This window comes from Polypterus senegalus, chromosome 16, assembly GCF_016835505.1.
Source record: "Polypterus senegalus isolate Bchr_013 chromosome 16, ASM1683550v1, whole genome shotgun sequence".
Classification (NCBI taxonomy): Eukaryota; Metazoa; Chordata; class Cladistia; order Polypteriformes; family Polypteridae; genus Polypterus; species Polypterus senegalus.
In genome coordinates, this window is record NC_053169.1 from 64,187,073 (window position 1) to 64,259,161 (window position 72,089).

The following is a 72,089-nucleotide window of genomic DNA, read 5'->3' on the forward strand; positions in this document are numbered from 1 at the left end:
TTTCATGGTTTGTTTCAATTATGACAGTATTTGCAGGATTTGTTGTGTTGAAGTGACATTCGACATCTGTCAAGCGTTGCAAGCACAAAACCGGTTTCATCGATAAAATCACATCCAGCTTTTGAGAGTTTAAACATTCATAAACATCAAAGTGTCCACTACTGAAATCGTCACCTGTGAATCTAAGATGTTTAAGAGGCATTGGCCGTTGTCGAAAGGTGTAAAATATTTGTCCATTTCGGTACACTTGAAAGCGACAACCGAACAATTCAGCGGCAGCCATCAACTCACATGCACAACCATAGGTGAAGGGCTTAAGCATTTCACTCTTCTAGTGCTCCTGTGTAGTATAATTATCTCCTGTACCGTCATCAGTCCACACCTTGAGCCTGTCCCAGGCATTCAATACATAAGGCAAAATGTTCCTCCGGATATCAAGAGTGAGCCTGATATGGCCGTGCAATATGAAACAAAGAGAATGGAAAAGGTAGGTGCCATCTCCGGGCATGGAAACCACTCGGTAAGTGACAGTTCTTTGATTGATAGTGATCACCTCGATAGACATGGTAATGGGGGTTGGAATGATAAAGGAAATGGGTACCTTAGAAATGTAAAGTAAGTCTAAAATACCTATACAATAACTATAATTGTAATAAACAATAAAACAGCGGAGAAGCCGTGGATTAAACAAAAAGGCTGTTGTTATCAGTAGGGAGATGTGAATCCCGTGGCGAAGCAAGGAAAGGAATGTAGAGACCAGAGCGACGGACGGTCTTATAGTGGGAGGCGTTGGGATGGAAGACCCAATGCCACCTCACACGGTGGCCGAGCTGCAGGCTATGGACGTACTGTATATATGTAAGTAAGTAGGATTCAGTTACCGTTGAGAACCCGTGTACCAAATTTATTGAAGATGGGCCCATAAGTAACAAAGACTGTTGAAAAGTTCAATATGGCGGCCAACAGTGGCATCATACCACCGAAATAAGTACGTACATTGGTTTCGGTTAGTGCAGGGAAGCTGCCTACCAAATTTCGAGAAGATGGGGCCATAAATAAGAAAGTTCAACGTGGTGGGGGTTGTTGACCGTTATGACCATTACGCGTAGAATTTCGAAATGAAAGCTGGTTAACCTTTGTAAGTAAGCTGTAAGGAATAAACCTGCCAGATTTCAGCCTTCTACCTACACGGGAAGTTGGAGAATTAGTGATGTTGGAAAGTTCAATATGGCGGCTGACAGTGGCGTCATACCACCAAAATAAGTATGTACATTGGTTTCGATTAGCGCAGGGAAGCCGCCTACCAAATTTCGTGAAGATGGGGCCATGAATAATAAAGTTCAATATGGTGGACATTGTTGACCGTTATGCGTAGAATTTCTAAATGAAACCTGCTTAACTTTTGTAAGTAAGCTGTAAGGAATGGGCCTGCCAAATTTCAGCCTTTTACCTACACAGGAAGTTGGAGAATTAGTGACGTTGGAAAGTTCAATATGGCAGCCGACAGTGGCGTCATACCATTGAAATAAGTAAGTACATCGGTTTTGGTTAGTGCAGGGAAGCCATCTACCAAATTTCGTAAAGATGGGGCCATAAATAAGAAAGTTCAACATGGCGGACGTTGTCGACCGTTATGACCATTACGTGTAGAATTTCGAAATGAAACCTGCTTAATTTTTGTAAGCAAGCTGTAAGGAATAAGCCTGCCAAATTTCAGTTTTCTACCTACATGGGAAGTTGGAGAATTAGTGATGAGTGAGTGAGTGAGTCAGTCAGTCAGTCAGTGAGGGCTTTGCCTTTTATTAGTATAGATAAAGAGGTACTCACCCAGATATAAATAAATAAGGCCCTTGATTTTGGTCTCATCCGATGCAATGGACGTCTGAAGTGGAGCTCCGCTAGCAGCGGTGTTATTTTTCATATTATTTGCTTATTATCCCGAGATATCCTGTATTTATTCAACCCGAAAGGGATTGATACAATATATGTAAGTACATATAAACATGGCCAACAAGAAGGGGGGTCCGAAAAGAATCGAAAACTAAAGCTACACCCAAGCTAAGATCAGCAAGCCCTAGTTCAAGATACGGCCTTTCAGAGACAGACCTGGATCAGATGGGCGAAAGTACAGACTCCTCAGGACCATGGTCCGCTACATCGTCGCTGGCTGAGAGCGAAAAGGGGAGCGAAGGTACGATCGTGAGTGCAGATCTCGATAGCTCGCCGATCAGAGAAGATCACCTGAAACTGGAAAAGGCCTTGAAGTCCGTGGCTTCAATCACTCCACGCGAGCTGGGAGCAGCAGGGACACCGGCAACAGTAGCGTCTGCTGCTTCATCTACGGTACAAGAAAGCACAATTGAATTGTCTAAACTGCAGGTGATGCTCGCTGAGCTCATGCAAGATATAAAGAAAAGTGAAAAGACTAATGAGAAAGCAAGGGTGAAGGCAAATGAAAAAATGAATTAGGAGGTGAGACAGGAGTTGAAACAGGCAAATGAATGGCTGCGACAGGAATTCCAACAGGCAAACGAAACGCAGTGGCTGGAATTGCAACAGGCTAATGAAAGGCTGCAACAGGCAATTGCAAGGCTGCGACAAGAGATGCAACTTGAGCTGCGACAGGTGCTGGATAAAATTGAAGAGTGCATTCAGGAAAACTCGGTTAAACTGAGCACGCTTACTGATCATTTGGAGGATCTCAAGGAGACATTCACGATCGGATTGAAATGGCCAAAATTTAGCTGCCAGTGCCAAGGAAAAAGCAGTAAATGTCAGCTTCAAATGCAAAAAACTCGTAGACAGACTGGCTGCTTTGGAAGATGGAGTAGAAGGTATAATGTCAGAATTGAAGGTCTGCCTGAGAATCAGAAAGTTCAAACCCTGTGAAATTCGCAGCTGAACTTTTTCTAAAATAATCGGGGCGACTTTAAAGCAGAATCTGAGATAGCAGCAGCTTATCCCGATGCGGATCAAACACCGTTAGACCCAGACCCAGATCTTTTATAGTTCGTTTTGAAAGATTATCATTTAAGCTAGAGGTGATGGCACTCCTCAGAAACAAGGAAGATATTATATATGAAAATAACCACATTCGTATCTTCCCTGACTTCTCTCCAGCAACAGCTACTAAATGCGCAGCCTTCTACAACATTAAACAGCGGTTACGGCAAGCCAGCATCAAATACAGCCTCTTGTATCCGGCAAAACTGAAAGTGGAATGGCAGGGTCAATTCTATGTCTTCGCTAGCAAGGAAGAAGCAGAAAAGGAATTAAGAAAGCTGATCCCGGGACTATTCTGATACATAATAGTGAGTCATGGCGGTTAATGATAAAGCAAGGATTAATAATCTACTGTCTGATCTATTTGTTTTAAAATACGGGTTTTTATCAGCATATATTCTCATATATTCTCATTATTACTTAGTATTACTAGGACGCTGTTTATGTTTTATTGTGCTTAATTACTTTTTTTTTTTCTCTATTTTTTAGCTAATTATTTCATCTCTACCCTAAACGAGACTGTTCAATATCATACCCTTGGTTTATTGTTATTGCTATTACTGCATTAAGACTTGTTATGCTTATTCTGGACACATTTTAACACCATCCCGGGTTTATTATCTGGGTGTATCATCTTAATGCACTAAAATTGCTGAAGACTATATATATATTTTAAGTGCAAAATTTTTTTTTTTAAGACTATATTGGTAATAGATATCTCTATCTTTTAACCTAAAGCGCTGCATGGGGCTTGTTTTGCTTTGGACGTGCTCTGTCTCTGGGTATGTCAGAGGACTGGGACTGTGTGAAGTGGGTTTTAGCCTCACTTGGGGAGGCAAAAAGGGAGGGTGGGGGTTAAGGGGGGGAGAGAAAGAGAGCAGGCTTGATCTATACCTAATCTATCCTCTAATCTTTATAATTATAACTACCAACGTAATAATAAGCTGCATGGCAACAACTCTAGGGGAAATAGGAAATTAAGACCAAACTGTCTCACTTCCAGTTAAGACTATAAAATGACATCAAAAACTCAGAATCAGTGTCTCCATGATGGGACAGTTAACTTCGTAAGCTGGAATGTTAAAGGCCTGAATCACGAATTAAAGAGAAAGAAAGTACTTCTCACCTAACAGGTCTAAATGCTAAAATAGTATTTTTACAGGAAACCCACTTACTAAGCAAGGATCAGTTCCGGCTGCAAAAAGACTGGACTGGCCAAATGTTCCATTCTAGTTTTACAAAGAAAACTAGAGGTGGGAATTCTCATACATAGAACAGTACCATTTGTAGCATCAGATGTAGTATTGGATCCTGAAGGGAGATATGTAATGGTCATGGGAGACTTATCTAACTGTAAAATGATCTTGATAAATGTTTATGCACCTAATGTTGATGATAAGGAATTTATACAAAATTTATTTGCATCCATTCCCAATCTGAACACTCATAAAGTTATAATGGCTGGGGACTTTAATTGTGTTCTAAATCCACTTTTAGATAGGACTTCCTCCACAGGGGAACACATCTAACACCGCAAAGATAATTACAAAGTTTATAACTGATCACAACTTATCAGATCCCTGGAGGTTTTTAAACCCAAATTCAAGAACATATTCTTTCTACTCACCAGTACATCATTGCTACTCAAGGATTGATTACTTCTTTATAGACAATAACTTCTTGCCTAAGATTAAATCTTGCAAATACGATGCTATTGTTATTTCTGACCATGCACCTATAATCTTGGAGCTAAAATTACTAAGCCCCATACACTCACCTTGCAGATGGCGCTTCTATTAGCTGACGAGAATTGTACGGAATTTATATCCAAACAAATTAAATTCTTTCTAGAGACAAATACGTCCCCCGAGATCTCTGCAGGAATACTCTGGGAAACTCTTAAGGCCTTCTTAAGAGGACAGATTATCTCATATCTTTCCCACAGAAATAAATCCGAAGCCAAGAAAGTAGCAGAGATAAAAAGCGAAATTACTAAAATAGATGAAGAACATGCCAGACTACCAAGCGAGACTCTACATAGGAGGAGGCAGGCTCTACATTCAGAATTAAACCTCTTGACAACTAAAGAAACTGAACAACTAATTTACAAATCCAGACATCATTACTATGAACATGGAGAGAAAGCTAATAAGCTTTTAGCTCAACAAATTCACAAGCAAGAAGTGCAACGCAATCTCGTAATCACTAACACAACGGAGATAAAATCATCGAACACAAAAATATAATGCACACTTTCAGAGACTACTATAAATCCCTATATACTACTGAGTTTAAAGAAGACAATACACAATCTAATGCATTTCTGGATACATTACAGATACCACAAATAGACGCTTTTAGTGTGGAGGAACTTGATAAACCTCTGGCATTATCAGAATTACTAGATGCTATAAAGTCACTCCAAGGTGGAAAAGCAGCAGGCCCTGATGGCTACCCTGCAGAGTTTTACAATAAATTCTCCGCTCAGCTAGCTTCCCTCCTATTAGCAACATTTACAGAAGCCAGAGATAACCAACTCTTCCACAAGCCTTTCGCCAAGTACTAATCACTGTCTTTCCAAAACAAAATAAGGACTTATTACAATGTGCATCATACAGACCAATTTCACTTCTGAATAACGACGTTAAAATACTCTTTAAAATCATAGCTAGAAGGATGGAGAAAGTGCTCCCCTGTAATATCACAAGACCAAACTGGATTTATTAGGGGCCGACACTTATCTTCAAATCTTCGACGCCTGTTTAATGTAATATACTCACCAACTAAATCAAACACCCCAGAAATATTATTATCATTGGATGCAGAAAAAGCATTCGACATGATTGAATGGAAATACCTTTTTACTACATTGGAGAAGTTTGGGTTTGGCCCGAACATTTGTGCATGGATTAAATTACTGTATACTAACCCAGAAGCTTCAGTTTGCATCAATAACATTTGCTCAGACTACTTTAAACTAGAACGTGGCACTAGACAAGGATGCCCTTGTCACCGCTGCTGTTTGCATTGCCATTGAACCACTGGCAATACATTGTCGAAATACTGATCAGATAAAGGGGATTAGCAGAGAAGGACTGGAACAGAAAATCTCATTATATGCAGATGATATGGTACTGTATATATCGGACCCAGAAAATTCTGTGCCTGCAGTCTTAGCAGCACTCACAGAATTTCAAAAGATCTCTGGTCTCAGAATTAATCTGAATAAAAGTGTACTCTTTCCTGTGAATTCTGAAGCATATAATATTAGATTAGACACCCTACCTTTTATTATTGCAGAACAGTTTAAATACCTAGGGTAAACATCACAAGTAAACATAAAGCTCTTTATCAACAAAATTTCCTCTGCATGGAAAAAATTAAACAAGACTTGCATAGATGGTCAACCCTTCATCTCACACTAGCTGGAAGAATTAACACTGTTAAGATGAATATTCTTCCTAAGCTCCTTTTTATTTCAAAACATCCAATATACATTAATAAATCATTCTTTAAGCAATTAGATTCAACAATAACCTCATTTATTTGGAATTCAAAACATCCACGCATCAAAAGCGACCCTACAAAGACAAAAGGCAGAAGGCGGCATGGCTCTACCTAACTTCCAGTTTTATTACTGGGCAGCAAATATACAGGTGATAAGAACCTGGACACAAATAGAAGAACATACACAGGCTTGGACCGCAATAGAAGTAAAATCCTGCAGTACTTCTTTGTATTCCTTGCTCTGTGCTCCAATAAACACACGTTATCGGCAATACACTAATAACCCAATTGTGCTCCACTCACTTAGAATCTGGAACCAATGTAGAAAGCATTTTAAGACGGAGAAGCTTCTATCTGTGGCACCTCTGCAAGAGAACCACCTCTTTCAACCTTCACAAACATATGCAGTTTTAATATCTGGAAAAATTTGGAATTAACTTGCTTAGAGATCTTTATATAGACAACGTCTTTGCATCCTATGAACAATTACATTCCAAATTTAACATTCCAGCTACACATTTCTTTCACTATCTTCAAATCAGGAACTTTGTTAAACAGAACCTTCCAGATTTTCCTCATCTTGCACCCTCATCCATGCTGGAAAAATATTGCTCAATCTCAAGGACTTAGACTCCATCTCTACAATATATAAAATCATTTTACAATCCCTCCCTTTCAAAGATCCAAGAGGACACTGGGAAAAAGATCTCTCAATTAATATATCAGAAAAGGAGTGGAAAGTAGCAATGCAGAGAATTCACTCGAGCTCCATATGCAAAGCATACAATTATACAACTCAAAATTATATATCGAGCACATCTGTCTCGACTAAAACTCTCAAAATGTTTCCAGGGCATGATCCAACCTGCGAACGTTGCAACCAAGTCCCAGCCTCACTGGTCACATGTTCTGGGCCTGCACCAAATTAACATTATTCTGGACAAAAATTTTTAATTACCTTCAGACAGCCTTGGACTCACAATTCCTCCTAACCCATTAACAGCTGCGTTTGGGGTGCTTTCAGAGGGGCTTAAAGTGGAGAAAGACAAACAAATTGTGATTTCATTCACTACACTTTGGCACGCAGACTTATTCTGATAAACTGGAAGAACCCAAACTCTCCTCTTTTAAGTCAGTGGGAAACTGATGTGTTATATTATTTGAAATTGGAAAAATCAAATACTCAGTTAGAGGATCTGTACAGACTTTTTCAAAACATGGCAGGATCTAATCAGTAATATTTTAAAATAAGTTCATAAAGCACAGAGAATTTATTAATTTAGGTATGTTTACAAGCCTTAAATTTTACACGTTTGGCTTGCTCTCTCTCTCAGGGGTGGGGATCGATCTGTTCTTACCTCAATTTTTCTTTTTGTAAAAACTTGATTGCTTTGTGTGGATTGCAATCTATACTAATAAAAGGCAAAGCCCTCACTCACTCACTCATTCACTCACTCACTCACTGACTCACTCACTCACTCACTGACTCATCACTAATTCTCCAACTTCCCGTGTAGGTAGAAGGCTGAAATTTGGCAGGCTCATTCCTTACAGCTTACTTACAAAAGTTGGGCAGGTTTCATTTCGAAATTCTACGCTAATGGTCATAACTGTAAGGTATTTTCTCCATTAACTGTAATGGAGTTGAGCTGGAATGACGTGGGGGAGTTTGTGTGACATCATCCGCCTCCCGCGTAATCCGCGTGAACTGATTGTCAGCGCAGTCGCGTAGAAAACCAGGAAGACCTCCAAAAAGCGGCTTAAGAAAACATGCATTATATAATTGAGAAGGCAGCGAAAAACAATAAGAAGCGAGCGAGTGACATATACTACCATATTCATGAGTGTTACTGCCTCGGAAAGAAAGAAAAACTTTAATTTAAGTTCATAGACAGGCTACCACTGGCGTTTCACATGCCCACAGGTAATGCGGGATACAAGTTTAATGAGAGGGGCGAGGATATAAACGAGAGTTTTGATCACTTTGTAACTAAGTTAAAATTGTAGGTGAAGGGTGTGCTTATGCAAATTCCGAGACTGTGTTTGTGGGGATTGACAGTTAAGGGTGGGGAGTCCGTCATCATCTCCCTCCCATTCATCTAATTTCGGTCTGAGCTGAGCTCATGGCTAATGCAGTCTTTCGAAGCAACTTCGCCAGACTGCCACCAAATACTCACAGAAAAATCCACAAGTTTTTTTTTTTTTTTTTTTTTTTTTATTAATTTTATTACAATCAATACATAGCAATCAAGTTTTTACAAAAAAAAAATTATGCTAAGAACAGATCGATCCCCACCCTTGAGAGAGAGCAAGCCAAACGATGTAAAATTTAAGGCTTTTAAAAATACCTAAATCAACAAATTCTCTGTGCTTTATAAAATCATTTCAAAATATTACTGATTAGATCCTGCCATGTTTTGAAAAAAGTCTGCACAGATCCTCTAACTGAGTATTTGATTTTTCCAATTTTAAATAATATAACACATCAGTTTCCCACTGACTTAAAAGAGGAGAGTTTGGGTTCTTCCAGTTTATCAGAATAAGTCTGCGTGCCAACAGTGTAGTGAATGCAATCACAGTTTGTTTGTCTTTCTCCACTTTAAGACCCTCTGGAAGAACCCCAAACACAGCTGTTAATGGGTTAGGAGGGATTGTGAGTCCAAGACTGTCTGAGAGGTAATTAAAAATTTTTGTCCAGAATAATGTTAATTTGGAGCAGGCCCAGAACATGTGACCTAGTGAGGCTGGGGCTTGGTTGCAACGTTCGCAGGTTGGATCATGCCCTGGAAACATTTTGGAGAGTTTTAGTGAGACAGATGTGCTCGATATATAATTTTGAGTTGTATAATTGTATGCTTTATGATATGGAGCTTGAGTGAATTCTCTGCATTGCTACTTTCCACTCCTTTTCTGATATATTAATTGAGAGGTCATTTTCCCAGTGTCCTCTTGGATCTTTGAAAGGAAGGGATTGTAAAAGGATTTTATATATTGTAGAGATGGAGTCTAACTCCTTGAAATTGAGCAATAATTTTTCCAGCGTGGATGAGGGTGCAAGATGAGGAAAATCTGGAAGGTTCTGTTTAACAAAGTTCCTGATTTGAAGATAGTGAAAGAAATTTGTAGCTGGAATGTTAAATTTGGAACGTAATTGTTCATAGGATGCAAAGACGTTGTCTATATAAAGGTCTCTAAGCAAGTTAATTCCAAATTTTTCCAGATATTAAAACTGCATATGTTTGTGAAGGTTGAAAGAGGTGGTTCTCTTGCAGAGGTGCCACAGATAGAAGCTTCTCCATTTTAAAATGCTTTCTACATTGGTTCCAGATTCTAAGTGAGTGGAGCACAATTGGGTTATTAGTGTATTGCCGATAACGTGTGTTTATTGGAGCACAAAGCAAGGAATACAAAGAAGTACTGCAGGATTTTACTTCTATTGCGGTCCATGCCTGTGTATGTTCTTCTATTTGTGTCCAGGTTCTTATCGACTGTATATTTGCCGCCCAGTAATAAAACTGGAAGTTAGGTAGAGCCATGCCGCCTTCTGCCTTTTGTCTTTGTAGAGTCGCTCTTTTGATGCGTGGATGTTTAGAATTCCAAATAAATGAGGTTATTGTTGAATCTAATTGCTTAAAGAACGATTTATTAATGTATATTGGTATGTTTTGAAATAAAAAAGGAGCTTAGGAAGAATATTCATCTTAACAGTGTTAATTCTTCCAGCTAGTGTGAGATGAAGGGTTGACCATCTATGCAAGTCTTGTTTAATTTTTTCCATACAGACGACGAAATTTTTTTGATAAAGAGCTTAGAAAAATCCACAAGTTAATACACACGCTATCTCTCGAGTTTCTCCACAGTGAATCCTCCAGGTACTACTTACAAAAGGTCACATTGACAATCGTGTTACGTTATTTTTAAAATCTTTCCTTTTCTTAGCACAAGCACAGCTGAGAAGCTTCGATGCATGTGCTCCATAACGCGTTAAAAAATAATGCATTTAATCACACTTTGCATTACAAGCAAAGGGGAGCTTTGTCAATGCATGATTTCCTGGTACACGGATTACATTGATCAGCGCATCCCGATTCATTTTACCCTCGCACCACCTTAGTTTGAGAAGAAGTCTGAAAAAATATGAGGTTAACACAGAAAAACATCACCAATTCAAGCTTTATGAATAATCGATTCGCCATCAATAATTGTTTTGGTAAAGCCATCCTCCTTCCATTTTATAATTTTTCCGCCAATAGCCATGATTAAATGAACAGTAAATAAAGTAAGAGCAAAGCGAGGGTGACTTATTTAGGCAGGCATATATATGACAGCAACACTTATGATAATGTCAATCATGTTACGTTATTATTAAAATGTTTCCTTTTCTTTTTCATTACTTCTTTAACACACTACTTCTCCGCTGCGAGGCGCAGGGATTTTGCTATATATATAATATATGAATGACCTCCAAAGAGCGCTGAGACTTTTGATATCATGAGCGTGTCTGCAAAAACTGTGGTCTCCTGCCCAGCAAAGTCGAGCAGCCAGCGCACAGCATAGCTGTGCCGGCCTTTGAGGCGCTGACTGCGCTTCTGCCTTAAGTCAAAGTGAGCACTTTTAATTTTTTTCATCCTCCCCCTGCGCTATAGCCCAGACAAGTGCAAACACGGGACCCCTTTTCTACACCACGGAAAAATAATATTAAGGCGATTCACACTTTCTTTTGCACGTATACGATTATGAGGTCATCACCTCAGATTATGAAGACACGCACACGAGTGGAGGACTGACAGTGCCATCACAGCTGATTAATGGCAGGGACGTCTCACCAGTCTACACAAGACCCACAGCGACTGTCCCAAAAGGCGATCATAACGTCAGCGAACACATCTCTCTATACTATATAAAAGAAAAAGGCAACTTTCATTTCTTTACACCTTTTATCCCAAACCAAAGCCTTTCTCTCTTAACAGTGCAGAGGACACAAAACTAATTTTCTTTAAATGCCGGTAAGGCACATTACCAGAGGCACAAATTTAAACGTTCACATAGAAAATGTAATTTCTATACCACAGCCGTCGTGTAGCGCCTTTTAAAAGGGATCTACTACCGAGAGATGATCCATATATATTTTAGCTGCTGTTAGTTACTTACCTGTTGTGTTACACAGTCTTTAAAATGTAGTTTACCCCTCAACCACTCCAGTAGGGCTTAATGTACCTGTACTTCTTAAAACGTTAATGTTTTACTGTTTAATAACTTATAGACTATATTTTATTATTTTTCCCTTGCACTCAGTGACCAAAGCTATACACACACATATAGACACATACAAACATACACACAAGTATATATATGTGTATATATATGTATGTATGTATATATATATATATACACACACACACCCCTATCTACATTATATATATATATATATACACACACACACACACATACATACATACATACATACACACATATATATAATTTGTGTGTGTGTATGTATGTATGTGTGTGTATATATGATGTAGATAGGTATGTATATATATATGTGTATATGTAGATATGTAGATATGAAGATATGTATGTGTATATATATGTGTATATATATATATATGTATGTATGTGTGTGTGTGTGTGTGTGTGTATATATATGACAGCAGCAATCAAGCTTTGAGAAAACAGTAAAAAGGAGGCGTGTCAGACGTCGTGGTACATTTTCTGATGCAGCTACGAAAACAACTTCGTGGCGCTGCAGCCAAATACACAAAACAATTACTTTGACAATCATGTTACATTATTTTTAAAATGTTTCCTTTTCTTTTCATAACTTCTTAAACACATGACATCGCCAAAGCTTGGTATTTTGCTATATATATATATCACAGCGACACTCATAACAGTGACAAAACAATAACATTGACAATCATGTTACGTTATTTTCAAAATGTTTCCTTTTCTTTCTCTTTCCTTCTTTAACACACTACTTCTCCGCTGCCAAGCTCGAGTATATATATATATATATAGATAGATAGAGATATATATATATATAGATAGATATGAGAACAACATATATATATAAAGATACTGTAGATAGATAGATATATATATATATATATAGATAGATATGAGAACAACACTCATATCAATGACAAAACAATTACATTAACAATCATGTTACGTTATTTTTAAAATTTTTCCTTTTCTTTTTCGTACCTTCTTTAACACACTACTTCTCCGCTGCGAAGCGCGGGTATTCTGCTAGTAAAATTAATAAAAAGGAAAATAATAATAATAAAATAAATAAATAAAGCCCTGACTGTTCTGTTTTGGCTGGTTTCTCTTTTGTCATTTCTTTTTTGCTGATGTTATTTCAAACACATTTTTGGGTATGCTCTCCTAAATTATTTAAAATATTTGCAATAATTACATATTTTTTATTCCTCCTCTTCAAACCTCTCTTTTCCTTACTTTATATAAAGCACGGCAAACATTCAAAATTCTTAACATGTTATAAATTCAGTAACATTTTTCAAAGATAAGTTCCTTTCATGATTTTTACGATTAATAAACTGTCATCCATCCATCCATTGATTTTGTAAACCTACTTAACCAGAGCAGGTCTGTGAGAAAGCTGGAGTCCTTCCCTGCAGGCATCAGGAACAATGCAGGATTAATCTCAGCACATTGCACAGTGAAAAAACTCTCATATACCAGGTAGCAACTTAGCATTTACAATCCACATAACCTGCATGTCCTTGGACCTTTTAGGGGGAACATGCTACAAGCATGCTAAATCTCTTACTAGCTGTCACTGAAGCAAGAGTGTGTACAAAATAATGCAGTACTTTTGTAAAATAACAGAATATTTTTTCTGAGTGGTATAAATAAGCTTCTTTAGTACAGAATACTGTGACTTTAAAGTTTTTTTTATGAATTTAAAATATTACAAATTGATTGGTGATGCATTGTCTAGATACACCAGCAGTAGCAAAATCTTTGGTGTAACTGATCCTCAGCAAAAAGATTGGATTTTGCAATGTTACTTCAATCAATCAATCAATCAACATTTATTTATTTAGCACATATTCATACAAAAAAAATGTAGCTCAAAGTGCTTTACAAAATGAATAGAGAAATAGAACACACAATAAAAGATAAACATAAGTCAACATTAATTAACATAGAATAAGTAAGGTCCGATGGCCAGGGTGGACAGAAAAAACAAAAAAAAACTCCAAAGGCTGGAGAAAAAAATAAAATCTGTAGGGGTTCCAGACATAGAGACCGCCCAGTCCCCTCTGGGCAATCTACTTAACATAAATCAAACAGTCCTCTTTGTATTTAGCGTTTTCATCGAAGGACCTGATGATGATGGTCACGTAGACTTCTGGCTTTCAGTCCATCAATGTTGGTGCATCAGGATGCTTTGAGTAGGTGGTGGTGCAGGCCGCCACCACAAAAACGGAAAAAGAAACAGAAGAGAGAGTAGGGGTCAGTACGGATTTTAGAGCCACCATGAATAGTTATTATGATGAATTGAACATACAGAGTATCAGGATTAAGTTAAAGTGAAGTTATAAAAAGGCCATGTTAAAGTAATGTGTTTTCAGCAGTGTTTTAAAGTGCTCTACTGTATTTGCCTGGCGAATTCCTATTGGCAGGCTATTCCAGATTTTGGGTGCATAACAGCAGAAGGCCGCCTCACCACTTCTTTTAAGTTTAGCTTTTGGAATTATAAGGAGACACTCATTTGAAGATCTAAGGTTACGATTTGGAATATAATGTGTCAGGCATTCCGATATATAAGATGGAGCGAGATTATTTAAGGCTTTATAAACCATAAGCAGTATTTTAAAGTCAATCCTGAATGACACAGGTAACCAGTGTAGTGACATCAAAACTGGAGAAATGTGTTCGGATTTTCTTTTCCCAGTTAGGATTCTAGCAGCTGCATTCTGCACTCGTTGCAAATGATTTATGTCTTTTTTGGGTAGTCCTGAGAGGAGTGCGTTACAGTAATCTAGTCTACTGAAAACAAAAGCGTGAATTAATTTCTCAGCATCTTTCAACTTAATTCTCCAGATTTGAAGCATGCAAGAAATACCTACTGTGCAGACATGGTTTTGCCACAATCAAGTTAACATTAATTAAAAATATTTGTGGTGGTATGGTGCAGCAGTGGCTAACACTACTGTTGACAACATTGGGGACCAAGGCTCAGTTCCTGTACTAGTCAGTTCTTATGTTTCTTTGGGTTTTTCTGGGTATTGTAATTTTTCCCCATCTAAAATATATGTGTGTGTGTGTTAGGACAATATGATTGATTGGTCCAGTACGAGTGAGTGTGCCCTCTGCTGGACTACTATCCTGTTTACAGGGCATTTCTGTCTTTTGTCTGTGCTATAATAGGTTCTAGCTGTGTTGTGACATTGATTTGCAATGAGCAATTCTTAAAAATGTATGGATTTATTGTATAAATTACCTTCTCCTGAAGATTCTTGTATATTAACGTATACGCGTGGAAGTGTGTGTGTCTGTCCGGCACGGAAATGAGAGGTGGAGTCTTGGTAAGAGCTCTACCTCTGAGAATACGCAAGCAAGGCCAGTGCATCGGCAAAACAAAACCTCCAAAGAAAGTCACTCGCTTAGCCACTAATACAGAAGCAAGGTGAGCACATCAGCAAAACAGCATCCCTTTTACTTTTCCTCCCGCCACTAATACAGAAGTGAGGGGAGCACGTCGGCAAAATGAAACCTCCAAAGAAAGACAAAGTCGCTTATTCGCTATTGCACAAGCGATGCGAGCACGTCGGCAAAACAAAACCTCCTAGGAGGGAGATGCCCAGAGTTACCTGACATCTCTACATTTAAATTTTTTTTATGATGATTTCAATAGTTTCTAGAAACCTGGGCTTTTTACAGCACAGGCTTACACAGCTAGTATTTCATAAAGCTGCATTTTACTAGTATTAAATTGGATTAGATAGATTAGATACTTTATTAATCCTATGTGGAAATTATTCATTTATCAGTGTCACACACATGTGATTCAGAGGCAGCCAACAAGCCCTAAGGTAAAGAAAACATTGCGAGATGAAGGGCTACTGAAAGGTACTAATGTCTCCAACTTCCAACACTTCGTTACGACTGGAGTTGGGTTACTTCACAATTGGCGTAGTCAGCAGGATAGATTGTTCCCAACATGTTGAAGGAACAAACCTCAACACTGTCCTGGGCACCATAGTGACGGAGCTCGCGACGTTCAAGACACTTCTGGGGGAAACCAGGACCCAGCTGGCAGAAGCAGAGGCATGGTAAGGTAAGGTTAGGTTGGAGACTGCTCAGTCTCTGCCCTCTCAGTTAACCTACCTTACTGAAGGGGATGATGTGGAAACATACTTTTTGATCTTTGAGTGCACTGCAAAGCACAATGCTTGGCCGAGGTCGGATTGGACGTACCTCCTGCCGTCCTATCTGAAAGGGGAGGTGCAGAGGGCTTACTACGACTTCTCCGAGGATCAGGCCACCGATTACCCCATCCAGAAATCAGAGGTCTATAAGCACTATGGTGTATCGGCGGTGCAGCAGGCAAAGAGACTGATGGGAGTGGCAAATTGACCCAGACAGACCGATAAGATCTCAGGCTTTCGAGGTCTGGAGTAAGATCAGGTGCTGGCTAAGGTCAAACGTTAGCACTGCCCGGCAAGAGGTTGAGAAGCTGGTCTGCAAGACCTTTGTTAATGGCCTCCCGGAAAAAATTGCCCAGCAGGTCTGCAAACAGAGTTTTCCTAATATGGATACTCTGATCAAAGTGTTAGGGTGTCATTGGGCGGTCTGTAAATTGGGGGAATTGGAGGGGTCCACTCGTCAACCTAGACAGGTTCGTGCTGCAGCCCCTTAGCCCATCCGACAATACACAGAATCTCCGACATAGAGTGAAATCACGGAATCCTCCCCACTGTTTCAAGTGGGTGGGATTGGGCATATGTTCCCTGTACTGTACCCTCATTAACCCTTTATCATTCCCATATACAGGAGTAGTTTTACTGAATTGCCACCGGGTTACCGCTATGTTTGATTACGGGAGCAACATATCCATTGTTGCTCACCGTTTTGTCTTATCGTGACAGTGGCTTGACTTTAACACTAGTCTAAGGTGTATTCACGGGGACATCCGTTTTTACAAGTCCACAAATTGCACGCTCACGGTGGACGGTTCTATGGCTTGCCTGGTTGTAGCCATCCTGCCGGATCCACCTTATCCGGTAATATTAGGATGAGACTGGTCGAACAGTATCAGCGGTAAAGACAATGCTCCTGTACAGCCGGTACAGGCCGTGTACAACAGCCACTAGGACCCATGCGTTGACTCAGTGTGACAAGGTGGAGGGACCCCAAGGTGGCCTGGAAGTCGTAAAAACACCACTGACCCACCGGTGAGTCTTGAAACCCCGCCCCTTGAGGTCGACCAGGATCCCTTCCAGGAACTGGCTTCACAGTTCAGACTAACGCCATCCTCCTTTAACACTAGAATTACCAGAGTCTATGAAAAAACTCGTAGATCTGGCCCACCTTAAATCCGTTCGCACCTCAAAACACCATTCACATCTCCAGTTATTCTCAGTTTCAAATAAAACTTAACAGCATCATATCCCTGGTGGGGGGTGGGAGGGGCGGTAGTATGTATCATGATCATGATTTAGAGAGCATAAAAGTGGAAAAAAACGGTTAACTCTTACAAATCCTATAAATGTACACCGTGTGTTACAGACACAAACCAAGTATATGTGTGTACTGTATAATATTAACAATAAGAGCAGCTCACTACTGAAAACAGCAAATATAGGAGTGAGTCAGGATTGAACCAGAGACTCTTGATTACAAGTCAGCAAATCTTACCACTGCTACACGGAAGCTGATGTCATTTCCTTGAACCTTTTGTGAAAGTGTTTACTTGATCTTTGGACTTCAGGCTTCATACATTCTACAGTTTATGCCTACATTTTGTCATTTACTACTAAAATATGAAAAATGTTTCTGTTTTAAAAATGTGTTTACACAGATTACTGTAGAAACTGAATACACATGAATACACATGTGTTCCAAATAACGATCTATTATTTCCACTCTAAAACTCTACTTCACTCCCAGATAATCAATCAAGGCATGAGCTGGGAGAAGTTCATGCACGTTCTAAGTCAGTGGGGGGATGGAATAGCCGGCTGCTTGCAGCTTGTCTTTATCGGCACATTTAGAGGACAAAAGATGCTGGCGGAGAGGTGCGAATGGGTTTAAGGTGGGCCAGCTCTACAAGTTTTTTCGTAGGCTCTGGTAATTCTAGTGTTAAACGGGAGCAGTGGAATGATGATTACCAAAAACATGCTAGAAATGCAGTCACCTCTGTTAATGGAAAGGTGTCCCTGAATCCCAATCCACAAATGCCCTACTTCGTCATCTAAAATGCTTTCTTGTATCGAGTGGCAGAAAACGAAGGGAAAGTGAGGTCGTGGTTGCTGGTGCCGCGGACCTATCATCGCTAGGTTTGTGAATTAGCACACACCCACTTACTCGGTGCCCACCTAGGCACCGAAAAAGCTCTAGAGCGGATTAGGCTCTGATTCTATTGGCCGGGGATAATGAAGAGGTCCAACGCTTCTGCACTTCATGTCCTGAATGGCAGTTGCATCAGGTTCCTATGAGGGACAGGGCTCCTCTCATCCCCATCTGGTAGAACGATTCAATCAGACTTTAAAACAGAATCTGCGCAAGGTAGTTAGCAAGGATGGGAGAAATTAGGACCAATTACCCCCCCTCGTCCTTTATGCCTATCGGGAATTCCCTCAGACCTCTACAGGGTTTTCTTCCTTTAAGTTATTATACGGAAGGCAACCACAAGGTCTTTTGGACATGCTTAAAGAAGAATGGGAAGAAGAGGTCCTCCCCTCCTCTAATATTTTAGAATATATCACGCAATTACGCAATAGATTGGCCAAAATTAGACCAGTACTCAAAGAACATCTGGAGTGTGCTCAAGCAGTGGAACAGCGCTATTATAATAGAAACATGACTTTGTAAGTTTCATCCAGGGCATCGTGTTATGGTGCTCATTCCCTTGTCACATTCCAAATTGTTGGATCATTGGCAGGCCCTTATGAAATTAAGGAATGAAAAGGGCTCTTAGATTATTTGGTGAAAGAGCCGAATAAACGACTGAGCTAGTGTGTATAACATATATATTTGCTAAATCGTGGAAGGAAAGGGATGAGAGTCCTACCTCTGGCCAGCCACGCTCCCTTTTTGCCAAAGTTCAAAGCCTTAATTTCAGATCTGATCTGTCTTCGAAACAAAAACAGGAGCTGGAATCAGCCATCATGTCAGTCACAGGGATAGTTAATGAGCAACCAGGTCGTACTGCGCTGAATGAGCATAACATTGTCACCGACCCTGGAGACCCTATAGGCTGAAGTGGAGTTGGAAGTCAGATGTATGCTGGAAATGGGCATGATTGAACCAAGCCACAGCCCGTGATCCAGTCCTATTGTTCTGTTTCCTAAGCCCGACGGGGCCTGGAGGTACTGCAATGACTTCAAACAGCTTAATTAGGTCTCCAAGTGTGACACTTGTCTGATGCGTTGAGAAGATGATCTATTAGAGAGTCTCGGTAATGCACAATATTTAACTACGCTTGACATGACCAAAGGGTACTGGCAAATTCCCCTAATGGCCTCCCCCGAGAAAGAAACGCCTTTAGCACTCTGAATGGACATTGGCAGTATACGGTCCTGCCCTGTGGCTTGCACGGGGTGCCTGAGACCTTCCAGCGTCTGGTGGACACCCTGTTATGGCCCCACAATGCATATAGTGCTGCCTACCTGGATGACGTAGTCATCTATTCCGAAACCTGGGTGGAGCATATACTGCGGTTTAAAGCCGTTCTCTCTACACTAGCACGGGCTATCTGGTGGGAGGAGGAACAGTTAAACCAGTGTTCAAAAGTCAATGCCATTCTGAAATGGCCCCATCTGATGACAGTGGATGGCTGTGCAGCAGAAGCCTAACCCCTGTGGTTTTTGGACCTTCAACCATACAGATTCACCGTCGTTTATCGTAAAGATTCCTTGCAGGCCAACGCTGATACTCACTCTCGGGTTCACGACCTCTTGGTGCAGATTGCCCGACCCGGTGGGTCTGGGCTGAGGGGTTGGTCTTGTCACACAACAGTGATTCAGAGGCAGCTAACAAGCCCCAAGGTAAAGAAAACATCACGAGATGAAGGGTTATTGAAAGGTACTAACGTCTCTCTCTCTCTTCTCAGCCACAAAGAAGATAAATAATCATACACACACCCGTACCAACACTCAAAATTGCCAGGGCTCCACTTCCTCTTCTGTACCCTGCTGAGATGACATCATTTCCTTTGCCTCATCATCATGAAGACGTCACATCCTTTGTTTGCATTTCCTGTAGCCATTTTTGTTCAGTATAAATAGCCCCATTTGCCTTGTATCTGTTGTCAGATAAATGCTTTATTTTGAACCCTTTTGATCATTATTTTTGTTTGACCTTGTCCATCGAACAATATACGAGGCATTTCCCCAACACTCATAGTCAAAAGTCATTTTGCTAGTCATGTGTTCTTAGCTTTGCATTCTACAGAATTCAAGTCTCATTTCTTATTTTGCTTAGTGATTTAAATTCATTTTCCTCTTTTTCCATTCCGAAAATGACCCTTCAAAAACTTTGGAGGTACGTAATTCCAACTGATAAATGAAATACAGAGCCTACATTAACTTTAAATACAAAATTTCTTTTGGGAATGCATCACCTCAGCCTGCCAGTTTGCCTTTTGTCTTGACAGCATACTATCATGAATTTTTAATTGATTAATCACTTCAAGCTCAAACTACTTGCCTTGATCTTTGTGGAAGACTCAGGAATTCTCTCCTTGTATACATATTTATCAAAGATCTACTTTGAATCACAAATAAAGTTTTGATCACTGAGAGGTTACAAGCTGACATATTTATTAAAATACTTCTGAATGACATAGATTACAAATACCATTCCCACCTCACAATGCATGAATTGTTATATGGATTATTTTGCAATCTGAAATGTAAAATTTTTCTTGTGTTTATATGCCATATAAGCAAACATTTTTTGCAACCAAATGTTTATTAAAACTGTTTAATTGATACATAACAGAGGGACATGAAAACTTTTTTCTTTGATCTTATAAAAATCAAAGAGAAAAAACTGAAAAAACACCAATAATACCCCACCCATTGCCCACCTTCCTAGCTTTGACAAGTGGTGAACATTAATTAAAGGAAATAAAAGCAGAAAGGGACAGCAGTTCATCTGTTGGCCAGCACATAGTGGAGAAGGAAGCACAATTAAAAGAGCTTCAAAAATACATCATGGGGTAACCTCCACCAGCTCCTGATTGACAGAACTGCAGTAAACCATCTCTGATTTGTACAACTTGAGAAGTTGTTCATACGCAGTGCAGATAGTTCAGTGAGTACTAGGTTAACACTAGAATTACCAAAGCCTACGAGAAAACTCCTAATCCTGGCCCACCTTAAATCCCTTCGCACCTCTACGTCAGCATCTTTTGTCTTGTAAATATGCCGATCAACACAAGCAGCCTACTATCCCATTCCCCCACCCACCACCACCACCACAGCTCAATTTGCAAATAAGGTTCTCAGTGCTCAGTGTTTATGTTGGAGTGAATTGCCTGGAGTTGTACAGGGTAAATAATATATTGTTATTTGTAACACATGCATTTCATGTGTGTTCCGTGTCTACAACAATCTATGTAAACACGTCGTTAAAACAGAAATGTTTTTCATATTTTATTAATAAATGATAAAATGTAGACATGAACTGTATAATGTGTGAAGGCTGAAGTCCAAATATCAAATAAACACTTTCACAAAAGGTACCAGGATAATATGACAGCTTCTGTGGTGCGGTGGTAAGAACTGCTGACTTGTAATCAAGAGGTCATCGGTTTGATCCTGGTTGTGTTGTAAATTTACCGTTTTGAGTAGTGAGCTGCTCTTATTGTCAATATTATACAATAAAAACATACATTTGATTTGTGTCTGTAACAGCCGGTGTAAATTTATAGTACTTGTAACAGTTACTGTTTTTTTTTCCACTTCTATTCTCTCTGTGACAATCATGATACAGCCCCAATGAACACATTTTTCCTGATCTTGTCCAATCTCCACATTTTGGTGCATGGTTTTGTTTCTTCTGTACTCCAGGATATGCTGAGGAAAGAATTGTACAGAGAGGTCAGTTCCGTGCTATATACAATCATCAAATTCAAATGTTAACAGTTCCCACACACCCAAGGACCGTCCTTTCTACATTTAAGATGTGAACATGTTGCAGTGTACACACTTCTCTATATGCTGTGGTACCTATTACTTTGAAGGAGCACCTGACACTAAGTTTGTTTTCCTGGGAGAAGCAGCGGTCTTGGAACAGAAGGTTGTCAATGTTGCATCCTCTTTTTCTTTTTCCATTATCTTTTCTTGTAAGAAGCGATGGCGAAATTCCTCTGCAAGGTGAGCCAAAAACACTTCTTTTCTCAGTGGACCCTATGCATGTCTTGCACAGTACATGTGCATTCATCGCTGTTGAGTTAACTGGCCACCAGAAATCATTTTATAACCTGAATAGTACCAATGAGAAAACGTCATCGCACTAATGCAATATCATTAGAAAATGAAGTGTCAGATAAGGTATAAATTTATGGTACTTGTAAAAGTTACTCAGTCACATTCATGCTCTCTCTCCCCCTCTCCTGATCTAATCCTAACTAACAGCGTCAGCATAAATTTACACCCGATCTGAGGCTGTCAGTTACATTGATACATAGGTATCAAATAATTACATGAGATAGGTCACAAGGAACATTTCTCAAATATAACAAAAGAAGTCATCTGCGTATAAAGAAATTTTTAGGGATGTGTATATATATATGTATGTGTGTGTGTATGTGTGTATATATATATATATATATTGTATAAGACGCTATATAGCGTAACCCGCACAGACTACAGAGAGCACGTGTACAAAACACACAGGCTTTTTATTTTTTCTTCACCCGTGGGCGCACGCCTTCCCTGTGACCCACAGGCAATACACAGTCCCAAAGCACTTTAATCCCACACAACAACTCTTCCTGGCACCACCACTCCTCCCAGGCAACCTCGTCCTTTTCCTCCCGATTCTGGCTCCTCAGTGGTGGAGGCTGGCTCGTTTTATACTCCACCCGGAAGTGTTCCAGGTGCTTGACCACCTGGTCCTAATTGCACCTCCAGGTGGGGCTGAAGATTCGTCCAGCCAGGCTCTTGAGTCTTGGCAGCACCCCCTAGTGGCCACCCCATCTCCCAACCAGGCTGTAGAGGACTCCATGTCCCATGGAGCCACGTGGGAGAGTGGGAAATGAACATTGGCCAGGGAGGCTGCCACCTAGCGTCCCGGGGGAGGTATTGAGCTTTCCATGGTGGCTCCCCCAGAACATATGCAGCAGGGGCGTGCCGACCGGGCATGGGACCCGGCTGTCCGTCACAATATATATATATATATATATATATATATATATATATATATACTAAAAGGCAAAGCCCTCACTGACTGACTGACTGTCTGACTCATCACAAATTCTCCAACTTCCTGTGTAGATAGAAGGCTGAAATTTGGCAGGCTCATTCCTTACAGCTTACTTATAAAAGTTGGGCAGGTTTCATTTCGAAATTCTACGCGTAATGGTCATAACTGGAAGGTATTTTTCTCCATTTACTGTAATGGAGTTGAGCTCGAAAGCCGTGGGGGGCGGGGCTTCGTGTGACATCATCACGCCTCCCACGTACTCACGTGAACTGACTGTCAATGCAGTGCATAGAAAACCAGGAAGACCTCCAAAAAGCTCTGAAGAAAACATGCATTATATAATTGAGAAGGCAGCGATACAATAAGAAGCAAGCGAGTGACATATACTACCATATTCATGAGTGCTGCTACTTCGGAAAAAAAGCAAGGTGTAAACCTAAACTTTAAATTAAGTTCATAGACAGGCTGCCGCTGGAGTTTCTCATGCCCACGGGTAATGTGGGATACAGGTTTAATGAGAGGACGCAGGATATAAACGAGAGTACTAAGTTAAAATTGCAGGTGAAGGGGTATGCTTATGCAAATTCCGAGAGACTGTGTTTGTGGGGGATCGACAGTTAAGCCGGGTGGGGGAGTCACGTCATCATCTCCCCTCCCATTTACCTTATTTCGCTCTGAGCTGAGCTTCGCGGCTAACGCCGTCTTCCGAAGCAACTTCGTCACACTGCCACTAAATATTCACAGAAAAATCCACAAGTTAATACACACGCTGTCTCTAGAGTTTTTCCACACTGAATCCTCCAGGCACTACTTACAAAAGGTTACATTGGCAATCGTGTTACGTTATTTTTAAAATGTTTCCTTTTCTTAGCACAAGCACAGCTGAGAAGCTTTAATGCATGTGCTCCATAACGCGTTAAAAAATCACGCATTTAATCACACTTTGCATTACAAACAAAGGGGAACTTCTGTCAATGTATGATTTCCTGGTACACCGATTACATTGATCAGCGCTTCCCAATTCATTTTACCCTCGCACCCCCTTGGTTTGAGAAGAAGTATGAAAAAATATGAGGTTAACACAGAAAAACAGATCACCAATTCAAGCTTTATGTATAATCGATTCGCCATCAATAATTGTTTTGGTAAAGCCATACTCAGTGTAATCCTCCTTCCATTTTATAATTTTTCAGCCACTAGCCATGATTAAATAAATGGTAAAAAAGTAAGACCGAAGCGAAGGTGATTTATTTAGGCAGGCATATATATGACAGCAACACTTATGACAAAGTCTATCATGTTACGTTATTATTAAAATGTTTCCTTTTCTTTTTCATTACTTCTTTAACACACTACTTCTTCGCTGCGAGGCGCGGGTATTTTGTTATATATATATATATATATATATATATATATATATATATATATATATATATATATATATATATATATATATATATATATATATATATATATATATATATGAATGATCTCCAAAGAGCGCTGAGACTTTTGATCAAGTGAATGTGTCTGCAAAAACTGGGGTCTCCTGCCCAGCAAAAGTCGAGCAGCCAGCGCGCGCGCATAGCTGTGCTGGCCTTTAAGACGCTGACTGCACTTCTGTCTTAAGTCAAAGTGAGCACTTTTAATTTTTTTCATCCTCCCCCTGAGCTATAGCCCAGACAAGTGCAAACACGTGACCCCTTTTCTACATTGCGGCAAACTAATATTAAGACGATTCGCACTTTCTTTTGCATGTATACGATTATGAGGTCGTCAGCTCGGATTATGAAGACACGCACACGAGTAGAGGACTGACAGTGCCATCACAGCTGATTAATGGCAGGGACGTCTCACCAGTCTACACAAGACCCACCGCGACTGTCCCCAAAAGACGATCAAATCGTCAGCGAACACATCTCTCTATACTATATAAAAGAAAAAGGCAACTTTACTTTCTTTACACCTTTTTTCCTTTTATCCCAAACCAAAGCCTTTCTCTCTTAACACTGCAGAGGACACAAAACTAATTTTCTTTAATTGCTGGTAATGCCGGTAAGGCACATTACCAGAGGCAGAAATTTGAATGTTCACATAGAAAATGTCATTTCTATACCACAGCCGTCGTGTAGCGCCTTTCAAAAGGGATCTACTACCGAGAGATGATCCATATACATTTTAGCTGCTCTTAGTACTACTTACCTGTTGTGTTACACAGTCTTTAAAATGTAGTTTACCCGCAACCGCTCTAGTAGTGCTCAATGTACCTGTACTTCTTAAAACGTTAATGTTTTACTGTTTAATAACTTATAGACTATATTTTATTATTTTTCCCTTGCACTCAGTGACCAAAGCTATACACACACATATAGACACATACATATATATACACATACTGTATACAGTAATCCCTCGCTATATCGCGCTTTGACTTTCGCGGTTTCGATCTATCGCGGATTTTATATGAAAGCATAACTAAATATATAACGCGGATTTTTCTCTGCTTCGCGGGTTCTGCGGACAATGTGTCTTTTTACTTCCTGTACATGCTTCCTCAGTTGGTTTGCCCAGTTGATTTCATACAAGGGACGCTATTGGTGGATGACTGAGAAGCTAACCAATCAGAGCACTCAGTTAAGTCCTCCTGACTGAGAAGCTAACCAATCAAAGCACGCAGTTAAGTTCCTGCCTGCTGAATGCAGTGTTAACCAGGAAGTCTTGTTTCGCTCATTCAGCATCAACGTGTTTCGCTGTGTAATGAGTGTGCTCTTTTGTGTTTATCTTTGTGCACAGTCAAGCCCTTCATTATGGCTCCAAAATGATCTGCTACTGCTTCAGGGGCCATGCCCAAAGCGCAAACGGAAGATGTTAACGATTGCGAAAAGGTAAGCGTTTTGGATTTGTTGAAGGCTACGATTCTTTTTATTTAAAAAGTAGGAAAGGAATATAAGATCTACGGCCGCAGTGTCCTTTTAACCAGGGTGCAAAACAAGTTGTAAGTGGATGTAATAAGGCAGTAGTTTGGATGGAATCTGCTTTAGGGATTTGGATTAAAGACTGCCAGAAGAAGAACAACGGCAGTGCTTCACAATCGCCTGAAGTGGCTCCTTTAAGGGCTGTAACGCTCTCCTTTGTTGTGCAGTAAAATAAAACTCATTGTTATCGGACAAGTCATCGTGTCATTGTTGGTGAGTAACCATAATTAATTTTCTACTTACAGTACTTAGTACATGTACGTACGTTTAGTGTCACTGTACACACACATTTACTGTATACTATTTTTGTTGCATTGTACGTAATTATTGCTGGTGGCATGTCTATCGTAATGGCTGTAACATGTGATATCGGAGACACTCAATATCTTTAAAATAATATTTAGGTTTTACTGTATATAAACAGTGTTTTTATTTACATAATTTCAATGAATCTTACCTAATATCTAAGAGAATACAAAGGGATTATGCTGTATAACTCTGCGGGAAATATTTATAAACAGTGTGGGAGAGTTTATAAGGGCTTAAAATATATAAAAATAACCATAGAAACATATGGTTTCTACTTCGCGGATTTTCACCTATCACGGGGGTCTGGAGCATACCCCTTGATCGAGGAGGGATTACTGTATATACCTGTGTGTATGTATGTGTATATACAGTATATACAAAGTATATATACACACACACATACATACATACATACACACACACACACATATATAGAATTTGTGTGTGTGTATGTATGTATGTGTGTGTAAATATGATGTAGATAAGTACAAAGTATATATATATATGTGTATATATAGATATGTATGTATATATATATATATATATATATATGTAGACTCAAACCCATTATGACAGCAGCAATCCAAGCTGTGAGAAAACACTAAAAAGGAGGCGTGTCAGGCGTCAGTGGTACATTTTCTGATGCAGCTAGACGAAAACAACTTTGTGGCGCTGCGCCAAATACACAAAACAATTACTTTGACAATCATGTTACATTATTTTTAAAATGTTTCCTTTTCTTTTCATAACTTCTTTAACACACGACATATGCGGCGAGGGTATTTTGCTATATATATATATATCACAGCGACACTCATAACAGTGACGAAACAATTACATTGACAATCATGTTACGTTATTTTCAAAATGTTTCCTTTTGTTTTCTTTCCTTCTTTAACACACTACTTCTCGCTGCGAGCTTGGTATTTTACTAGTATATATATATATATATATACTGGCAAAATACCAGCGCTTCAAAGAAGTTATGAAAAGAAAAGAAAACATTTAAAAATAATGTAACATGATTGTCAATGTAATTGTTTTGTCACTGTTATAGTGTTGCTATCATATATATATAAAAATATATATATATATATATATATATATATATATAGCTGATTACCGATTAGCTTCGCTCACTAAATGCAAGGGAAAAAAATAAAATGTAGTCTATAAGTTATTAAACAGTAAAACATTAACGTTTTAAGAAGTAAAGATACATTGAGCACTACTGGAGTGGTTTCGGCTAAACTACATTTTAAAGACGGTATAACACAACAGGTAAGTAGTACTAACAGCAGCTAAAATGTATATGGATCATCTCTCGGTAGTAGATCCCTTTTGAAAGGCGCTACATGACAGCTGTGGTATAGAAATTACATTTTCTATGTGAACGTCCAAATTTCCGCCTGTAGTAATAATATTAGTTTGCCTCGGTCTAGAAAAGGGATCCCGTGTTTGCAGTTGTCTGGGCTATAGCTCAGGGGAAGGAGTAAAAAATTAAAAGTGCTTACTTTCATTTAAGGCAGAAGCGCAGTCAGCATCGCAAATGCTGGCACAGCCACGCACGCGTGCCGGCTAAACTACATTTTAAAGACGGTATAACACAACAGGTAAGTAGTACTAACAGCAGCTAAAATGTATATGGATCATCTCTTGGTAGTACTGTAGGTCCCTTTTGAAAGGCGCTACACGACGGCTGTGGTATAGAAATTACATTTTCTATGTGAAAGTCCAAATTTCTGCCTGTGGTAATAATATTAGCTTGCCGCGGTCTAGAAAAGGGATCCCGTGTTTGCAGTTGTCTGGGATATAGCTCAGAGGAAGGAGTGGAAGGGAAAAAAAATAAAATGTAGTCTATAAGTTATTAAACACTAAAACATTAACATTTTGAGAAGTAAAGATACATTGAGCACTACTGGAGTGGTTTCGGGTAAACAACATTTTAAAGACGGTATAACACAACAGGCAAGTAGTACTAACAGCAGCTAAAATGTATATGGATCATCTGTCGGTAGTAGATCCCATTTGAAAGGCGCTACGCGACAGCTGTGGTATAGAAATTATATTTTCTATGTGAACGTCCAAATTTCTGCCTGTGGTAATAATATTAGTTTGCCGCGGTCTAGAAAAGGGATCCCGTGTTTGCAGTTGTCTGGGCTACAGCTCAGGGGAAGGAGTAAAAAATTAAAGGTGCTTACTTTCATTTAAGGCAGAAGCGCAGTCAGCGTCTCAAAGGCCGCACAGCTACGTACGCGCCGGTTAAACTACATTTTAAAGACGGTATAACACAACAGGTAAGTACTACTAACAGCAGCTAAAATGTATTATATAATAAATGGTTATTTCATCTCCGTTTGAACAATACAGAGAGATTAAAGTAATCCAACTAAACAAAGAAAACTGAGGAAAAGTCTTTTCAAGATCTTCTGTAAATGTCATTCTACAAAAATGCCTATTCTAACTGAGGAAAAGATAGGACACCCTTGCCCCTAATAGCGAGTGTTACCTCCTTTGGCTGAAATAACTGCAGTGAGACGGTTCTTGTAGCCATCTACCAGTCTTCGACATCGGTCTGAGGAAATTTTACCCCACTCCTCAATGCAGAACTTTTTCAGCTGTGAGATGTTTGAGGGTTTCTTGCACGTACAGCCCTTTTCAAGTCACCCACAGCATCTCAATGGGATTCAAATCTGGACTTTGACTTGGCCATTCCAGGACTCTCCATTTCTTCTTTTTCAGCCAATCTTTGGTTGATTTACTAGTATGTTTTGGGTCATTGTCATGTTGCATGGTCCAGTTCCGCTTCAGCTTTAATTTTCTAACTGATGGTCTCACATGTTCTTCAAGCACCTTCTGATACACAGTAGAATTCATCGTGGATTCTATGATGGTGAGCTGACCAGGTCCTGCTGCAGCAAAGCAGCCCCAAACCATGACACTTCCACCTCCATGCTTCACAGTTGGTATGAGGTTCTTTTCTTGGAATGCTGTGTTTGGTTTACGCCAAACATGTCCTCTGCTGTTGTGTCCAAATAATTCAATTTTGGACTCATCTGTCCAAAGAACATTATTCAAGAAGTCCTGGTCTTTGTCAACTTTATCTCTGGCAAATGTCAGTCTGGCCTCGATGTTTCTCTTGGAAAGCAAAGGTTTCCTCCTTGCACACCTCCCATGCAAGTTAAACTTGTACAGTCTCTTTCTGATTGTAGAGGCATGTACTTCTACATCAACAGTAGCCAGAGCCTGCTGTAGTTCTCGAGATGACACTTTAGGGTTTTGGAGACCTCTTTTAGCATCTTGCGGTCTGCTCTTGGGGTGAACTTGCTGGGGCGACCAGTCCTGGGCATGTTGGCAGTTGTTTTGAAAGCCCTCCACTTGTAGACTATCTTCCGGACAGTGGAATGGCTGATTTCAAAATCTTTTGAGATCTTTTAAATCCCTTCCCAGACTCATAGGCTGCTACAATCTTTTTCTGAAGTCCTCTGACAGCTCTTTGTTCTCACCATGGTGCTCACTCTCACTTCAACAGTCAGGAGCACACCAAACTAAATGTCTGAGGTTTAAATAGGGCAAGCCTCATTCAACATGCAGAGTAACGATCTACTAATTATGTGCACCTGGTGTGATATACCTGTGTGAGATCTGAGCCAATTTAAGGGATCATCTCTCAGTAGTAGATCCCTTTTGAAAGGCGCTACACGACGGCTGTGGTATAGAAATTACATTTTCTATGTGAATGTCCACATTTCTGCCTGTGGTAATGTGCCTTACCGGCATTACCAGCAATTAAAGAAAATTAGTTTTGTGTCCTCTGCAGTGTTAAGAGAGAAAGGCTGTATTTTGGGATAAAAGGAAAAAAGGTGTAAAGAAAGGAAACTTGCCTTTTTCTTTTCCAAAGTGTAGAGAGCGTCTTAGGGACGATATGAGCGCCTTTTGGGGAGCGTCGCGTGGCGGGTCTTGTGTAGACTGTAAAGACAGCTCTGCCATTAACCGGCCGGGATGGCACTTTCGCTCCTCCGCTCCTGTGCGTGTTTTCCGCGACCCGGCACTTAAACATTTTTCTCGCACTTTCGCTGAGTTTGTGCCAAACACTAGTGCATCCCTGACCATCTCATTTTCGTTTGCATAAGCACAGCCCTTCACCCGTGAATCGTTTGCATAAGCACAGTCCTTCACCCGTGAATATTTAGCGGCAGTGTTTCTATTGGATTGCTGCTGACGGACGGCCTTATATGGGCAGGCACTAAATTACAAATGCCAGCGGCAGCCTGTCTATGAACTCAGTTTAAACTTTAGGTTTACACCGTGCTTTGTTTCCGAAGTAGCAGCACTCATGAATATGGTTGTATTTGTCACTCGCTCGCTTCTTATTGTTTCGCTGCCTTCTCAATTATATAATGCATGTTTTCTTCAGCGCTTTTTGGAGCTCTTCCTGGTTTTCTACGTACTGCATGATTACGTGGGAAGCGTGATGATGTCATACAAAACTTTGTCCCCCACGACTTTCGAGCTCAACTCCATTACAGTAAATGGAGAAAAACAGCTTCCATGACCATTACACATAGAAGTTCGAAATGAAACCTGCCCAACTTTTGTAAGGAAGTTGTAAGGAATGAACCTGCCAAATTTCAGCCTTCCACCCACATGGGAAGTTGGAGAATTAGTGATGAGTCAGTCAGTGAGTGAGTGAGTGAGTGAGTGAGTCAGTGAGGGCTTTGCCTTTTATTAGTATAGATATTGTGGTCAAATAAACATCACAAAGTACAAAATAAAGATTTGGGGACCGTCCCCGTATATTGTCGTCAGACAATAAGAAAATGAAATGATTCAAAGCCTTGTAAAAAAAGTACAATAAACTGTTTTCAAAATGGCGGTTATATAGGAAGCAAAACACATGTGACAGTAAACGGTTGGCAATATGGTGATGTGGCAACAGGATCTGGAAGTGAGGTGTTTTGTGGGGGCCGGAAGTGACGTCATCAATTGTGGCCAGAAGTGACGTCATCGTGGCCATTTTGGAACCCGGAAGTTGCAGTATTATTTTCCTTCTAGTTTTCTGTTGATGAGAGAAAAGAGTTCAGGTAAGTACCACGTGACAACCCCTTATCTTGCGATGTTTTACTCACCTTTAGGCTCTTTGACTGCCTCCTAATGTGTATTGCCCATGTGTGACAATATATATATATATATATATATATATATATATATATATATATATATATATATATATATGGTGAGGTTTCTGAACTCTTTTGGGACTTCCCTCAACAGGATGCCATGCTGAAGAACATCCTGAGAGACGATCTCCACATCTGTGAAAGACTCGCCATCAAATAAAATCCGAGCTGATCGCGTTCACACCATAAGCTGCTGTCTTCAATGGGTGATGCAAGGAACATTATAAATGTAGGGAACAGTGTTACTTGGCCACTAACCTGGCCATGACCCTCCCTGACTGCTGTGTCTGTGCATAGGATAGTGGTAGATCCTGCTACAATAAATAACCATGCTTTTTCTGTTTCAAGCTAAATAAAGCTGATTTTGCTAAAGTACTGAGATTCAGCCTCATATTTTGGGGTGCAAGATAGGGACTCACACATCACTATATATATATATATATATATATAGGTAGTCCCTGAATTACGGACATCCGACAAATGACTTACGAATGGGGCAGCAGCTGCTCCCTCATCTGTCTGGGGGACGCGACGCAGGCTCCTCAGTGACTGCCGCTCTGTCATCTCCAGCCTGGGGACGCTGCAAGCAGTGGCTGGATGGAGGCTGCAGGGGGTGGTTTTGCTGCTCGCGCAATATTACTTGAGTAGTATTCCTCAGACGGCTCCAGTTAATGAATGGGGTGGTGGGAGCCGCACCCCATTCATTCTAAGTGGGCGGTTGGGTGTGCGGCAAGTGCTTGTGTGCAGGACAGAGGCTTGATGGAGCAGAGGGGGCATTTCACTGCCTGCAGCCTTGCAGTTTTCCTCGAACAGCTGTCTCATTTGTTCTTAGTGGGCGGCTGGTGATGCTGCAAGCAGTGACCCAGTTGTGGCTGAACAGAGGCCATTGAGGGTGAATGGGGCAGTGGGGGGCAGCATTGTAGTGTGCCTCGGGTGGCTACCTATTGAATGGGGGAAATGGTGGGCGATTCACTACCCACCTTTGGCCGCACCCTATTTGCTCTCGGTGGGCTGACGCTGCAGGAAGCATACTGTATGCAAGTGGAGGTGACTGTGAGGTGGGCTGGTGGTGAGCCGCCCATCGCTGCTCCCATTCATTCTTAATAGCAAGCCTGCTTGTACTATTATGTACATAGCAGGAAGCTGTCTCTCGTTCAGTACACCAGATGTTCCAACGATTGGTTCCTTCCTGCTGTGATAGCATGTACAGTGCTGTGCAGAAGAGCTCATCTTAACCTTTTGTCTTCACCCTTCAACAATGTCTCTGAAAAACCAATCTGATGCAAGTGCTAGCGATACAGTAAAGAAGAGAAAATCCATCACCATTGAAAATAAAGTAGAAATAATAAAAAGGTCAGAGAGAGGTGAAACTCCATCATTCATTGGCAGAGCACTTGGTTACAGTCAGTCAACAATAGCATTTATTAAAATAATGTACCTGTTCCGACTTACATACAAATTCTACTTAAGAACAAACCTACAGTCCGTATCTCGTACGTAACCCGGGGACTGCCTGTATGTATGTGTATATATATATATAGATGATATCTTCAGAGTTACAGACATAAACAGTGTAAAAGGGTGTTTCTTTGACTCATTACCTGGTGTTACATCCTGCCTAAATATTGCAAAAAGGGCTAGCATACAAATTCCTAATTCGTGTTCTTTAATGCTGCTGCATGATGAGGTCTTAATTGCAAAGCCAAATTTAAAAACTAATATTACAATATGAAAGCCTTGGGGGGGTCTAAATACCTGTGATTATATCAGGAATAATGCAAATTAATCATACAATAATACATAAAATAGAAATGAAATTTTAAAAGTGTTAAACAAAGCAGCTCAGGTACTAATTAGTACTGTGACTGTATGATATTCTAAGTATGAATGTTCACCTTTTGATTCTTTTAAAGAAAATAAAAAAAAAAAAAAAACAATTAATTTAAACTCAGATTTAACCCTGGTAAAATCTTACCACTATTTTTGCATGAACCAATTAGATTTGTTTTTACAAACCATTAAACTCTATTATAAGCTATACAGTAAGAATTTACTTTATCAAGTAAACCTGTTTAGTAAGTCAGTCTAAGGTTCTCCCCTTCAGCCTTATATTTCCAAATTTAAAATTGGAGTGCACCTTAAATTTTAGGTATTTCATTTTAATACCACAAAAATCTTGAAATCACACCTTTTGGGGGCAAGAACAAAAACAATGTAAGAAAACAAAAATAATCCAAATGTTCAAAATTTGCATGATTGGGAAATTAAAACTGATTTCAAACATTTAGGCTTATGAAATGGAAACCATTTCCATGAAAGAAAAAGGTCTCCATATACTAACTTAGAATTTATGTGTAGAACAGTAGTTTTTCCCAATCAAAATATGTCTTTTATAGGTGACTAGCAAAATACCAGCTTACACTGGAAGTACTACCTTAAAATTTTATTAAGAAGAAAATTAAACCTTTTTAAACTGAGGGAAAATATACCAATAATTATTTGTTAAGGATCTCTTTGTATACCACATTGTCAGTTTCGCCCTCTAGTTGTAATATGACCAAGCTGTGCGCTGAGCTTACTCTTGAGCATGCAACATACAGTTGGCCATGTGAAAAGTAATCTTGTCTCAAATCTCACAGCTTGGATTGCTGCTGTCATAATCGGGTTGAGTTTCATGGTTTGTTTCAATTACGACAGTATTTGCAGGGACTTGTGTTGAAGTAACATTCGGCATCTGTCAAGCGTTGTAAGCATACAACCAGTTTCATCGATAACTTTGCATCCAGCTTTTGAAAGTTTAAACATTCAGAAACAACAAAGTGTCCACTACTGAAATCGTCACCTGTGAATCTAAGATGTTTAAGAGGCATTGGCGGTTGTCGAAAGGTGTAAAATATTTGGCCATTTCGGTACACTTGAAAGCAAAAACCGAACAATTCAGCGGTAGCCATCAACTCACATGCAGAACCATAGTTAAAAAGATTTAAGCATTTCACTCTTATAGTGCTCCTGTGTAATATAATTATCTCCTGCACCGTCATCAGTCCACACCTTGAACCTGTCCCAGTCATTCAATACATAAGACACAATGTTCCTCCGGATATCAAGAGTGAGCCTGATATGGCTGTGCAATATGTAACAAAGAGAATGGAAAAGGCAGGTGCCATATCCGGGCATGGAAACCATTCGGTAAGTGACAGTTCTTTGATCGCTGGTGATCACCTCGATAGATACATTTTAATGGGGGTACGGTTGGAACAATAAAGGAAATGGGTACCTGAACAATGTAAAGTAAGTCTAAAATACCTACACAATAACTATATTCATAATAAACGAATAATAAAACAGAGGAGAAGGCGTGGATTAAATAAAAAGGCTGTAGTTATCAGCAGGGAGACGTGAATCCCGTGGCAAAGCAAGGAAGGGAATGTAGAGAACGGAGCGACGGACGGCTTTATATTGGCAGGCAGCCAACAACGTGGGAGGCGTTGGGATGGGGGACTCAATGTTGCCTCACACAGTGACCGAGCTGCAGGCTATGGATGTATATTTGTACGTAAATAGGATTCAGTTAGCGTTGGGAACCCACGTACCAAATTTCTTGAAGATGGGCCCATAAGTAACAAAGACCATTGGAAAGTTCAATATGCCGACAGTGGCATTATATCACCGAAGTAAGTACGTACATTGGTTTCGGTTAATGCAGGGAAGCCGCCTACCAAATTTCATGAAGATGGGGCAATAAATAAGAAAGTTCAACATGGCAAACGTTGTCAACCATTATGACCATTACGCGTAGAATTTCGAAATGAAACCTGCTTAACTTTTGTAAGTAAGCTGTAAGGAATGAGACTGCCAAATGTCAGCCTTCTACCTGTGCAAAAAGTTGGAGAATTAGTAACGTTGGAAAGTTCAATATGGCGGCCGACAGTGGCGTCATACCACCGAAATAAGTACGTACATCAGTTTCGGTTAGCGCAGGGAAGCTGCATTCCAAATTTCGCGAAGATGGGGCCATAAATAAGAAAGTTCAACATGGCATTATGACCATTACACATAGAATTTCGAAATGAAACCTGCTTAACTTTTGTAAGTAAGCTGTAAGGAATAACCCTGCCAAATTTCAGCCTTCTACCTACACGGGAAGTTGGAGAATTATTGATGAGTGAGTGAGTGAGTTAGTGAGTGAGTCAGTGAGGGCTTTGCCTTTTATTAGTATAGACTAGCAGAATACCCGCGCTTCGCAGCGGAGAAGTAGTGTGTTAAAGAAGTTATGAAAAAGAAAAGCAAACATTTTAAAAATAACGTAAGATGATTGTTAATGTAATTGTTTTGTCATTGATATGAGTGTTGTTGTCATATCTATCTATTTATATATATATATATATTTATATATATCTGTATATATATATATATATAGCAAAATACCTGCGATTGGCAGCGGAGAAGTAAAAAGAAAAGGAAACATTTTAATAATAACGTAACATGATTGACAATGTAATTGTTTTGTCATTGTCATGAGTGTTGCTGGCATATATATATATATATATATATATATATATATATATACATACAGACACACAGACACATATATAAACATATATATACATATATATAAATATATATATATATACATCTATACACATATATATATATATACAGTTATATATATACACATATACACACATACATATATATACATATACATATATACACATACTGTATATATACACACACACATATATACATACTGTATATACACATATACATATCTACATATATACTGTATATACACATATATATATACAAATCTACATATATATCTACATATATATATATAGGTGGGACTCGATTAAAAAATTAATCCAATTAATTAGAGGCTGTGTAAGAATTAATCTTGATTAATCGTATGTAATCGCACACGTAAATTTGCCCCAAATTGCAAATGTTTTTTTTTTTTAAAAGGGTTTTAGTGGGCGACAGAATCAAATAATAGACATGGACATGAATATTGTAAACTGAAGCTGTTTTAATTTCTGAAAAAAAAGCTTTTAAACTGCATTTGAATTCAAAACAGAAACAAAAATATCATCCCTGGTTAAAATTGGGCAGACTTAAAAATAAAGTGGTAGTTTAAGTACTTTAAGTACATTTTCAGAATAGTATTGTCTTTAAATAATAATAACCAAAATTTCAACATAAAGTGCAGTTTTTCTTCTTAAAAAATAAGTCAGAAACATAAAAGGTAATTTGACCAGCTTACTCTTTAAACTCTGAGTAACATTAGCCAAAATTATTTTGTACATTAGGCTAAAACAGTGTGATCATTGAACATTTTGTAATTAGATGTATTTAGAATTACTAACGGTCACGGAAGTCCAATGATCCCCAGTAAGAGCCACAAAGTCCGCTTTCTGTAATGCATCTAATTTTGCTTGCTTTTCAGTGTGCACAAAACCATGCTTTTATCAAGGCTTCTGTCGGGTAGTCGAAATGATCAGTCGTAGGAACGCGCTTTATTCCGACTCTAACATTTTTGTAGCTGTGATGTGTGCATCAGTGTAATGGATGTACCAGGAAATCATGCATTGACAAAAGTTCCGTTTGCTTGGAATTGAAAGTGTGATTAAATGCGTTATTTTTAACGTTATGGAGTACATGCATCGAAGCTTCTCAGCTGTGCTTGTGCTAAGAAAGGGAAAATTTTAAAATAGCGTAACATGATTCTCGTTAACCTAATATTTTTCATACGTCCCAAACCAAGGAGATGTGAAGGTAAAATGAATCGGGTAGCGTAGCGTACATAGTCAGTACATCCCTCTCGGGAATCGAACCTCGAATGTCGGCGTTAGAGGCTTAAGACTCTACAATTGCCACAGCGTGTGGCTTGTCTATGCTAAAGTATGTATTGTAGATCGGGTATATATATACATTTATATATATACCAGCGTATCGCAGTGGAGAAGTAGAAGTTATGAAAAGAAAAGGGAACATTTTAAAAATAGCGTAACATGATTGTCAATATACAGTAATTGTTTTGTGAGTGTTATTGAATGTTGCTGTCATCAAGGATTTGATTATCATTATTTCTTTCAATCAGGCTCGTATTTGTAGGATGTGTTGTGTTCAAGTTACATTCCGTGTTTGTCAATCGTTGTAAAGATAAGAGGTTTCATTCATCGATTAGTTCCTTACTGCATCAATAAACAGCTCGTCTTCCTTTTTATCTGAGATGTGACAAACTGCATGCACGGGTTTTTTTACACTGTCTTCCTTTAGCAGGACATTCACTTTTTCCACCGTGTGCTTTGTTTCGCAGTAGCTGCACTTATGAATATGATTGTATGTATAAGACGCTTCATATTTTTTTGCTGCCTTCTCAATTGTGTAATTCGGTTTTTGTTCAGCACTCTTTGGAACTGTTGCTTTTTGTCTGCGCATTGCGTCAGTTCCGTGAGCCGCTTGGTGTTCTTGCATCGAAGGTTCCCAGCTGTGCTGGTGCCATCTCGTGTAATGTCAGCTAAGACCCGGCACTTAAAAGTTTCTCTCGCAGTTTCAATGAGTTTGTGCCAAACACCACCCTGACCATCTCATCTTCCTCTGCATAAGCACAGTCCTTCACCCGTGAATATTTACCGGCAGTGTTTGTATTGGATTGCCGCTGATGGACGGCCTTATATGGGCAGGCACTAAATTACAAACGCTAGTGGCAGCCTGTCTATGAACTTAATTTAATATAAACTTACGGTTCACGCCGTGCTTTGTTTCCGCAGTAGCTGTACTTATGAATATGCTTGTATGCATCATTTGCTTCATAATGTTTTTCTGCCTTCTCAATTGTGAAATGGCGTTTTGTGCTCATCGCTGTTTGGAGTTCTTCCTTGTTCTCTACGTACTTACATAGGAGGCTTGATGATGTCACACGAAACTCTGCCCCCCACGGCCATCTCCAACTCAACTCCATTACATTATATGGAGAAAAATAGCTTCCAGTTATGACCCTTACGCGTAGAATTTCGAAATGAAACCTGCCCAACTTTTGTAAGTAAGCTGTAAGGAATAAGCCTGCCAAATTTCCGCCTTCTACCTACATGGGAAGTTGGAGAATTAGTGATGAGTGAGTGAGTGAGGGCTTTGCCTTTTATTAGTATAGATTATGTCTTCAATTGGAAGCAATATCTGATTTTAGCCGAGCATCAAGGGAATAGTAAAAGGAATCAAGTCCTTCTAGACCAGGGGTGGGAAAAGTCAGTCCTGGAGGGCCGCAGTGGCTGCAGGTTTTTGTTCCAACCCAGTTGCTTAATTAAAGAAAATCCTTGTCAATTATTTAATTTCAGGGCTCATTAATGCTTTAACTCTGCCATGTCAGGTCATTCTCATATCGTAGATTTTTTTTTCCTTTCTAAGGATATCATCCAAATCATTTGAAGTCTAAAACAGATGAGTAATTCTCAGTCATTCACTTTTTTCTCTTCATTTTCATTCCAAGTATTTAATTAAACCCCATAGTGCATGATAAACACACACAGGTGTACATGGAAACCAGCTAAACGGAGCAATGCTGAATTTCTTTTGTCATTTGCATCTGATTGCTAAAAAGAAGCAATTAAAAAACAAGACTACAGCTGTTTAAGAATAAAATAAGCAATAAGGGTTTAAAATCTTAACGAGCAAGACAACTAAAGAGAAACAGAAGTGTTACTTGAGCAATAAGGGCTTCTTATGAAGCAACTGGGTTGGAATAAAAACCTGCAGCCACTGTGGCCCTCCAGGAATTACTTTGCCCACCCCTGTTCTAGACAATATAATGTCCTACAGTTTTTGCAGATGGTGATGGATTTGTGTTGTATCTCGTTTTGTATAGCTCGGAATCCCCCAGCTCAATTTACTGTCATGATCCTGTGACTGACTTTCCTAGTCTTATGCCGTTGAGCACTATTTTGCTGAAAATGACCATTAAGAGGAAGATTCACTTCTACCATGAAGTGATGCACATTATCAGTAATCTAAATATATAACAGTCAATGTGTGTATGTATGCATGTTCCAGCATCACTTTTGAAAGGCTGCACCAATGTTTATAATTGGTCGACTTAAAATACTGTAGGGTGAAATCAACCCTAATCCACCTCCTTCTGGGAAAGGTGGGGGTGGTCTTCCGGTCTTGTATGCATGTTATCATCCAGCTGACACTCAGAATGACCACCAGAGGGCAAACTGGAGGTGACTGCCAGCATTCTTTATGTTTGAGCACCACCACACTCCTGTTGTTTTTGAAATTAAATAGAGTTGGCTGGTTCTGAGCGTCAACTGAACGATAGCACACATACAAGACCTATAGATAAGTACATTAGTGAGTCTTCATTGTTTCTTAATTTATTTTTATTTTTAAAGTTTTGCTTCTTTTAATTTTATTTTTCTCAAACAATTAAAAAACACAATTTTCCAGAGTGGCAGGTGGCGCAGTGGTAGTGCTGCTGCCTCACAGTAAGGAGACCTGGGTTTGCCTCCTGGGTCCTCCCTGCGTGGAGTTTGCATGTTCTCCCCGTGTCTGCTTGCGGGTGCTCCAGGTTCCTCCCATAGTCCAATGACATGCAGGTTAGGTGCACTGGTAATCCTAAACTGTTCGTAATGTGTGGTGGGTGTGTGCGTGCCCTGTGGTGGGCTGGCGCCCTGCCTGGGGTTTGTTCCTGCCTTGCTGGCTGGGACTGCCTCCAGCAGACCCCTGTGTTAGGATATAGCGGGTTGAATAATGACTGACTGACTTTATTTTCCTCCCAGGCAATGCTGGGAATTTCAGCTAGTGTTATGTAAAATTTGACCATTGAATATTATACTTAAGAACTGATTATGTGCCCAAAGACTCCATTACACCACCATCAGTCTGTACTTTTAAAATTAAACAAAATTGATTCAAAAACTTTATTCTCTTATTCTCATCAGTGAGGGACTAGCATTCAAGAAGCCAAATTCCTTAGTGTTGTTAGTTAAAAAGGGATTAACCTTCAGTATTAAAGATGAATTGGTTAGTCACAATTGAAGTAATAATTTAACTTTAAAAATCTGTACCCATCATTGAACAAAAGCTAGAAAGTAAGCAGGAGAAAGGATAACTGCTTTAGTTGTTTTCAAAATGTAAAGATTTAGGTGAGCCTATGGAATTGGTGAAACAGCAAACACTGACGAGTTACAGAACATTTTTACTGTGGAAGCTCCGGCCACATTGCAGCTAATTGTCATTACCTCACTAAGAAACATGGAAATCAGAGTGCTCACCTTATTTCAGAGTTGGTAGGATGGGCTTTTGTAATTAAATCCTGTTTGCAAAATCTCACATTATTAAAAAGAAACCATCACAGGCCATTATTGATTTAGAAGCTTCCATAAACTTTACAAGAACATGTCTTGTGAAAGACTTGAATCTTCTTCTGATATCACTAATCACAAGCCCAGTATAGTTTCCGTTGATGATAATCAGTTGGGTACTGGGACTCTTACATAACACATCCTCTGATGATTTAACACTAGAATTACCAGAGCCTACTAAAAAACTCATAGATCCATCCCACCTTAAAACACTTCGCACCTATCCCTCGGTGTCTTTTGTCTTCTAAATGTGTGGATAGGCTGCAAACAGCAAGCAGCCTACTATCACATCCCCCCACCCCACACAATTGTCTCAGCTTAAGTCTGTTTACCTGCGTGTCAGTTGCTTAGAGTTGTATAGAGTGAGAAGTCAAGCAAAATGACACCTTTTATAAATACTATATCATTATTTGGAATACATGCATTTAATGTGTGTTCCGTGTCTACAACATTCTGTGTAAACACATCTTTAAAACAGAAACGTTTTTCATGTTTTGGTAATAAATGACAAAATGTAGACATGAAGTATATAATGTGTGAAGCCTGAATTCCAAATATCAAAGAAACATTTTCACAAAAGGTACAAATATAACAGAACAAATGCGCTTTTATTGAAAAATATAACTGCAGAAAAACAACCTGTGTTTATCTGCGACATTGACACGCAATTGCTACAACAGCTACAGTGTCGCAATGGTATCAGCTGCTGACTTGTAATCAAAGCTTCATGGGTTTGATCCCATGCGAGTCCTTTTTGAGAACTGAGCTGCTTGTATTCTTACTATTTTAGAATAAAAACATACATTTGATTCCAGTCTGTAACAGCCGGTGTGATTTATGATACTTGTAAAGGTTAGCTTTGTTTTCACATAGACGCACTATAACAGAGGTACACTCAACTCATGGCGACGATTCTACATCGGATCAAGAATGCACTTTTGCCATTGCTGTACATCGGATCTGGCTTTTATGTAAGTAACATATTAATGTTAATGTTTTGGGCACATGCACCGACCTTTATGTTTTGGGCACATGCACCGTCCTTTGTATGTAAGGATCGAATGTTATTTACCTATTTACCTTTGTTTATTTACTTACTTCCTACAGTGTAAAGTCACGAGTGCAGAGCTTCCCATGTACATATACAAAGTACAACGATAGCAAAAGTGCATTCTTGATCCAATGTAGAATTATCGGCATGAGTTGAGTGTACTTCTGTTATTGTGTATGTGAAAACAGCAGTGTCAAATGCGTTGGAGTTTGGATCGTGAATATGGCAGAGAGAATAACAGAAAAAAAACAAAGCTAAGCTTTACAAGTATCATAAATCACACCGGCTGTTACAGACTGGAATGAAATGTATGTTTTTATTCTAAAATAGTAAGAATACAAGCAGCTCAGGTCTTTGATTAAAAATCAGCAGCTGATACCATTGCGTCACTGTAGCTGTCGTAGCAATTGTGTGTCAATGTCACAGGTAAACGCGGGTTGTTTTCTGCAAATTGAATAAAAGCACATTTGTTCTGTTATGTTTGTACCTTTTGTGAAAGTGTTTCTTTGATATTTGGAATTCAGGCTTCACACATTATATACTTCATGTCTACATGTTGTCAATTATTACCAAAACATGAAAAACATTTCTGTTTTAACGATGTGTTTACATAGAATGTTGTAGACACGGAACACACATGAAATGCATGTGTTCCAAATAACGATATAGTATTTATAAAAGATGTCAATTTGCTTGTCTTCTCACTCTATACAACTCTAAGCAACTGACACGCAGGTAAACAGACTTGAGCTGAGACAACTGTGCGGGGTGGGGGGTTGTGATAGTAGGCTGCTTGCTGTTTGTTGCTTATAAACACATTTAGAAGACAAAAGACGCTGACTGAGAGGTGCAAAGCGTTTTAAGGTGGGACGGATCTACGAGTTTTTTCATAGGCTATGGTAATTCTAGTGTTAATTAAGTGTTCTCCATCAGGAATCTAAAGCTTTCTTTGCTAATTCCAGTCTACAGCCTTTTGTTATTTGGGTTACTCTTGGTTAGAAATGCATATCAAGTTATTGATTGAAAAAAGAGGCAGCACAAAGTGGAGCTCCTCTTCCCAATCTGTTTAATGCCTGTAAAATTACCTCCCATTCAGATTAATTCAGTATGCTATTACCCTCATGTCATGTTGTTTTTTCAGATATGTTTAACAAATAAACATCTTAGGCCTTACTACTTCTTGGCATCAACCTTTCACCTGTGATATTGGAGCCTACTTACAGGTTATTGTGATCAGCTTTATATAAATGGCACTACATGTCTGTGTCCCTTAGCCCAGTGCAACTGTACCCTCGAAAGGGTTAGAGCATGTTAGAGTGATCAGCTGCTGTACTTTGTCTCTGGCAAAGCACAATAAATTATTTGTTATGATGTGCCTCTTTGACCATTGCATATAACTTTTATTTATTTGATTATAAGGTAACCATTACTTTGTTCTGTAGGTTTCTTTGGACTTTTAATACTGCTTCTACAATGATTTTGTGTTTTCGTCTGCTTTTATTTTGACATTTGCCTGATTCTCTAGTTTGCTTACTGATTCTGTAAAGATGTCATTCTGTTACTGCCAAAAATATTCTTTGCCTTGCATTGTAAGTAAACTGTTGTTATTGGCATTTACGTGTGATTTCTTGGGCACTAAGTTTATGAATTTTTCATTCATGCTTTACAGTAAAAGAAATAAATGCAGTCAGAATTTTGTTGGCATAAAAATAAAAAAAAATCCTATTATGACCAATGTGGAGGTCTCTATAAAGCGAAAAATCTGTATTATTGTTTTTTTTCTGAGTAGACATGACTGAAAAAGGAAACCAGGAATCAAAACCTAAAGATAAGCAGGGGCTGATCAAGTGATCAAAGCTTTACAACATAACAAAACATAAATTGTATTGAAGACTATGCTATAAATGGGAACATTAAATTATTTACCAAACAAAACTCTTTTCTCTTTCACAAGACAGAATGTATCCTTTCTTTTAAAGTAAAGTAAAAGTACAATAAAAATCCTTTGATCTTAAAGGAATGCTTCACCCAAAAATGATATATTGAATACTTTATTCGCGAGATACAAGTTTAATGAGAAGACACAAGGTATAAACTAGACTATGGATCACTTTGTAACAGAGTTAAAATTGCTGTAGCGAGAAACTTTTAAGTGCCGGGTCTTAGCTAACATTAAATAAGGCCATGGACATTACAACATCACACAAAAGAGCAGCTCACGTGAACTGACTGAACGCAGTACGAGTAATCACTTCCATGCATCAAACCTGTTCAAAAAATGCATTACACAATTGACAAGGTAGGAAAAGAATATGCTCCGAGCTGAGCTCCACAGCTAACGCAGTCTTGCGGAAGCAACTTCACCACGCTGCCACCAAATACTCACAGAAAAAACCACAAGTTAATACACACGCTGTCTCTAGAGTTTCTCCACACTTAATGTATTCCTCGCATCCCCTTTATACCCTCTGATCTCCCATTTCAATTCAGATGCCTCCAATTTCCAGTAAGGCTCTGCTGTGCGATGACAAGTAATAAGTCTCAGGGACAGACCCTACAAAACGATGCCATTGATTTCAGGCAAGATTGCTTTTCTCCTGGACAACTATACGTTGCATTCTCAAGAGTGAGCTCGCGCAGCTTCATCATATTACAACCGGAGTGCAGCCAGAAACTTTTAAGTGCCGGGTCTTAGCTAACATTAAATAAAGCCGTGGACATCACACAAGAGAGCAGCTCACGTAAACTGACTGAACGCAGTACGAGTGATCACTTCCATGCATCAAACCTGTTCAAAAAACGCATTACACAATTGACAAGTTGATGGCTTTATATGTCGTTCATTTAAAAAACAGCGGAGCGTCTTATATGAGCAGGCAGTCAGCTAAAGAAGGGAATCAATAAATATCTATAATCGTAATAAACGAACAAAAAATAATGTACAAGCCGCGAATTAAATAAAGGAAATGGGTACCTGAACAGTAAAGTAAGTCTCGAATAGCTACACAATAACTATAAGAATCGTAATAAACGAACAATAAAACAGTACAGAACCGCGAAGCAAGGAGAAACGATGGCCTTATATGGCATTCGTTTATAAAGCAGCTGAGAAGCTGTGTGAAGGCAGCTACACAAAAAAACAGCAGAGCGCCACACTCTGAATGTATTCCTAGCATCACCGTTATACCCTCTGATCTCCCATTTCAATTGAAATGCCTCAAATTTCCAGTAAGGCTCTGCTTCGCGATGACAATTAATAAGTCTCAGGGACACACACTAAAAAAGGTTGCCATTGATTTGAGGCAACATTGCTTTCCTCCTGGACAAAACTATACGTTGCATTCTCAAAAGTAATCTCAGTGCACAGCTTGGTCATATTACAACCGGACTGCTGAACTGACAACGTGGTATACAAAGAGATCCTTATTTGGTATATTTTCCCTCAGTTTAAAAAGGTTTTCTTTTCTTCTTAATAAAAATTTAAAAGCAGTTCTTCGTCGCTGTGAAGCGCAGGGATTTTGCTATATACATTATATATATATGTAGATACAATATGTATATATATGTGTATATATATGTGGATATGTATATATATGTAGATCTGTATATATATGTATATATGTGTCTGTATATATGTATATATATATGTGTGTGTATGTATGTGTTTATATATATGTATATATATGTAGATGTGTATATATATATACATATATGTGTATATGTAGATATGTTTATATGTATATGTATATATGTTTATATGTGTGTGTGTGTGTGTGTATATATATATACAGTAGGACCTCGGTTCATGACCATAATTCGTTCCAAAACTCTGATCGTAAACCAATTTGGTCGTGAACCGAAGCAACTTCCCCTATAGGATTGTATGTAAATACAATTAATCCATTCCAGACCATACGAACTGTATGTAAATATATATTTTTTTTAAGTTTTTAAGCACAAATATAGTTAATTAAACCATAGAATGCACAGCATAATAGTAAACTAAATGTAAAAACAATGAATAACACTGAGAAAACCTTGAACAACAGAGACAACTAACACTGCAATAGTTTGCGCTATAGCGCTACCAACCGCCGGCTAAAAGCACTTTTTAAATGAGCACAGGGAAAAAAATGAACATTAGAAAAAATCCGTAATTTAATAAACCACCAAGAAAAATAACATTGCAACAATGCACGCTACGAACAGATCGCTGGAAACAGAAGTGAAAACAAAATCAAGCCCAGTGCATTCTTTAACTGCCTTCTTCCTACCTTAATGCGTCCAGCTCTCTCTCGTGCTGCCTGAGTGTCTGCATCTCGGGCTGCCTCTGTGTGTCGCAATCTCTTATGCGCTGCTCTCTCTGGCGCTGCCTCTGTGTGTGTGTGTGTGTGTGTGCGTGTGCGCGCGCGTGTCTCTGCACTGCCCGTGTGTGTGCGCGCCTCTCTGCGCTGCCTGTGTATGTGCGCACGTGCGCCTCTCTGCTCTGCCTGTGTGTGTGCGGGCACCTCTCTCACCGCTGCCTGTGTGTGTGTGTCTGTGTGTCACGCTCTTTCGCTCTCTCTCTTGCTCTCTCTTGCTCGCTTCACAGGAAATGCACAGGGAGAGACTGAACATGTACAAACCGAAAGGGAAACTGGCTTGTTCGTATACCGAGTGTGTGGTCGTGAACCGAGGCAAAAGTTTGGTGAACTTTTTGGTCGTAAACCGAGTTGTACGTGTACTGAGACGTTTGTGAACCGAGGTATATCTGTATATATATATGACAGCAACACTCATAACAGTGACAAAACAATTACATCGACAATCACGTTACGTTATTTTTAAAATGTTTCCTTTTCTTTTTCATAACACACTACTTCTCCACTGTGAAGCGTAGGTATTTTGCTAGTATATATATATATATATATATATATATATATATATATATATATATATGTATATATTGGCATAAACCAGGGCGATTTTCTTGTCTGTGCCCATCCCATCTGTTTGTAGTTAATATGCCTCTCTCCAACTTGAAAGTCATTACAGCTTAGACTAATCTCCAACAGTGCCAGTATTAAGTTATCTGGTCTCTTAATGTCTGGGTATTTATTGAAAATGTTACGGACCACTCATGAATCCATATTATTGACACATCAATAGTAAATAGAAAAGAGTCTGCCGCCAAAATTATAAGTATCCTTAATATAACTAGGATGTTGCTGGGAAAAGGGATTGAGGAACAAATCTATATATTCAGCTACCCTGGTCAATTACAACCCACAAACTGTTACAATTGGGTGACCTCTTGGAATATGAAATGGAACCATCCAAGAGGATTGTTTCTTATGGGTTTTGGGCAAAATATAAAATTTCCTTGAGGAAAAGTTTGGCGATCCAGATAAATGTTCCCTCTCTTTCTTGGTTAGGAAACTGTTCTGTTGGAGGTGAAATAAAATCTTTTTAATTTGGATTTTTGTTTCTGATTGTATAGATTTAGGTAAAGGTATATAATGTGATATGTGTTACTAAGTTGATTATTAACTTCCCAGAGATGCTGATATCTGCCTATTATGACCAGATCTTTTATCTGCTGAATTAATTATCTTATATTATATTTCTTATATTATATTTTATATTATATATTATCTTATCTTATATTTATAATTAATTATAAATTATTATTTTGTAATTTTCATAAAGATCTGCATTCATCATTAGACAGGTTATCAGCATGACTATTAATTTCAAAATTTAAACTTGCTAGCACCTTTCTGTCTGAGGTTATTAGAGGTGAAATAAGATTATTTTGAGGTATCCACTCTGAAGGATTTTTTTTTGATGTTCCATCGAATCCTTCATAATAATCTGCTAGTTTGATTTGGCAGTGATGGGCTTACAGGTGTTTTAATAGAATCTGTTTATCCAAGCATGTAGGTTTGGGAATAAAAGTTAAATCTTTTGTCAATGGATTTTGATCTGCTTCCGATAAAAATAAACTGTAAGATAGGTTTACAGTAGTAAAAGAAAATGGATAATAATAATTCATTACATTTATATAGCGCTTTTCTCAGTACTCAAAGCGCTATCCACACAGTCATGTTCATGTCATGAACCTTTTCCCACTGTATAAATTTAACTGCCTCAAACAAAACTTTAATATGGTTTCTGCAGTTTTTGCCTCCAGTGTATCTGGGGCCGCATGCATAACGCCGTGCATAGAATTCACACTTAAACATGGTGTACGGACAAAAGTGAAATGTTTGGACGCACAAAAAAAATCCAGATGTGTAAATCTGTGCGTATGCCAACTTCCACGTTCTTCCGCTACATAAATCCCGGTCAGCGTGAAAAGTAATGCACTGCATGCGCCTGCTGTCACTCCCCATACTCCTGCCTGAATTACGCCTCTTCGAATTTGCAAATCAATATAAATAGCCCTTACGCTCAGCATTTTGTGAAAAGGCAATGGCAAAAGCATGGGGGAAAATAGAAGAATTTCAGCGAATACCAAGTGGAGGAAAGGAAAAACTTACTTTTTGTTGGTTTAAACAGTGATATAAACAACAAAAGGAAGTTGATCGAGTGACATTGAGTGTCAGAGAAACTCAAAAGCTCAAGTTCACAAAGTCTCACAGTGCCCAAAATAAAAATGAAGTTGTCAGACATCAAAGTCGCCGTGAAAAGGCAAGTCATAGCCCACCGTCTGAGTGTAATATGGAAGCTTATTTGGGTACAGAGAAAAGACAAAAAAATAGAAACACAGTGCGGCTAAAACCTCAAAATGTCAACTTTAATCTCAAAATTTCCACTTTAATCACGTAGTTTATTTTGTCATTAAAGTAGAACATCATAAACTTCATCCTAAAATTGTTTAATTTACTAGTTTTTTAAATACCATCGTAACTAAAGTAGCACGTTAAATGCTTTGTTTAGTATGTGTTCTTCTATGTGCTCTTCTTCTACGTGCTTCTTAAATTCTCTTCCTCTGACAGGACACAGAATCCATTACGTTCGTGATATTACAGCTCTCTGCATAATTTAAATACTGAGATGTATACTTGATATCATTTTCATGATGATAGGACTTAAAGCTTGTATTAAACATGGGAACATTGTTCCAGCTCCCTGAAAGATGCTTGCTGCGCCGTGTGTGACCTTCAATGAAATAATTTATTGCAGAAGTACTAGCTCTTTCAAACGTACTAACCACCAATTCTTGTCCTTCCTTTTCTTTTTCCAAGTACCCAATCGCCACACAATCAGCTCAGTAATTGATGTTAAGCCATCTGTAAGCGTAGAACTCCGATTCTTCAAAACTTTTAAGGAACTTTGAAATATCTTTGTAGTACATGTTTAATTATTCTGTCATTTTATCCATCCAGTGTCATGCCAGCCCCAGTTAAGAATACAGTGTGAGGTAGGAACAAGCCTCTGAACGGGGTGCCAGCTCCTTGCTACCGCTATGACACCGTGTCCTCACATGTTTAATTATTAAAAATATAGATTATTTAAATGATGTTAACATGTTATTCTTTATAATGTAATAAATATTTTGCTGCATTTCATCTTAACCCATTGACACACAAAGCCGGCGAATCGCCGGTCAACTATATTATGGTATTAAACCACTAAGCCGGCGAATCGCCGGTCTGTCTTTGCGTAATCATTTTATATATAAAAAATCATTGACAGCAACTTTATTCATGTAAATAATTACAAATAATATTTTGATGAAAAAATATAATTACCAAAGGAATTATTGTTAACCTAAATACTCGATATTTTGACAACCGACAGTGTTTTAAAAATGCCCGCCAGCAGTAGTAAACGATCTCGTCGCGCTCGTAATATTTTATCAAATGAAGATGAAATGGAACAATTGCTTCTGGAAAGTTTTAGTGAAAGTGAAGTTGAAGAATGTGCTAGTGATTCAAGTGATTCTACATCTTCGAAAAACGATTTGGAGTGTTCAAATAATGATTCTGAAGTGTCAAGTGACAGTATAATAGAACAACAAGTGGATCGTGAGGTACCTAGCAAAAAAATCAAAAATGAGGAATGGATTTGGAATACAGACTCAACCCAGATATCCAGAATTCCATTCACTGGAGTACCAGGCTTATGTCGCTTGGCAGGGCTAAATTTAGGACGAAATCCTATGCCGTACGACATCTATAAAATAATTTTTGGCGATTTTTTCTAAATGATTGAAGATGAAACTAACAGATTTGCAATGCAAAAGCACGCAATAAAACCTGATGACACGTGGTTTGATGTATCTGCAGATGAAATCAAAGCATTTTTTGGGATCTGTATACTCCAAAGTCAGGTGAAGATGAATACATTGAGGTCATATTGGAGTGAAAGAAAGTCAACAGAAACACCTTTTTTCAGAACAATAATGACATTCAAGCGATTTGAAAAAATTCTGTCGAATTTGCATTTTGCAGACAATGCTGTATTAGATAAAGATGATAAATTATTCAAAATCCGTCCAATAATAAATTATCTGAAAAATAAATTTACGACCTATCGACCCAATGAGGAGTTATCTATCGACATATCATTGATGAAATTTCACGGGCACCTTAGTTATGTCCAATTTAACAAATCAAAAAGAGTGAGATTTGGCATAAAGATATACAAAATCTGCGAATCTAGTTCGGGATATTGCCTAGATTTTGAAATATATACAGGTAAAAAAACAGACACATCTTTGCCAGCTAGTGAAGGGATCGTATATAAACTGATGGAGACATATACTTCAGATGGGTACACAGTGTTCCTAGATAACTGGTATTCATCTCCAATTTTATTCCATAATTTAAAAAAAAAGAAAATAAATGCAGTAGGAACAGTTCGATGCATGAGGAAAAATATGCCACCAACGTACAGGATAAATGCTAAAAAACAAAAGAGATTGAAACGTGGTGATGCCCATATTTTGTTTAGCCATGATATAGCTGCAATAAGATGGATTGACAAAAAGCCAATTCATATGCTTTCAACCATCCATTCTGATATTTCCATGACGGACACTGGAAAAACTGATTACAAAACTGGGAATTTAGTACAAAAACCCAAGGCAGTCATTGATTATAATCGAGGAATGGGCGGAGTTGATAGAAATGACCAGTGCTTGGCTTCCTTTCCAAATATGCAAAGATACTCCAAAGGATATAAAAAATATTTTTTTATTTGGCAGACATGGACTTATTCAATACATATGCTTTGCATAAAAATATGTCAAATGTGCAAAGGCTGACATACAGTGACTTTAGGATAAGTATAGCAGAGAGCATTTTAGAGCATATTACGCTGCCAGCATACAAGAGGCGAGGAAGGGCATCTGAAGGAGTATGCCCTTTACGACTACAGGCTGTACAATGGGCACATTTTCCTAGACAAATTCCTCCAAATCCGATAAAGCAAAACCCATCCAGGTTGTGTAAAATGTGTTCTTTTCAGAAAAAGAAGAGCGAATCACGATGGGAATGTGAGAAATGCTTGGTGGCTCTCCATATGCCAGAATGTTTTAAAAATTATCATACTCTTCCAAAACTGCCTGGAGATGAAGAATGATAAAATATCTAATTAACAAAAAAAAATTATCGTTCTATGTTTTACCGTTTTTATTTTATGTCAATTTTAGTCTTAACATTCCTGTAAAAATAAAAGTTGTAATAATTAAATAGTGTGTTTAATTAACAAATTATGTCTTATTATTAGTGGTGGAATGGGTTAAAACTGATATCGTCATATGTAAATACTCACTTTATAAGTGGCGCAGGTAGTGCAATATTATAACCGTATCACAAGTTTACAGTGAGGTAATTGTACTTATAGGTACAAACAGTTCTATAAGGAGCACTTGATGGACTGATTGAGTGCATTTATAGTTCTTGGGATGAAACTGTTTTTGAACCACGAGGTTCATACAGGAAAGGCTGTGAAGCGTTTGTTGTATGGGAGAAGTTCAAATAGGCAGCATGGCTGAGTCAGTGTGTTCTAGATGCTGTGATTCCACGCTCAAATACAGTGATATAAATACTCCGAGTGGTGCAGTTAGAGCAATATGGAAAAAAAAGGTTCAGCTGTGGCAACCCCTAATGGGAGCAGCTCAAAAAAGAAGAAGAAAGTGCAGTGAGAGTAACAACACTAAATCAGCTATGGTATTTGGAATAGTTTGGCAATTCCGTGGACCTTTATATTGCTACAGGTTAAATACAATAAGATGCATTAAACTAATAAACAATATGCAGTTAATTTCAGTGTATATGATAAAGCCATGTCAGGGATGTGGATTTACAAAAGAAAGAAAAACCACACTGGATCAAAAGCACTACTTTGACGATGGGTGCCACCAGTTTGCAAAACAGAATGGAGAACTTGCGTATGCCAGGGTTTGAGCTAGCGTGAAAATGTGCATGGCTTTACACCAAGTTTAGGTTTTATACATTGCGATTTAAGCACGGAAACGGGAGTATACAACATTTTTGTGTGTACGCACCGTTTATACATGAGGCCCCTGGTCTTTATAAGAGACTCTATATAGGTGCCGTGGAATCAAATTTAATTTGTATTTCTGCTCAGTAATATATTCACTAATTCGGTTTAATAATGTTTGTGTTTTTCCCTGTAAGAAATCAGAATAATTAATGAGAGATGTATAAATTATGGCAGCATGGTGGCACAGTGGGTAGTGCTGCTGCCTCGCAGTTAGGAGACCCAGGTTCGCTTCCTGGGTCCTCCCTGTGTGGAGTTTGCATGTTTTCCACGTGACTGCGTGGGTTTCCTCCGGGTACTCTGGTTTCCTCCCACAGTCCAAAGACGTTCCGGTTAGGTGCATTGGTGATTCTAAATTGTCCCTAGTGTGTGTGTGTGTGTGTGTGTGCGTGCCCTGCCTGGGTTTTGCTTCCTGCCTTGTGCCCTGTGTTGGCTGGGATTGGCTCTAGTGTGACCCTGTTGTTAGGATATAGCAGGCTGGATAATGGATGGATGGAGGTATATAAATTTGGGAACATGGGAACACCTTTTCCACATGTGTAATTAACTTTCCACAAAGTTTTCTAATGGTCCCAAGCTGATTGACCCCTAAACAGTTATTAAGACCCAAAGAGAATACCACCTTTGCAAATCTTGGATAAAGTTCTAATTTGCTCAATAGGTCCAGTATATAGTTGCACTCCTGGATAACCATCTGTTGTTACTAGAGGGTTTCTAAAAGAACATATTCTGCTAAGATTAGAATCCCCTATAAGCACTATTGCTTTGCGAATATATTTGTATTTACATGGTGAGTGGGCTTACCTGGGAGGAACTTGACATCTGATCCTTCAAAGCCTTCAACTGTTGTACAAGGTTTTCAGATGTAGATTTTTTCTGAGATATTAATATTTTAAGTAGGTTTTGGCTTCATCATGTTCCTTGAAGGTGGCTCTAATTCCCAGAATTAGAGAAACCACCAAGGTCTTTGCTATTTCTGAAGATGACTGACTGCTTAGTGTGGTTATGTATTGGAGAAAAAAAAATACAAGAATTCTGACAGGGAGATAATACACAGATTTCTTGTGAGTATAAAACTGCAACATTACTAATGGTTAATTTGTTTACAGATTCTACCCTATTCTTCTTTCACTTAAACCCAAAAGTTATTAAGGGAGAATGGGAAGAGGTTCCTTTTATAGTAGATTCCAATTTATGAATCTGAGGTGTAATCCATCCATCCATTTTCTAAACCGCTGAACCCGAATACAGGGTCACGGGGGTCTGCTGGAGCCAATCCCAGCCAACACAGGGCACAAGGCAGGAACCAATCCTGGGCAGGGTGCCAACCCACCGCAGGACACACACAAACACACCAAGCACACCCTAAGGCCAATTTAGAATCGCCAATCCACCTAACCTGCATGTCTTTGGATTGTGGGAGGAAACCGGAGCGCCCGGAGGAAACCCACGCAGACACGGGAGAACATGCAAACTCCACGCAGGGAGGACCCGGGAAGCGAACCCGGGTCTCCTAACTGCGAGGCAGCAGCGCTACCACTGTGCCACCGTGCCGCCCCTGAGGTGTAATTGTTAGTAAATTCTTCCCCATATAATTTAAAGATATATCAGGTAAGGGAGGAAAATCATCTTTAGTAAATAAAACTTTTTGATGTATGGTGTTAATTGAATTAATATTCTTTACAGATTGATTTGAAAGTCCCTGTCCATTCAGAAATAACCTGTTATCTGTAGAGAGTCTTGTACTGACAGGGAGAAGACATTCTCACCTTGTTTATCCTCAGTACTGGACATTTGTAATCAACGCTGATTCTGTTTGGGAAAGGAGGTAGACTCTTGGACCATCTCAAGCAACTGTATTGGACTTAAAAGTGATAATAGACAAATCAGTTAATGTATGCCTAGATCTCACTTTGACATAATTGATTGCCCTTTGCATTCCTTCTTGCTTAAAAGAAGGTAATAACAGTAAACTACAAAGAATAACTTCCATATAATGGTCTTTCAAAATTATAAATGTTTTAACCATTCTTTAACCATTTTTTAATATTTTATTTATTGTTTCAGCTTTGGGCAAGGATGAATTAATAAATTACGCAAGTTAAGTTACTTGTCTGGACATACCTGGTGAACAAATTGTTGGTTTCCAAAGAGGTATGTACAATCTCAAGATAATGTATTGCCTGGAACAATTTAAATTATTTCTTACAAACTGAAAATACAATTTCTGAGCCATTCAACTGCCATACCTGAGAGTTGAGTCCAGATTCCTGTACTTGTACAGTAGCCAGTTGATCATAATGTATTGGATTTCAAAAGGAAAGAATGCAAGAAATAAAACAATATCACACAAAATACAGAATAACACAAAGACAACTTTTAAAAATTGCAATAAAAGCAATAAATAAGAAATAAAAATAACAACAGCATTTGTTATTTGAAATAAATTTAAAATTAGTAAGTCAAGACAGTAGTAATAACGAAAAAAAAGGAAACTAACCGTTTCAAGAGATTTCTTTATGTTTCTCAGAATATTAGATTAAATTAGGGATTAGAGATCTTTATTGTCACATATATTTTGAGAGCATAGTGAAGCTCTTGTGCCACAGTTGTAGTGATTGTGCTGTTTAAAAAAAAACAATAAATCCAAATACAAAGGGCAGCAGAAGATAAATAAAAAATAAAGTAAAGAAATAATAAAAAAAGTGTAATACAAAGTATAATTACACATAAACTATCAGGTGGGTACAGTACATAGTACAGAGTAGGTAGGATCAGATTGCTAAAAGTCTAGTGACCTTATGGTCTGGGAGAAGAAGCTGTCCTTGAAGCGGGTGGAGTGACTGGTGACGCTCCACTAGCACTTTTCAGATAGCAGAAGAAAAAAACGGCATGAGGGTGATGGTTACACTCAGAGATTATGGATTCGGTGTTTCTCGGACATCTACAGTAGTTGAGTAGATCATTGAGTTTTTATGTATGGACAGTCCTTTGGAGAAGCTTGCAATCCTGGCCAATTAGGTTATTAGCCAGTACCAGTAGGCATCTTGTCAGGATGCTTTTAGTAGTATAGCAGTAGCTGTTCACTAGTGTTTTGGTTCCCATGCCAAAACTCTTTCACCTCCTCACAAAAAGTGCATTTTCTCTGCCTTTTTGAGTATGTTGGTGGTACTGACAGAGCACGAAAGGGAGTTGGTGATCTGGACACCCACAAAACTGAAGCTGCTAACTGTCTGGGCAGGGGAGTCATTGATATGAAGTGGAGCATGGCACCATGCAGTCAGGTCACCTTTGTCTAGGTAGCCTCATCACTGTTTCTTATGAGGCCAATCACAAACTTGATGATGCTGTTGCCCTCATGCTTTGCTACACAATCATAGGTGAGTAGACTGTATAGCAGTGGGCTGAAGCAGCAGTCTTGTCGACACTGGTGTTTGTGAACAGGATAGAGGAGTTATTTTTGCCAATCCTCACTGAATAGGGAAGTCAAACACCCAGCCAAAGATGGAGCTGCTCAATCCAAGGTCTCTCTTGCTATAGCACCAGGCTTGAGGGCACAGTGGTGTTAAAGGCAAAGCTATAGTCAGTGAACTAATTCTGACATATTTGTTTTCCCTTTCCAGATGTCCCTGAAAAATTATATTACTTCATTTGCACTCAACTAACTTTTAACAATTTTAACATTGTTCAACAACAACAACAACATTTATTTATATAGCACATTTTCATACAAACAGTAGCTCAAAGTGCTTTACATATTAAAGAATAGAAAAATGAAAGACATAATTATAAAAAATAAATCAACAATAACATCGAATAAGAGTAAGGTTCAATGGCCAGGGGGGACAGAAAAAACAAAAAAACTCCAGACGGCTGGAGAAAAATAAAATCTGTAGGGATTCCAGACCATGAGACCGCCCAGTCCCCTCTGGGCATTCTACCTAACATAAATGAAACAGTCCTCTTTGGATTTAGGGTTCTCACGGAAGGGCTTGATGATGATGATGGTCACGTAGACTTCTTCCTTTTAATCCGTCCATCATTGTTGGAGCATCATGAAGCTTTGAGTAGGTGGAGGTGGCGCAGGCCACCACCACAAAGAAACCGGAAAAAGAAACAGAAAGAGAGTAGGGGTCAGTACCGATTTTAGAGCCACCATGAATAGTTGTTATGATGAATTGAACATACAGAGTATCAGGATTAAGTTAAATTACGATTAAAATGAAGTTATAAAAGGCCATGTTAAAGTAATGTGTTTTCAGCAGTGTTTTAAAGTGCTCTACTGTATCAGCCTGGCGAATTCCTATTGGCAGGCTATTCCGGATTTTAGGTGCATAACAGCAGAAGGCCGCCTCACCACTTCTTTTAAGTTTTGTTCTTGGAATTCTAAGGAGACACTCATTTGAGGATCTGAGGTTACGATTTGGAATATAAAGCGTCAGACATTCCGATATATAAGATGGGGCGAGATTATTTAAGGCTTTATAAACCATAAGCAGAATTTTAAAGTCAATTCTGAATGACACAGGTAACCAGTGTAGTGACATCAAAACTGGTGTAATGTGTTCTGATTTTCTTTTCCTAGTTAGGATTCTAGCAGCTGCATTCTGCACTAGTTGCAAACGATTTATATCTTTTTTGGGTAGTCCAGAGAGGAGTGCATTACAGTAATCTAGTCGACTGAAAACAAACGCGTGAACTGATTTCTCAGCATCTTTCAGTGATAAAAGAGGTCTAACTTTACTTATGTTTCTTAAGTGAAAAAATGCTGTCCTAATGATCTGATTAATATGTGATTTAAAATTCAGATTACAGTCAACAATCACCCCTAAGCTTTTTACCTCCGTCTTGACTTTTAATCCTAATGTATCCAGTTTATTTCTAATAGCCTCATTGTATCCATTATTGCTGATCACTAAAATTTCAGTTTTCTCTTTATTTAACTTGAGAAAATTACTATTCATCCATTCTGAGATACTAGTCAGACATTGTGTTAGTGAATCAATAGAATCGGGGTCATCAGGTGCTATTGATAAGTAGAAATATTTTTAAATAGTGCAATATAATATCCATCCATCCATTTTCCAACCTGCTGAATCCAAACACAGGGTCATCGGGGTCTGCTGGAGTCAATCTCAGCCAACACAGGGCACAAGGCAAGAACCAATCCCGGGCAGGGTGCCAACCCACCGCAGGACACACACAAACACACCCACACACCAAACACACACTAGGGCCAATTTAGAATCGCCAATCCACCTAACCTGCATGTCTTTGGACTGTGGGAGGAAACCCACACAGACACGGGGAGAACATGCAAACTCCACGCAGGGAGAACCCAGGAAGTGAACCCAGGACTCCTAACTGCGAGTCAGCAGCGCTACCACTGCGCCACCATGCCACCCCTTCAATATAATAGAGTATGATAATTTTTATATCTCAAAACTATTATAAAGGAAATCAGTGCTCATTTGGCCATTCAATGGCCTTTTGGAACTAAAAATATATTCTTAGCCGCCTGAGGAAAAACTGTCTATTAAATGAGCTGTGGAATAATTTCTGCAAACCTGGGGCCTCATGTATAACGCCGTGCGTAGAACTCGCACTATAACATGGCGTAAGCACAAAAGCCGAAATGTGCTTACGCACATAAAATCAGATGCAGGAATCTGTCGTACTCCAACTTCCACGTTCTTTCGTTACATAAATCCCGATCAGCGTGAAAACTAACGCTTGTGCACGCGCATTTTGTAACGCCCCAAATCCTGCCATAATTACGCCTATTTGAATATGCAAATCAATATAAATCGCCCTTAAGCGCAGCCTTCTGTGAAAAGACAATGGGAAAAGCACGGGGAAAATATAAGAATTTCAGCGAATACCAAGTGGAGGCAAAGGAAAAACATACTATTTTTTCAAATAAACCGTGGTATAATCAACAAAATAAAGTTGATCGAGTGACATAGCGTGTTGGAGAAACTTGAAAGCTCACATTCACAAAATCGCACAGTGCGGAAATAAAAAAGTCACATATCAAAGTTGCCGTGAAAAGAAGAGTTGTAAGCCCACTGTCTGAGTGTCATATGAAAGCTTATTAGGGTACAGAGAAAAAAGGCACACGGTGGGGAAAAAGCACGAAATGTCAACTTTAATCTCGAATTTTCCACTTTAATCACGTAGTTTATTTTGTCATTTAGTAGAACATTATAAACTTCATCTTAAAATCGTTTAATTAACCAGTTTCTCAAAATTACATCGTAATTAAAGTAGCACGTTAAATGCTTTGTTTTGTATTTGATCTTCTACTGTATGTGATCTATGTGTGTGAATCACTACTTGCTTCTTAAACTGGCTCTCTTCCTCCAACTGGACACAGAGTCCATTACATTTGTGATATTACAGCTCTCTGAATAACTAAAATACTGAGATGTATACGTGATGTCATTTTCATGATGATAGGAGCTAAAGCACATTATTAAATATGTGTTTCATTAGCCTCGTGCTCATGACAAGCATTTATCTTTTGTCGAAATTTGTCGCTGCGTTTTTAGCTGTGTTGTTATTTTCTCTTTCTTTTTATATTCAATATATATTGGCGTGGCCCCAAGAGTCCTTGCTTTTCTTTCCCCAAGTAACCGATCGCCACACAATCAGCTCTGTAATAGAAGTTAAGCCATCTGTAAGCTTAGCGCCCGATTCTTCAAAACGTTTAAAGAACATTGAAATATCTTAGTAGTACATGTTTAATTATTCTATCCTTCACGACACTCCCAGTGAAGAATATAGATTATTTAAATGAAGTTAAAGTTTTATGTGTATAATTTAACAAACATATTTTGCTGCATTTCACCTTAAAAATGATATCGTCATCATATGTAAATAAGCGCTTTATAAAGTGGCCCAGGTTGTGAGATATTATAACTGTAGTGCAAGTTTACAGTGGGGTGATTGTACTTATAAGTACAAACCGTTCTACAAGGAGCAATTGATTGAGTGCATTTAAAGTTCTTGGGATTAAACTGTTTCTGAACCGCGAGGTCTGTACAGGAAAGGCTTTAAAACATTTTGCAGTGGCTGAGGTAGCGTGTCCTTAAAGCTGTATACCGATAATTCTCTTTCCGATCAGCTGCTGCTGTGATTCACACTCAGATACAGTGATATAAATACTCCAAGTCGTGCAGTGAGAGTAATATGGAAAAAGATGATCCGCTGTGGCAACTCCTAACGGGAGGAGCTGAAGGAAGAAGAAGAAATAGAAGTGAGAGTAACAACGCTAAAGCAGTTATGGTATTTGGAATACTATGGCTGTTCCGTGGACCATTATATTGTTACGAGTTAATTACAATCAGATGCATTACACTAATAAACAATATGCGGTTAGTTTCTGTGTATTTATAAAGCCGCGTCATGAAAATAATGAGTAATCACACAAGAACAGTAGCACTGCTTTGACGCTGGGTGCCGCCAGTTTGCAAAAGCGAGCGGAGAACTTGCGTACGACAAGACATGAGGTACCGTGGAAAAGTGCGTGGCTTTAGGCCAAGTGTAGGTTTTATACATCGCGATTTGAACGTGGAAAAGTTCTTACGCAACATTTCTGTGCGTACGCACCGTTTATACATGAGGCCCCTGATGTTTTCATTCCAATTAAAAATCAATCTCTTTATACTTGGTATGTGTGCTTTATACTTATAATAGTGTTTATAAATGAGTTATATGAGAAATTATTATAGGAAAGTTGGGCTCAATGTAAACATCTATAGTGTAATCATACAAAAGATAAAATAGCCTTATTGGCTGTACAGTAAATGATGTGCAGTATGTGTGAAATATGTTGACTATACTTTATTGTATGTGTGACTCTGAACATCTCTGTTAACATGTCATTGGTCCAACTGTCAAAAACATACAGTATGTAAAATATTGTGCTGCATCCTCATCTTAGCTGCAATGGTTAAAGGTGTCTACAAGATGTTAATTAATAATAAATCTCACTGTACTTGAGCAACCATTGGTTTAAGTTGAAATCTAAACAATTTCACTCGCAATCTGTGTTAGAGTAATGTGCATTCTACGTCTTAATGCCAGCTTCATAAATTACATCATTTTGTTCAGACACTTTTGTTATTTGAGCTCCCAAATACATGGTGCTCTAGTAGAATCTATTTGTGACAGATTTTCATCTTCTATGTTTTGCTGTAAATTCTAAAGTTCATAATACCATAGATGAGTTAAGTGAAATCACCGAATGACACACTTATTACACATCTCTCACCTGTTAACGACACAAGGTACAGCATGGTCACTGTTGGTGGCAGATAATTTACATCACTAAGAATTTGTTTCTCACTATTCTCAAGTCTTTTCTAAATGTAAAAAAGAAAGCATTTAACATCACTTTTAATATATTTTGCATGATGTTAAATTCATTTTGATATTTTTGTCCGTTAAATTCTAATTAGATTGGCATTTAATTCCTCCAAAAGTATGCATAATTAAATTTGAAACATCTGACCCTCACTTTACTTATGTACCTTTTGGCATTGGTGATGTACAGTTTAACCTGTAAAGTATATAATGAAGTGTATTAAAAAGAAATTATGGCTGTAACTTACTCAAAATATAAACAAATCTCAAAATCTCTTATTTTTTTAATTTGACTGTTGTTAATTTGGATCTTACATATAGTGTACATATACACTGTAGCTTTCATTTTGTCTTCATTGTATAAGATAAACTTGAAGAATTAAGATTTTTCATTGCAGATACTATTATATAATTCATATAATTCAAATTCAAACTGGCATTGGGAAATTCCTCCTTGGCATCAGATAATTAGTGATTGTTATGAATAATGGGAAATTTGTTATGCAAAGCTAAAGCCTAACACCAAAATCTGTCCTGATTCTGCACTTATGGGGTGTATTGATAAAGGAGATGAGACAGAGTAGAGTAGTCAGGTGGAGGATTTTGTTTCTTGGTGCAAAGAGAATTGTCTGCATCTTAACATCACCAACACCAAGAAACTGGTTATTTACTTTTTCCTTACCAAAAAGCTGCTATGCTTGGTCACTGTTCAAGGTGTAGATATAGAGATGATCCACTCCTACAAATACCTGGGGGTCCACATTAATAACAGGTTGGACTGGTCTCGCAACACAGAGGAACTGCAGTGTATAAAAAAGGGCAGGGCAGGCTCTTTTTCCTTAGTAGACTGCATTCCTTTAAGGTGGAAAGTGATATCCTTTACATTTTCCATAACTCTGGGATGGCAGGGGTGATTTTATATACTTTGCTGTGCTAGGCTGGTTACATCACTTCAAGAGAGGCCCACTACATGAAAAAGCTAAGTAAAGTGCAAGCTCAGTTATAGGACATACTCTGGATCCCCTGGAGGTTATTTATAGTGAAGGACAGAATTAAAACACAACTCAGTGCCATTATGAACAATGCTGCACATCCTCTCTCTGACACACTAACACTTAGTACTTTCAGATAACAAATTATTCAGCAGAAGTGTGTTAAGAAACGCAGCATACCTCACTGGGACTGTGACAGCCAAGTCAGAGGATTTCTTTCTTTATAACTTTCTTGCTTTATAGTAATTCTGGTATGTGTTCAGACCAAAGTGTGTATATACATGTATATATTTATTTACTTACTTACTCATCTACCTATTTATGTATTTATTTATTTTAAAGAGCTTCTGTAAAAGACCAAATTCCACCTAGAAACAAATAATGTCCTATCAACACCGAATGTACATATAATTGCAAATATTAAGTTCCAAAAAAGGCTTGAAAAAAGTGAAAAAAAAAATGTTTAAACAAACCCAGTAATAGTGATGGATAAAGGAAATTTTTAATCTCATGTTTCAATTTAGAAAAAAAGATAGCAAAGTTTTTGATACAAATGACCCAATGTTAAACAGCAGCAAAGAGAACATCCATTAAAAATTTTCAAGTTACTCATGTCAAATAATCCACCTAATCTGCATGTCAGGTATCTAGTCGTATGCTGACAACATCCTAGACACGTGTTTTTGCTAAAAAATTGTATTTGGTAAATGCATGACTTACAGAACATCCTAATGTGAACAAAAGTGAAGTGCAGTCAGACAAGAATGAGTTTTTGAATTGCCTTCCCCCTCATTATTGGACCACAACCCTTTCATCATTCATTGACTAACATACCAATTCACATTATATTAATATTACAGAGTGTGATCTGAGAGAGAAGTACAATTAGACATAAACGTTAAAGAAAACTGTCCGCTCTATTTGAGCACATCCAAAGTGCTTCAGCAAGCTGATGTTGTAAGTTGGAGACAAGCATTGCAAAAAAGGGGTTGATGCCTCTAAAATTACCCAAAGCCTTTCCTGGTCAGTGCAGAAAAGGCTTACTTCAAACCAGCAAAGTGTCAACTGCTACCTGTTCGCTTCAGCCAGAGTAGCCTGCAAAAATGGGGCTGTGACTTTAATGGTTCGAAATGCAAAGTTTTCCCAAAATAGAAGCCAAAAGTGCCTCACAATGAAGAGAACCATCAATCTTGAACTTGTAAAAACAAGTCAAAGTGGCCTTATAAAGGAAGAGTATTTATTAATATAATAGGAAATATAACAAACTTATTCAAAAAGGCAAAAAAGAGTTGCCTAAAAGTCAATCCAGTAGTGTCACCTATAAAGCACTGAAAATGGCAGCGCACAATACACAACTACACTGTAAAAAAATTTTACTGACTTCAACTAAAAAAAACTAAAAAGACATTCTGCATACAAAATTTTGAGTAAAGTGATCTTCAATACAAAAAGTTACATCAACTCAAAATATCACTTTTTACAATAAGTGTACAGTAGACCCCCGCTAAGTCGCAGTTAAGGATCACGGACTCAGTCATTTGAGGATTTTTTCTTAGAACCTAAGTATTAATTGTTAGCGGAAAGCACAAATATCCTCCGCAATTTTTTATGGATTTTTTCGTGACAATACTGTGCTGTAGAGATAACAGGAAGCAACTGCTGAGGGAAACGCTGTTTGGGATGGTGAAAGTAGCCAATCCAAAAGCGTTATTCAGTTCTCCTTGCTGCTGATTGACTGCTGCCATGTGACACATCTCCTGGGGCCTCATGTATAAATGGTGCGTACGTACAGAAATGTTGCGTAAGAACTTTTCCACGTTCAAATCGCGATGTATAAAACCTACACTTGGCCTAAAGCCACGCACTTTTCCACGGTACCTCATGTCTTGTCGTACGCAAGTTCTCCGCTCGCTTTTGCAAACTGGCGGCACCCAGCGTCAAAGCAGTGCTACTGTTCTTGTGTGATTACTCATTATTTTCATCACGCGGCTTTATAAATACACAGAAACTAACCGCATATTGTTTATTAGTGTAATGCATCTGATTGTAATTAACTCGTAACAATATAATAGTCCAGGGAACAGCCATAGTATTCCAAATGCCATAACTGCTTTAGCGTTGTTAACCTCACTTCTTCTTCTTCTTCTTTCAGGTCCTCCCGTTAGGAGTTGCCACAGCGGATCATCTTTTTCCATATTTCTCTCACTGCACCACTCGGAGTATTTATATCACTGTATCTGAGTGTGAATCACAGCAGCAGCTGATCGGAAAGAGAATTATCGGTATACAGCTTTAAGGACACGCTACCTCAGCCACTGCAAAATGTTTTAAAGCCTTTCCTGTACGGACCTCGCGGTTCAAAACAGTTTAATCCCAAGAACTTTAAATGCAGCCAATCAAGTGCTCCTTGTAGAACTGTTTGTACTTATAAGTGCAATCACCCCACTGTAAACTTGCACTATAGTTATAATATCGCACAACCTGAGCCACTTTATAAAGCGCGTATTTACATATGATGACGATATCATTTTTAAGGTGAAATGCAGCAAAATATGTTTGTTAAATTATACAGATAAAACTTTAACTTCATTTAAATAATCTATATTCTTCACTGGGAGTGTCTTTAAGGATAGAATAATTAAACATGTACGAAGATATTTCAATGTTCTTTAAACGTTTTAAAGAATCGTCGCTAAGCTTACAGATGGCTTAACGTCTATTACAGAGCTGATTGTATGGCGATCGGTTACTTGGGGAAAGAAAAGCACTGACTGCAGTGACGGCTACGCCAATATATATTGAATATGAAACAGAAAGATAAAATAACAACACAGCTAAAAACACAAATTTCGGCAAAAGTTAAATGCTTGTGTCATGAGCACGAGGCTAGTGTCTGCAACATACGTGGCCATCCACCGTGCATGACATTGGCGGGTGAAGAAGCCACCGATTCTTCCTCTGCCCAGTGCCACAACAAGCTTAGAGCCGCCCCTGAGTACTGCTGCAATAAATTATTTCATCGAAGTGAAACATGTTTAATAACGTGCTTTAACTCCTATCATCATGAAAATGACATCACGTATACATCTCAGTATTTTAGTTATTCAGAGAGCTGTAATATCACAAATGTAATGGACTCTGTGTCCAGTTGGAGGAAGAGAGCCGGTTTAAGAAACAAGTAGTGATTCACACACATAGAGCACATAGAAAATCAAATACAAAACAAAGCATTTAACATGCTACTTTAATTACGATGTGATTTTAGAAACTGGTTAATTAAACAATTTTAAGATGAATATTATGATGTTCTACTTTAATGACAAAATAAACTACGTGATTAAAGTGGAAATGTCGAGATTGAAGTTGACATTTCATGCTTTTTCCCCACTGTGTGCCTTTTTTTCTCTGTACCCTAATAAGCTTTCATATGACACTCAGACAGTGGGCTTACAACTCGGCTTTCCACGGCGACTTTGATATGTGACTTCTTTTTTATTTCCGGCACTGTGCGATTTTGTGGATGTGAGCTTTCAAGTTTCTCCAACACGCTATGCCACTCGATCAACTTCCTTTTGTTGATTATACCACGGCTTATTTGAACAAATAGTATGTTTTTCCTTTGCCTCCACTTGGTATTCGCTGAAATTCTTATGTTTCCCCCCGTGCTTTTCCCATTGTCTTTTCACAAAAAGCTGCGCTTAAGGGCGATTTATATTGATTTGCATATTCAAATAGGCGTAATTCTGGGAGGATTTGGGGTGTTACATAATGCGCGCGTGCACGAGCGTTAGTTTTCACGCTGATCGGGATTTATGTAGCGGAAGAGCGTGGAAGTTAGATGCACAGATTCCTGCATCTGGATTTTTCTGTACGTAAGCACATTTCGGCTTTTGTGCTCACGCCATGTTATAGTGCGAGTTCTACGCACGGCGTTATACATGAGGCCCCTGGTGAGTGGGTTTACCGCCTCTGATGGAAACCCGGTTTGGGATGGTGAAAGTAGCCAATCCGAGAGCATTATTCATTTCTCCTTGCTGATGATTGACTGCTGCTTTGTGACATATCTCCAAGTGAGTGGGTTTACCACCGTGGTTTGGGATGGTGAAAGTAGCCAATCCAAGAGCGTTATTCATTTCTCCTTGCTGATGATTGACTGCTGCTTTGTGAAGTGTCTCCAGTTGAGTGTCCTCGTGTTTTCCATTTTGTTATTGCTCTGTTATTCTTAAAAGCACATGATGTTGTTGAATCGCTGTGCACCTTCTAAGGAACTGAGCCTAAGCGCCAGTAGAAGTTTAAAACACTTGAGGAGAAGGTTGAACTACTGGATTTGCTCTGGGAACTAAAACGTTATGCTGCAGTAGCGCGCCACTATGGCATTAATGAAAGCACTGTATGCTACACAAAGAAGAATGAAGCAGCGATCTGGAGTACCGTATCTGTAAATTTCAGTGATAGTACCAAAAAGGTAACGACCGTAAGGAATAAAAATATCATCAGGAGGGAATCTGCCTTGGCACTGTGGATCACTGACTGCAGGAAGAACATCCCATTGGGCAGTAACATCATGCGTGAGAAAGCACGGAAATTGTACCAGCAGTTCGCTACAGGAAACAATGTAGCAACTTCCTATCACAATGTTCTTGAAAGAAAAGCCAGCATGAAACCCCACCAGAAGAAGACCAGTACAAAGATACGACACCTCGTGAAGCGCATAAAGAAGAGGTGCCACCCGAGGAGTATTAAATCCTGTGCATCGTACTGCACAGCTACATCATCATCATCAATATCATTCATCATTGGTGAGTACCTGTAAATTATTGTGTATGTACTTTACTTATAACAAAAAAAACTACAGCACATACCAAAGAAAACGCGCATGCATGAATTACAGTACATATAGCGGTAACATCGGTATTTTACATTCTTCACTGCGGGAGACATAACAGTACAGTACTGTACAGTATACAGGTGCACCTTTACATTCTGTTTTTAGGTAATGTATTAAGGTAATTTTTTAGGTAATGTATCAATCTATTAAGGCGAGTTTGTAACAAAATTAAAGTGCTTTGGGGGCATACTGTATTTAGGGTTGAAACTATAAAAATAGGGCTTTAAAACTAGAATTACCAGAGCCTACGAAAAAACTCGTAATTCTGTCCCACCTTAAACTGCTTCTTAAATCCCTTCACACCTCTCCGCCAGCGCCCTTTGTCTTCTAAATGTGCTGATAAAGAGAAGCTAGGAGCAGCCGGCTATTCCATCCCCCCACCAATTTAGAACGTGCACGAACTTCTCTCAGCTCATGCCTTGATTGAGTATCTGGGAGTGAAGTGGAGTTTTAGAGTGGAAATAATAGATCGTTATTTGGAACACACGCATTTCATGTCTGTTCCGTTTCTACAGTAATCTGTGTCAACACATTGTTAAAACAGAAACGTTTTTTTATATTCTAGTAGATGACAAAATGTAGGCATAAACTATATAATGTATGAAGCCTGAAGTCCAAATAGCAAAGAAACATTTTCACAAGAATAACATGCGACATTGACACCAGATTACTGTAACTGCCTCCGTGGTTCAATAGACTCAGCCCCCGCTTGGGAATCAAGAGGTCACGAGTTCGATCCTGCGCCCCTCCGTTTTGAGAAGTAAACTGCTCTTATTCTTACTGTTTTAGAATAAAAGTATACATTTGATTTCAGTCTGTAACAGCCGGTGCAATTTATGATCCTTGTAAAGGTTAGCTTTTTTTTTTATTCACTTTTCATTCTCTCAGTCGCGTTCAGAATCAATCCATACAACCCCATCTGACACGGCTGTTTTCACTAAAGACGCGCTATAGCTCTGCAGTGTACCACACCACGATGCATACTAACGCTAAACACAGACCCCGGGTTCTGACACACAAACGCTGGCGAAGCTGCCTTCTTCGTATCTCACCGTCACTTGCTTTTCTTTTTATTCAGTTTTATTGAGTGTTCCTGCCAGTCCCCGCATGTTGCTGTATGCTGTTTCTTTTGTACTCCAGCAGAGGAAAGAATGGTAAAGACCAGTAACTTCGGCGCTATATGCAATCATCAGACACTCCCCATCTGCCCGTGTCGTTCAAACACAGAACATATATTGGTGTAAAAGTATAACAAAAGTGCACTTTTATTCAAGTGCACTTTTTCCATCGCCTTTTCCTGTAAGAAGCAGTTTACACACTTCTCTCTATGCTGTGGTTTCTATTACACACCTGAAAGAAAGAGACAATATATGTGAAAATATAATCGCACTAATGCAATATTATTTGAAAACGAACAGCGTCAGATAGGGTGTGAATTTATGCAGGAACTGGAAATTCTCTGATGTGGGACCTTCCCCCAGGGAAGAAAGTACAGTGTCAGGTGCTCATTCAGTGTAATAGGAACCATAGCACAGAGAGGTGTGTACACGGCAACAAGTACACGTGTCGTAAATGTAGGAAGGACGGTCCTTGGGTGTGTGGGAACTGTATTTGAATGTGATGATTTTATATAGCACGGAATGAAAATCTGCACTTCTTAGCATTGCACCATGCAAGCTATCGTATCAATCGCTTACTGTAACTTGCTTTCTTTTTTCTTCGGTTATACAGGTAGTTTTGAATAAAAGTGCACTTGTTTTGTTTGCGAAATGAAGTGTCTGCGTGCACTTTTCGTGGCATTACACGTGTATTTTTTGAGCATGCCCGTTTGAGCAGTATAAAAAGTATTGAAAAGTATAACAAAACACCGGGCAGATGGGGAGTGTCTGATGATTGCATATAGCGCCGAAGTTACTGCTCTTTACTATTCTCTCCTCTGCGTGCCCTGGAGTACAAAAGAAACAGAATACAGACGTGCTATAGCTCTGCGTTGTACCACGATGCATACTAACGCCCTCCCCCACCTGGTTCTGACACACAGACGCTGGCGAAGCTGCCTTCTTCGTATCTCACCGTCACTTGATTTTCTTTTTATTCAGTTTTATTGAGTGTTCCTGCCAGTCCCCGCATGTTGCTGTATGCTGGATATTTTCACATGTATTGTCTCTTTCTTTCAGGTGTGTAATAGAAACCACAGCATAGAGAGGCATTGCTTCTTACAGGAAAAGGCGATGGAAAAAGTACACTTAAATAAAAGTGCACTTTTGTTATACTTTTACACCAATATATGTTCCTGTGTTTGAACGACACAGGCAGATGGGGAGTGTCTGATGATTGCATATAGCGCCGAAGTTACTGGTCTTTACCATTCTTTCCTCTGCATGTCCTGGAGTACAAAAGAAACAGCATACAGCAACATGCGGGGACTGGCAGGAACACTCAATAAAACTGAATAAAAGAAAATCAAGTGACGGTGAGATACGAAGAAGGCAGCTTCGCCAGCGTCTGTGTGTCAGAACCTGGGGGGGGGGCGTTGTTTGGCGTTAGTATGCATCGTGGTACACTGCAGAGCTATAGCGCGTCTTTAGTGAAAACAGCCGTGTCAGATGGGGTTGTATGGATTGATTCTGAACGCGACTGAGAGAATGAAAAGTGAATAAAAAAAAAAGCTAACCTTTACAAGGATCATAAATTGCACCGGCTGTTACAGACTGAAATCAAATGTATGCTTTTATTCTAAAACAGTAAGAATAAGAGCAATTTACTTCTCAAAACGGAGGGCTGCAGGATCGAACTCGTGACCCCTTGATTCCCAAGCGGGGGCTGAGTCTATTGAACCACGAAGGCAGTTACAATAAACTGGTGTCAATGTTGCATGTTAAGGCGGCTTTTTGTTTCTGCAGTTATATTTTTGAATAAAAGCGCAATTGTGTTATTCTTGTGAAAATGTTTCTTTGCTATTTGAACTTCAGGCTTCATACATTATATAGTTTATGCCTACATTTTGTCATCTACTACTAGAATATAAAAAACGTTTCTGTTTTAACAATGTGTTTACACAGATTACTGTAGAAACGGAACAGACATGAAATGCGTGTGTTCCAAATAACGATCTATTATTTCAACTCTAAAACTCCACTTCACTCCCAGATACTCAATCAAGCTGAAGTTCGTGCACATTCTAAATTAGTGGGAGGATGGAATAGCCGGCTGCTCCTAGCTTCTCTTTATCAGCACATTTAGAAGACAAAGGGTGCTGGCGGAGAGGTATGAAGGGATTTAAGAAGCAGTTTAAGGTGGGACGGAATTACGAGTTTTTTCGTAGGCTCTGGTAATTCTAGTGTTAAAAGGCATTTTTAACCACATCCAAAAGTCGCGGTTTTTCACAATTCGCAGGTGCCCTAGGAACGTAACCCTTGCAAATTTTGGGGGTGTACTGTAATAAACTGAAAGTGTGTTACACAAGCTAAATATTATAAGTCTACTGTACTTTATAACTTAAGTTGACCAAATTAGTCGCATTAGCTCAAAACTCAATGTTTTAAATTCTGTATAATTATACATTTAAGTTACTGAAACTTACAAATTTGTGTTGTGGAGTGCTTATTAGAATTAGAATTAGAACAATCTAGACGAGAACAGGCCATTCAGCCCAACAAAGCTCGCCAGTCCTATCCACTTGCTTCCTCCAAGAAAACATCAAGTCGAGTTTTGAAAGTCCCTAACGTCTTACTGTCTACCACACTACTTGGTAACTTATTCCAAGTGTCTATCGTTCTTTGTGTAAAGAAAAACTTCCTAATGTTTGTGCGAAATTTACCCTTAACAAGTTTCCAACTGTGTCCCCGTGTTCTTGATGAGCTCATTTTAAAATACAAGTCTCGATCCACTGTACTAATTCCCTTCATAATTTTAAACACTTCAATCATGTCACCTCTTAATCTTCTTTTGCTTAAACTGTAAAGGCCCAGCTCTTTTAATCTTTCCTCATAATTCAACCCCTGTAGACCTGGAATCAGCCTAGTCGCTCTTCTCTGGACCTTTTCTAGTGCTGCTATGTCCTTTTTGTAGCCTGGAGACCAAATATGTTGTACTAATTGGCTTTAGTGTAGTAAAATCAAACAAAAAATTTAAATTTTCACATTAATTATTAAAAAAAATGCCACGAAAACCTCACATTATAAAAGTAACTGAGCTGAACAATTTTTTAAAAGTAAAATAAATTCTTAGCAATACTACTTAAAACAGCCTACAATACGAAAATAAACAATGCAATTACAAACATATAAACAATGCACAAACAAAACCTGCATGAAAATAGCACCAATATGTTTAGAAAATTCATAAAACCATTCCATTTGTGAATGGAAAAGGAACATTTGTGCTCATACATGTGCTCATTTTTTTTTTTTTTTTTTTAACCGTGTCCTGTTCAGCTGTGAAGCAATCAGAATTGATGTCTGAATGCTGGCGACTAGCCTTACAGTTTTTCTCTCAGGTGGAGCGTTACAGCTTCTGCTGACGTCACGCCTGATACCAAAACTTTATTAAAAATATTTTCAGATGTTTTTAAGATTCGAACTGGACACAGAGACAAAATTGAAAGAAAAAGAAGAGAGAGAAGGAAGAGATGGAGGTAAAGGGGGAAGGGGGGGTTTTCGTATAGAATAAACAATAAATGAACCAGAATCCGCTTCTAGACCTGCAGAAAGGGGGGGCCACGGGGGAACCACAAGACAAAAACATTGCTGCATCAGCTACATGAATATATATAAAAGTAAAAATGTTTGCTGACAATCATACAGTAATTATTACTAAGGCATTTAGGGCCAACCACAACCTTAGATCATGTGCTGAAGATGTCCAAGTCATACTTATGAAATCACCATGTGAGCACCTGTGTGCGTGCACGCGCTTGTATGTGTAAGGTTTCTCTATAGGAGCATCCAATAGTGAGTGTGAAGGGCCACAGACCTGCCCCAAAACGTCGCGGAAGATGGAGGGAGTTCCAAGCCCAGAGATCCAGAGGTCACCCCAGGCGGGAGACCCCAGGAGGCCGTCACCAGAGAAGCCCCAACCCCCACCGAGGCGCAGAGGATCACCCCGGGGGCCACAACCAGCAGCCGGCAGAGTCCCGGGAGATATCAACGGCAAGCCCTCAGGTCCGCCCGCAGCCCGGGATCCAAGGGCGACCCACCCCACCGAGGACCCAACAGAGCCCAGGGAACCAGATCCCACCACGCAGCCACCGGGAGCGACTAGACAGGTGCTTAAGGCAGGGGGAGGGTAGGCAAAGATGTTGTAGTATTGCCAGATGTCCCAGGAG